The sequence below is a fragment of the Macrosteles quadrilineatus genome, unplaced genomic scaffold (genome assembly GCF_028750875.1).
Source record: "Macrosteles quadrilineatus isolate MER2022 unplaced genomic scaffold, UCM_ALF_1.0 Scaffold_2__2_contigs__length_208266976, whole genome shotgun sequence".
Taxonomy (NCBI): Eukaryota; Metazoa; Arthropoda; class Insecta; order Hemiptera; family Cicadellidae; genus Macrosteles; species Macrosteles quadrilineatus.
Window position 1 is genome coordinate 24,348,315 of NW_026542595.1, and position 71,563 is coordinate 24,419,877.

The 71,563-nt window shown below is 35.8% G+C and overlaps 5 protein-coding genes across 5 annotated transcripts in view; 4 read left to right on the forward strand and 1 right to left on the reverse strand.

Annotated features, from left to right (window-relative positions):
- Window positions 1-4,093, forward strand: part of LOC128986980 (integrator complex subunit 11) — a 55,562-nt gene extending 51,469 nt beyond the window's left edge. The window contains exon 2 of the mRNA XM_054407619.1: window positions 3,781-4,093. Coding sequence (XP_054263594.1) covers window positions 3,781-4,030 — 250 coding nt within the window. The 3' untranslated portion in view covers window positions 4,031-4,093. The remainder of the gene's footprint in view (window positions 1-3,780) is intronic.
- A 7,755-nt stretch (window positions 4,094-11,848) lies between these two features.
- On the reverse strand, window positions 11,849-56,221 carry LOC128987002 (WD repeat-containing protein 20). The gene is made up of 4 exons (XM_054407644.1): window positions 55,872-56,221; window positions 50,485-50,667; window positions 48,949-50,214; window positions 11,849-12,551 (listed from the first exon to the last, which is right to left on the reverse strand). Exons 1-3 carry the CDS (start codon window positions 56,121-56,123, stop codon window positions 48,976-48,978), a joined length of 1,674 nt encoding a protein of 557 aa, XP_054263619.1. The 5' UTR covers window positions 56,124-56,221; the 3' UTR covers window positions 11,849-12,551; window positions 48,949-48,975.
- LOC128984003 (uncharacterized protein K02A2.6-like) lies at window positions 23,170-23,634 on the forward strand. Its single transcript, XM_054403285.1, has one exon. The coding sequence runs from the start codon at window positions 23,170-23,172 to the stop codon at window positions 23,632-23,634; it is 465 nt and encodes a 154-aa protein (XP_054259260.1).
- LOC128984004 (uncharacterized protein K02A2.6-like) lies at window positions 23,826-24,368 on the forward strand. Its single transcript, XM_054403286.1, has one exon. It carries the CDS (start codon window positions 23,826-23,828, stop codon window positions 24,366-24,368), a length of 543 nt encoding a protein of 180 aa, XP_054259261.1.
- Window positions 24,582-25,376, forward strand: LOC128984005 (uncharacterized protein K02A2.6-like). The gene has a single exon (XM_054403287.1). It carries the CDS (start codon window positions 24,582-24,584, stop codon window positions 25,374-25,376), a length of 795 nt encoding a protein of 264 aa, XP_054259262.1.
- Window positions 56,222-71,563: the final 15,342 nt, after the last annotated feature.

The window sequence follows — 71,563 nt, forward strand, 5'->3', positions numbered from 1 at the left end:
GGTCCCGCGTCCAGGTCTTATCATGAGTACTACGGTAATAGCTTATTCCCTATATGGGAAATTTGCTAATATTCCCTATATGGGAAATTCGCTAAAATTACAACATGGAGGAACAATTTAAAAACCTTAAAATATTAACAGTCTATGGCCAATATATTTATGAAACAGTAAAACCTTACAGTAAATAATAGTCAAACAAGCCTTAATTTAAATGAAAGGCCCCACATTTACAATACAAGACATAAAAAATATAGATTTAAAACATGACACTTAGCTAAGATTTTATGAAAAATACCCCCACCGCAGCAAACCTGCAGACTAAGGGAATTTCCATTTGCCTGATTGAATTCTATAAGTATAAAAGAGGATGTTTGTATATATATTTGGCAGTGATAAACTCAGACACCGCTGAACCGATTGCCACGAAACTTGGTACATAAGTGTAGAATTTCATGGAATAGGTTTATACACCATCAATTTCGTGATCCGTCCAATCGGCTCCGCCCCAGTGGCTCCGGAGTTTCCCATGTTAACCTTATGAGAAATGGAATTAATGAATCTTAACAGCTGTTTCAATTAAACAAGTTGGTTCTGTTCTATGATGTTCAATAGCATTAAAGTTACAAGGATTACCAACAGGGTGCAGCACTATTATTTCTTTTACATTTATGACAACAGCTAATTTGCAACCAAAAGGTGAGTGAGCATAGCGAACAAACTTCAACCTGGAGGCGAGTAAGCGTAGTGAACGAGCTAACCTGAAGGCAAGTGAGCGTAGCGAACGAGCTAACCTGAAGGCAAGTGAGCGTAGCGAACGAGCTCCAACCCAAAGGTGAGTGAGCGTAGCGAACGAGCTCCAACCTAAAGGTGAGTGAGCGTAGCGAACGAACTTCAACCAGGATGTGATTGAGCCATGCGAACGAGATCATCTTGAAAATTAAGAAGTTAAACGGGGCAAAGCCCGCGGGTTACAGCTAGTTTACTCTAAAATATCTCCTTAACAAATATCACATCTATTCCCCATTTAAATAGCATTGGTTTAACGAGTACTTAGGTTTAAGGTTTGCTGTGACATAGGGAGGGTAATTTTTTTAAATGTTACTAGCTTAAGAAATGAATACATTTTCTTAATTTGATAAAAATATAGTCATAAACAAGCAAAATACAACAGTTTACTTATTCTCCTTTAGAATAACATGGGAATTTTCAATTAAGGCTCCGCTCTACCTGCACGGCAAACTCGCATTACAGTTCGACCAACTGCCGCATGGCGCGCTCCTCGGCCAGGCGCGTGAGGGGAAGGGACACGGCCTCCGTGGAGGGGATTAGTTGGAGGCAGCCACGGTACACAACAACAAATGCTCGCTTATCACTGCGCTCAACTCTGCCACTACAACCGTTGGCTACTCACACTGACCACTGACTATTAATTGTGCTTACAGCACCTATGAAATCTCAAATATTATAGCTTAATATCTTCCATTTAAGTATTAAGCTTGCTGATTTTACCACAAATTTTATTCACCCTCTCTTGAAAGTTAATCTATATATATAAAATCCAATGTATGTTTGTTTGTATGTATGTATGTTTGCTTGTCCTTTATGGACTCCGAAACCGCTCGACAGATTGTAATGAAACTTTCAGGCATTATTAAGCATTATTCAAGGATGGTTTGTGTGAAGTTTGGTGCAGATCCGTCAAAAGGGCTCCGCCCCAGTGGATCTGGAGTTTCCCATGTTAACCTTATGAGTACTCAAATGTGTTTATGTAAATTTAGATTAAGAAGTTTCTAATCATCATCATCCAATAATATCAATCATTTAATGTGACCCATAACTAGCTTTAAATATGATTCATACTAAATGATTCATGAATTCCATTTCATATTCGTTCGAAATTTGTCTTTCATTCCATATCATACAAATTTCTGAGGAGATAAATTGTAATATTTCATGTCATTTCATTCATTATTTAGTATTAAGTTTCTTAAAATGTTAACTTTTGTTCATACACCTTTGTTAATAATCACTCCTCAGAAAGGCTGGCCTAATATTCATTTTCCTAATTTATATAATTTCATTAATATGTTCAATTAATCATTAATAATATTCATTCCATAGCCTATATATATATATATATATTTTTTTTTTTTTTTACAAAGCCCACAACTTAATTATTTATTAAATATGTAAGAGAATAAATACATCAAAATTTCTTATAATATCATTTCAAAATTAGTCCTTAAGGAATCAAAATTTAAGAAGCAGTGAAAGTGATCCCATGTGTTCAACAATGAATGATGTGAACATTGAGATTGGAGAGAAGGAAGCCATTGGAGAAGTTGAAACTGTTAGTTAGAAGAAGGAGTCCAAATTTATCTAAATCAAATTCATTAATATAATCAAGAAGACCAGTTTATATCAAGTTATATCACAGTAGCCTAAACCTCAAGAGGACTCAACTCCATCATTGTTATCTTCAAAATTAAGTATAAACTTTTTTTTTTAATCTTTTAAATTCAGTACTAATTGGACTTACCTTTTGGACAACATCTAAATTAGATTTTTCATTGTTGGAATTTGTAAGTTTAACATCTTAATTAGGCCTATTTGGACACTATTAAATTTATTAATTCTTAGCATTCAAGCCAGCACGACACCCTACCCTGAGATATATCACATCTAAAGTATTTGAACCTTTATTATTCAAACTTATCTTATTTTATTTCATTTTAATCTCAACCCCACACACCATTGTCAGTCCTTTCATTGTAACGTCAAGCCTTTTCTCATTGCATGTTTGTTCATTTTTTTTAAATAAAATACCTTTTGTAATTCATATATCTTTGTTAATTTATTAACTTTAAACATTTATGGAATAGGCCTAGCCTAAAATGAATATTGTAAGGTGAGTTTACAACATTCATCAAATTTGTTGTATAGTAAATATCCATACCTATAATATGCGCTATCACAAATATTTGGGGGAGCGAGCTGGTCTAGTGGTTAGAGCGCGGGACTCCGGTTCCTGGGGTCCCAGGTTCAAATCCCGCCAAATCACCGATGGATTTTATCGAAGTGATAAGCCTGAAGTAATGTGAAAAATAATTCCAGGCTCGTGCCTAGTGACAAAATTAAATCATAAATATTTAAATGTAATGGTAATTTATATGTTAGAAACATTGTAATCATCCTGAGACTTAGTCACTAAGCATTGACACTATTTAATTGTAGGTATACAATGTATATTAAGTGAATAAAGAATATTTGAATTCACGCCAAGCATGAATGGATATTAGTGTAGGATGCGTGGCGCGATCTTGTAGTCTTGTTATTGACTAAGGCCGACATGTTCTTTAGACACAGCTGTTAATTAAAAGCCCATACAGCCAATGGCAACTAAGGGACCTACAGTTAATAGTAGAATCCAAACCACATTTTTGCCTTGTAATTAACGAATTGGTCTATTTATCAGGATAGTACAGCGGATAGTTGTACTCACTAGTGTGGACGTTAATTTACACCAGGGAAAATCGCATCCTCAGTGCATACCTATAAATATCCATAATTGATTATGTCTTAGTAGCTGGATTACAGGACGACGCTACCGTCCCAGTTGATTCAAACACTTCACACCCTTTAAATTAATAATATAGAGGCCCTACTGTGGTAAAAATAACAATGTCTATTGACAATGCTTTTTAGACTGTTACACACAAAATATAAGAGTAGATTAATTATTGTCATTAAGACTGTATAAACTAAACTTATATTTTTCAGATTCACATCAACCGTACAACTTGAGGATCCAGGGCCAGCTTCTAAAACTACAGAAAAGCTTTTAACTCTTTTCAAAGAAAAGTTGAAGGGATGGGAAATGCAGAGTACTGACGACTCAATACAAGTTGACTCAGTGTTCGTAAAAATTGAAGGTGCAGAAGATGAACAAAAGACTGTTTTTGTTTCATGGACTAATCAAGAAGAAGATTTAGGTTCTTTCATTGTTGATGTTTTACGCAACATGGGTTGATTAAAAATATGTTTAACCAGTTTTCTTTTTATGTATGTAAAATAAATTACCAAATATATAGTTTACCACCCTTATGAGACCATCCCGAGCTTTTGCTATCTCATTGGACGAATGAGCATTTTCAGGCTGTCTCACTGGGCGACAGCCGTTAAAGGCCTCTTTTATGCATGTCCTTTTCCGTCGGGTGGAATCTTAGGCCCCTTTTATGCAGGTTTTCCGCCGAACAGAATCCGCTGGTTTTTTATGATTCCTGAGGGGGGGGGGTGCCAGTGCTGCCAACTTTGTTCATTTGGCCATCATCAGTCACCCAAGTTGGTTATAGTTGGTGGATAATTGGTTTTGATTTGCGTGTGAAAAAAAAATTATGACAAGGAAGGAGGTGGGCTCAAGCCCGTTAACCAAACCCCGGTGAATCAAGAGACTTTCACACACTTTTATGGTATGCTGCAAAATGATCAAGAAAAGTCACTAGTGTGTGAGAATGTGGTTTCCCAGAAGTTGATGTTTGATGGAAGGGTGGCTGGCAGCAATGATAGTATTGGTAGCTGTTTTACATTGTTTCACTGTTAGCCAATGGGATGGGGATTTACCTTTGATACTAAAATTTTCATTTCAGTCCCAGGAATAGAAAAGTCCTCTTTTTCCCACAAAACAGTACAGCTGTATTACTCCGAGATTTCTAACAAAAATGTAAGGTTAATTATTCTTGCCCTGCAAGCTTTTTTTCAATTACATCACTTCTTTATTTGTAACCTTCAATCTAATAAAATTATCATAATATACAAGAGTTTACAATGATTAGGCTATTTCGATACTGTGGATAACAGAGCGCAGGGTAGGTGGTAGCGCTGCATTCACAGACATCAAGTTAAAATAGTATTTTTGATTAATTCGACTATGCTAACACGTCGTGAATTAAAAAATTATCGTAGTTTTTCTTAGAAAAATAAAAAAACACGGAAAAACTATGTATATCAAAAGACAAATTTTTAAAGGTAGGCGCTACCTATTTAAATGGTGCCAGAATGTTAAGCTGAATGTATGTACTTACTAGGTAAGACCCATCAAAATCAACAGTTACTCTTGAAGCTTCACACAAATTCTGATTTCAAGAAGCTTAAACTTTTTTATCAAATCAGCAACCGTTAAAAAAGTCGTGCCATGAACGAAAAGCCATCAATTACTGTTGTACAAAATATTGTAATGAGGGGGCCTATATTACCCATCGTCGGGGAAATTTATGGAACATTAGTCCCCATGTAGTACAAACTGTTCCCTGTGAGATTGAGAGTCCAAGTGCTGAGGAAGATAACGAGAACGCCCCCTTGTAGCCCAGGGAGACGAGATCTACTACCCCTGTATGTGATGAGGAAAAGTGTAGGACCACTTTGTCTTGTCAAATTAGGAAAGATTGGGCCTTTGCAGAGGAAATTGGAAATTAAATGTAAGGTAAGAATCCAAAGTCTTGTTTTTATTCTGAGCTACCCCCCCCCCCCTGTTTTGTTCTGTTCACCTGAGGGGTCGTGACAATATCCTCTAAAAAAACTTAGTATTGTATTGAATCATCATATATTTCAAAATTGAAAAGTAAATATTTACAAAACAACATAAACAAATAACATGTGAACATGTAATTAACACTCAGACAAAATGAATTGCATATGTACTCTTCCTTGAAACTCGTCCTCTTCCTTTTAGCGAATTTCCCTTATAGGGAATAAGCTATTACAGTAGATCTCATGGTAAGCCCGAGACCGATTTACTTTTTTGTTTTGAGGTCCCCAGAGGCCAAAAACACCATCCGTTCAAATTCATACATATGTAGCCTATATATTATTTTCTTGCATGTTTAGGGGGCTACTATAATATAAACTAAAACTAAATGAATATAAACCAACCTATCTACGACAAAATAGAAAAACTCAGGGAAAACATTAAATATAGTATAATGAAGAAACAAATACCAAAGATATAATTAAGATTTATATAACATAAGATATTTTCTATAAAACTGTTTTGGAAACTAAGTCCATTATCAAGTCATATTTACCATAACCTCATTCTTAAAACTAACAAAATTAATAATATAATCATACATAAAAATAATGTATTTACCATAACCTCATTCTTTTTTTTACAACTTTTATTTTTGGTTCAATATTACATTATTCACAGAAGTTTTAACAAAATAGAAAAAAAATAACATAGCGGGTTCGCTCAAACTAGAGGCACCCTGTAATATAGAAAATCTTTAGGCTTCGTCCAAACCAAGTCTTGGGGAAGCCTTCAGCGCAATCTTCTATTTTCTGTGGTTTCGCCAAGATTGAAACCTCATTCTTAAAACTAACAAAATAATAATATAATCATAAGTAAAAATAATTTAAATAGAAAATATCTTATGTTATATAAATCTTAATTATATCTTTGATATTTGTTTCTTCATTATACTATATTTAATGTTTTCCCCGAGTTTTTCTATTTTGTCGTAGATAGGTTGGTTTATATTCATTTAGTTTTAGTTTATATTATAGTAGCCCCCTAAACATGCAAGAAAATAATATTAAAGGCTACATATGTATGAATTTGAACGGATGGTGTTTTTGGCCTCTGGGGACCTCAAAACAAAAAAGTAAATCGGTCTCGGGCTTACCATGAGATCTACTGTAATAGCTTATTCCCTATATGGGAAATTCGCTAAAAGGAAGAGGACGAGTTTCAAGGAAGAGTACATATGCAATTCATTTTTGTTTATGTTGTTTTGTAAATATTTACTTTTCAATTTTGAAATATATGATGATTCAATACAATACTAAGATTTTTTAGAGGATATTGTCACGACCCCTCAGGTGAACAGAACAAAACAGGGGGGGGGGTAGCTCAGAATAAAAACAAGACTTTGGATTCTTACCTTACATTTAATTTCTAATTTCCTCTGCAAAGGCCCAATCTTTCCTAATTTGACAAGACAAAGTGGTCCTACACTTTTCCTCATCACATACAGGGGTAGTAGATCTCGTCTCCCTGGGCTACAAGGGGGCGTTCTCGTTATCTTCCTCAGCACTTGGACTCTCAATCTCACAGGGAACAGTTTGTACTACATGGGGACTAATGTTCCATAAATTTCCCCGACGATGGGTAATATAGGCCCCCTCATTACAATATTTTGTACAACAGTAATTGATGGCTTTTCGTTCATGGCACGACTTTTTTAACGGTTGCTGATTTGATAAAAAGTTTAAGCTTCTTGAAATCAGATCTCATCATACTTTATACGGGCTTTTGATGAACCCCTTTGACTATTGATCTCAGTATCCAATAGTCAATGATGAACCGCAACAACACATCTAAACCTCACTACATACATAACTTTCGGAAATACAACAGTGCCATTACATCTCATCTCATTTGTATAATTTGTTGCCAACAAAGCCGGACTAGTCAATGAATGTGGTCACTAAATGTTCAAGACTAGTGGCCAAATTCACTACAATTTTTGTCCACTCCATCCACAAAATACATGCACAACTTTATGGGATCGATACGGCCAAGGCAATGGACCCTCACATGTTAATAAAGTTCAAGTTTTACAGTAACCTCGTTGCACGATTTAACAAAATTATGCCAGAAGTTAATCAATTAGCAAAGAAGTACAGGACGATGGACAACAAAGCAAAAGCAAGAGAAGGAATCAAAATTGCACAGCCTAAAAGTAGACCCCCGTCGAAGTAAGTGTTACTGCTTTCTGGAGAAACAGATATTTTTATGAAATACAAAAAATATTTAATCTGCCAATCCCAGACAGCACACTTTCTCCTCAGGACATCCCACGGATATTGCGACAGGATATGCAAGATATCCCATAGTGGTCCTATGGGCAACTTGGGATATCACAGGATATCCACAGGAATGCCTCATGTCCCCGCCCGGGGATGTCCTACGGATAAGCTCACACGCATATCCGTGGGACATCCGAGGTCATCCCAGGGTAGTCCTCAGGACATTCTCAGGACATATGGGACTACTATGGGATGTCCCTGGGATAAAGTGTGGTCTGGGCCTGAACATAAAAAACACAAAATAATATAGATTTAGTATGAAAAGCTTAATTATAAGTTTAGTAAATTGATTAAATAGTTAATAAACACAAATTTTGAAGAAAAAAACGAGAAAAAGGTTTTTGGCCCAGACGGGTTTCGAACCTGGTACCTTCGCCTTGTGAGCCTCTTACCTTACCTCCTGAGCTATCTGCGCTTGTTGATTATGGGTGTTTTCAAGTGGTTAAATAGTAGCCGACAGTTGCAATGGTCGCAATACTTAAAATATTTTTGATACTACAGTACAGGCTATATATGATTCTGTTAATCTGTTTAGGCCTCAAGTAGTTGAATTGTTTTTCTGGTAGTTGGAGAGGATACTGGTATTTGAATATAGATTATTTAATCACCATTAGATTAGCACTGTAATAATTGATTGTTATATGATTAAAATTAGTTTTTTGTTGTTTTATTAATTTAAAGTTAGAATTAAATTCACATTCCACACAACTATGATAGAACTCTAGTTTTCCTGAACTCAGTGGTAGTAATATGTCAGTAAAGTAAAGTCAACCCTTGCTAGCCATAGTATTAACAAGACATATTTTCAATCTGGGAAACCTTAAACTTTTAAAATAAATTATAAAACCTCAACATCTTAATGCGTGGGAATCTTATTTTTAGAAAAAAAAAACAGACCAAAACTATTTGTTAAATAATGAAGACGGCCCAATTATAAATTCGGAATTACTGAAAATAATTACATCAAGAACAACACTGTAACATTTCCAAAATTCAAAAGATTAATTTTTCTAATATTATTTTTTGTTTTTCCAATATCCTTTAAATCATCTGTTTTAACTTTGTTTAAAATTAATTTATTAAGTAAATATTTACTTTTTGTACTACTGTAAACACAACCTGAAGATGGAAACCAAGTTTCTGAAAGCACTAGTGAAAAAAACAAATTATTATATATTGGCCTTGTTGAACATTTAAATTTAGATATACTGTACATTTCATCAGTGGTAGTATTTTTTTTTCTTCAGTTTGTTACCGGGACATTACGGGACATTACAGGATATCCAGTGGATTTTGTACATGTCCCGGGATGTCATGGGACATTCTGGGATATCCTATGGCATTCGTACATATCCCGGGACTTTACAGGATATCCTGAGGTTAACTTACAAATCCCGGGACATTACGGTATATTGTAGGATATCCTGTGGATTTCGTACTCGTCCCGGGATTTTGCGGGATATCCTGAGGATAGCCCACATATCCCGAGACATTCTCAGGACATATGGGACTACTATGGGATGTCCCTGGGATAAAGTGTGCTGTCTGGGTGATAAAAATTATGTATTGTTTATGACCAAAGATGGCAATTCACTGATACAATCTGAAACATTCTCTTAAAGCAGATGGAACCAGTTGTCAGTAACATTAGACTCCCTCCGCCAGATGACAGACCAATTATATTAACTTCCTTTAATTTAACGAAGATTTAATAGTTTCACTCTATCCATCACAGTAAGCTAAATTTGTGTGAAGCTTCAAGAGTAGGCCTAACTGTTGATTTTGATGGGTCTTACCTAGTAAGTACATACATTCAGCTTAACATTCAATTACCTTCACCTATTGAACTAATGTATTATTATCAATTAATTGCATGCACCCGTTTTTCGTTTTAAATCTTACAAGTATGTATACTCTCAACATATTATAAATTATTTTCTACTTTTTAGTGCGTTTAAAAACGTTTTGTTTTAAAATAAATTTTTATTTTTAAATTATTAGTCTATGTTAAATATATTTTATATTGCCTGTTAATATATAATCAAAACCTTATTATCTCTAATCAGATGTTTTTAATCAAAACCTTATTATCTCTAATCAGATGTTTTATCTTAATATTTTTTAAATATATCTGGAGCAGAACCTGTACCTCTAAACCTCTGCTCTTCGAACTGTCAAATTTAGGTATTTACAGCTGACTTAAATTAATTGGTATGTTTACATTCTTTCAAAATGTAAACATGGAAAAATGTGGAAGCCCATGGGGCGTATCCCAAGGGAAATATGAAAATTAAATGATATAATATTGCATTGTCATCCATTTGTGAGCTATGTTTCAAATTTCAAGTCTCTAGCTCATCGGGAACTTCGTTTAAGATTGATGTCAAAATTTGTAGGAAAGCGACTAGCGAGCTAATAAAAACAAGCCCATGGGGCGTAGCCCAAGGAAAATATGAAAATTAAATGATATAATATTGCATTGTCATCCATTTGTGAGCTATGTTTCAAGTCTCTAGCTCTTCGGGAACTTAGTATAAAATCGATTGCAAAATTTACACCGGACAAGAAAGCGAGCTAATAAAAACGTTTTAAAAATAATATTAACTATTTTTAATATTCAGTTTTATGTCCGTGATGATCGTGACAACATTTCGTGTTTTTCCATCAAAGATGCTTTATTAATAAAAAATTACCATAGATATTGCATTACCATGGACATTTTATGAAACTTCAAATGTTAATGAAACAAAATAAATAATAAAAGTTTAAAAAAACGGAACAAAAAATTTTTAAAGTGCTTTTCCTGAAAACGTACGTTTCTAAATTTTCACTCTTGCATTTATAAAAACCTACTGACCTGAAAGTATTCAGTAACTGGCTTGAAAATAAGTGTTCTATTATGAGTATTTATTTTTGTCCGGAAGAGACAACTTGGAAGAGAAGTGACCCTAAACACGTTTTAACTGATTCGCCCACTGAAAACGTGCATGTTTTGCTCGGAAAGTAATGAAACCGATAAATGTAAGCTTTCCAGAAAAGCTGAAGTCGCACAACGGTGGAAGATGATAATTGAGAAAAATACTATGCAAAAAGTTGTGAAATTTTTTAAGTTAAAGAAACCTTGTGGAACGGAAAAATTAGGTGTCAGCGGTAGCGTTGAACCCCTTACCACTTGTTGGTCTAATGTAACTAAACATTTTGACCCAACGTCCAGACAAGTTGAACTTAAAATAAAAGGGCTCTACGAAGAAGAAGTTTTCACATTAAATAAGGTAAGAATTCAATCAACTGTAGTTTCCACTGATGCAAAACTTATCTCTCTACATAAATTACTATGTCATCCTGGTGTTTTAAGACTTAGCCACTGGATACACAAACACCAAGAATCTGCACAAACTGTTGCACTGTCTTACAAATAAAAAAGATGAAAATACAAAAAATCCTGAACCAACTAAAGTACAAACAAAGCATGTAGTATACCCAGGAACAATGGCAAGAGTTCTCTTAAGAGTTCTCTCTGTAACTTTGGTTGGCAAAAATTGAGTGAACATTTTCACATGTGAACATACACACTTATTGATGACGGCTCAACCATTTCCATGATTGAAGAAGATTTGGCAGAAGAAAACCTGTATTGTTCTCATGGACAGATGTGTCTGTTTATACCCAAGAGCATCTCAGACCATATTGGTAGTTCTTGGAGAAACAGGAGAAGAGTTATTACTGAACAATGTGAGGACATTGAGAGAGTTGCAGCTACCAACAGCATTAATCAAAGACAACTAACTTGCCCCCATTTACTTGCTGGTTTCTTTCCTTTGTTGGCAACACTTGATTATCTACAAGCCCTCCTGTCTTTGGCAAGAGTAGACAACTTCACAAGAAATTTCACTTTATTCAACTGAAAACATAAACATTTACAATGCTATATAGTTAAGTTAAAATTCTATGCCGAAAGGGATGAATAAATAATTCAAAAGAATTTGTTGGTTCTGTATTTGATTAATGCTTTGGTTTTATTAACTGTCAATGTGTACAAAATCCTATATTCATATATTCATACGACATTAGATTATACATACTGTTTCCAATGCATAATAAGAGTGATCCCTTTTAAGTTTTCTTACTACACAAAAAGTAAAAATGTGGGAATAATAACTGCATAGGAAAACTATGATTAAAGATTAATTTTTAGGAACACAAGTTAAATAATTTATAATAATTAACACAATAATTTGTAACAATCAATATAATAATAATGGATACAAAACTAACCAACAATACAAATTTGACTTAGTCCACAGCGCTCAATGATTTAAACAATAATAAATTATGTCACTTAAAATAAATCATACACGGGTTTAAAGATAAAAATATATTAAATACATATATCTCTATACAATATTACTATTAATAATAACTGATTTATAAATATTAACCAATTATTCAACAAGTCAAGTTTCTGTGAGTGACATGGCATAGAGCCTTGAAATATTTTTATTTTGAAGAAAAAACATATCACTCGGCACAATGAATGTTCAACCAAATCTATACAATGACATCTTTAACAATAAACAAGATTGGTGAGTGTCCAGGAAGGCAACTGTTGGTATTCCTGGAGCCATTGGAATGCATTGAGCAAGGTTCTAGACTATGGTGTCTCCAATGATGGTGATGATCCCACCCTGGGGGCAATGGCATTAAATCAGAATTAACTACTGAACAGCTAACACACTGGAGTAATAGATGAATAGCTTAAGCATAAGAAATAACTTAATTAGCAATTATTTTTAAATTAAAAAAGAAACACAGTTTTTAACATTGTTTTCAGTAATGATGGGAGAGAAAAAAATCAGTGCAATAATATTTCAAATTACATTGATTTTGATTACTTAACAGTTAACACATTCACTATTTGGTCTCACAACGTCCCTCATACAGAGCAGTGTGACGGCTGGTAGGCAACGTGTTAAATTTACTTATATCTTAAAAATTATTAAAGTATGAAATTTTGTATAGGCCCACAATTCATTTGCTATTTGACCAAAAATCATTAAAAATATATATTGGTTTCAAAATTGGGGCCATTTTAGCAAATATCCCATGGGGAATAAGCTATTACTGTGGATCTCATGGTGAAACCTGGGTCTGGGACCAATTATTTTTAATTTTGATGTTCGCAGAGGCCAAAAACACCATCTGTTCAAATTCATACACATATGTGTGTGTCTGTTAGCACAATAACTCAAGCAAAAATCATCTGATTTTAATAAAATGTTCGTACAAATGTGTAAACTTGCATTTATTTAAACAAGTTTAAAAACCAGCATGATGGGACCACGAGAATTTTGTGGGAGTTTTATAAGGTAAAAGTGGGTTTTTCTGATTGTTGTAATATTACATGTCATTCATTCATCATTAACATTAATTTCTCTATTATTTTGTATATTTTCTGCTGTAATGTTTGTTAATGTCCCTATTAATGTGTTATCAGTTATTTAATATGTTTCTCCTTGTTAATATGTATTATTTCATCCAATTTTGTTCAATGTTATATAATATTCCATCACCCCACAGAAATATCATCCTATTTTATGTTACAATATAATATTTATGTCAATTCTCACCATATCCTGTACTTATCAAAAGCCAACAATAATAAAATTTACTTAGTATCTATTATATTATTAAAGTGATACAATCAATTTTATGTAAACGATTAAGGCCATTTACCAGATAAAAATATAGGCATATGACATATCAAAATGAAGCTTAGAGTGTGTAGATTTGCCGAAAAATATTGATATGGTTAAACTCCCTAATGGCTCTGCCCTACAGGCTGATTTCCAAAGGGCTACGCCTTGCATGTTTTGGGATTTATCGTTATTAGATTAATTTAGTGAACAACAGCTGGCCAATGCAATTGACAATATAGTTTTCCTAAAGTTACCTAACAATGTACATGTTCTCTTGCTGATTTGAGAAAGCAAAGTGGCCAATTCGCTCATCAGTGAGACAATGTTAACATTGTCTCACTCTAATTACTTTGTCTCACTCCAGATTTTCAACGTGAATGCACAAAATAGTGAGCACGTAACATGCAGGCATCGTCGTATGCGCGCGAAATACGTTGGCAGCACTGGCTGTAAATCAGCTGTTGTACTGTTGTATTTGTCACTTAACATGTTAAAAGTTCACTTCTGTGTAAAAATAGGTTATGTTTCGTCAACAATTTATTTGTTTATGGTAACTGTAGGAAAAGTATAATGTGCAACTCGAGTTCAAAGTACAATTGCCTCACTCGAGAAACCATTCCTCACTCGCCTACGGCTCGTGAGTAAGGATTTCTCTCGAGTGAGTCAATTGCTCACTTTTCTCACTAGTTGCACAAATAACTATTGTTGTTTACATTTTTGTTTACTTATTTTATTATTTACTTTTATGATCTTAAAAGAGGTGCGGTGAATGGAACAGTGAAGCTACAAGTGAATGATTAAAGGTGTTCGAAACACGATGAATATGAGATTAAAAAACCATGTATGCTGTTCGTTCCAAGAGGTTGTCACCGATCCTTAACAGGTCGCCATTTCATTGAAAAGTATTAAAGTAAAGTAAAGTATTAAAGACGTCGTGAAAGAGAGCGGTGAGTTTAGGTAGGTACAACCGTACCCACCTCGGCCACCTTAGGACGTAAGGTAAGAAGGTTCCACTGCTTTTAACATCCTTTCAGATGACAATTTCTCAAACTTGGGCCTTTTAAATGAAATATAATGTCAAAGATGATTAAATTAATTTAATGGTGGCTTCTGTACATCCGTGAATTCGCGGGTAGAACCTCTTGTAATATATAAAATTGTTAGAAAATTGCAATATAATAATAACATCTTAAATATAGTATTACTTTTCAAAATTATCCAATGAAAATCAAAATTACTGTGGCAAGTGTCATTTATGTGAATTAACCAGCTGTACATTATTTCAACAATAGACATGGACTTCCTGAGCTTCAACCATTGTCTCTCCCTAGATCCTGCCAACTCTTGACATTCCATTTTTTTGTTTTGTCATGAGAGCATGAATCTCCCTGACTGCAAGCCCGGTACCTATAATTAAACATACCCGGGCCCCATGATGTAGGCCGAAGCTAATGCACCAACCTTTGGCACATCATGGGAGGATGACTTAACCCTCCGAGTGTCATGCGTCGCTGCAGCGACGCGTAACGCACTTTGTATAGTGTCGTGCGTCGCTGCAGCGACTCGCGAACACTGTTTACGGCGAAGGCTCTATGACTAACTGAATCGGACTGTACTGGATTGAGTTAGGTATCGTTCTGTCCGTAATATTCTAAGCTTTCTGCAGAGGTCTGTCTCTAAGCACTATTCATTTTAGTTCCGAAAATATTGTAGCAGACAGCTGACTGAGCTGACGTGCGTGTATTTGTAAACAGCTAGGTTACCCTCGGACCGATGACTGATGTGTTTTATTACGTTTATCATTGTTTTAGTGTTAAAAATCAAAAGTAGTGATATACGTGGTGCATTATAAGAAGATTTAAGTGGTTTTGAAGTGCTGGTTGATGATCCTGAAGAAGTAGGTAGTAATATTGATGTAAATTATCAGCCAGATTCCTAGCTATGGTTGGGCTATGCATTCTTAGCTAAACGCTATGTACTGAAATCTGTTTTTTGCCCATAACTTTTTTATTTGCAAATCTACTTCCTTATATTATTATAGATTTGTAATCCTCATAAAATTTAGAACAAAGTGGCTATTTTCAAATATTTATAGGCCTATAATTTATACAATTTCATTGAGCGCAAACTTATTTTTTTTTGAAAATTTTCGAAATTATACATTTTTTTACCTAAAAAATTTTTTTTTTTTAAATCTTCCTTATGTTTTATATATAATATTGAAGCCCAAGATTTTCCAAACAAAATGGTATATAGAACAGTATAATTAACATTGTTTTTAGGCTTCTCAGATCAGTTTTAATAAAACCTTGCAAATGAGCAAAAAATAGGCTGACATTAAGGCCAAAACACGTGACACTCGGAGGGTTAAGGTCATCAGGCTCACCGGCTGCCGAAGCAAACCCTTCGGAGAGAGGGTTTCCCCTCAATCCTAACCAGGGATACCGGCTATTTTTTTAAGCGTCACTCCACCTGGGTTCCCCCAGGTACAAAACCCAGAAGGACCATAATGGAATGCCCTGACGCATTTAGTGCAAGCAACTAGCCCAGTCAATGAATGCAATAAAACACCCTTTTTCGCAACTAAATGGTGGAAAGCTGGATTTTGTATATGTGATAGAACCACATGAGAGGTGTATTTTCCCAAACGTCCCCACTTCTACCCCTTGAGCTTTCCCCCCAAACCTAGAAATTGCAGTGTTTTACTTAATTGATCATAATTCGAATGCTATGTAAGCTATCGAGCTGCAAATTGTTTTGTTTGATTTTTGATTAGTTTTCCTACAACTTTTGTTTTTATAACATTTTTCTAAAACCAATACTTAGGGAGATATAGAATTTAAACTTCGTTAAAAGTGTCTTTTAGAGTGCAAAATTTTGTTTTTCTCTTTGTATACTTTTAAATAGAAATAATACGCAAATATGGTTCAAGCAAAAGTTTTAGTACGTTTTTCAAAGTTTACAAATATATTATTGGTTAGTCATCTAGGTGACCGGGTGAAGAGCTGGGCGTCGGCAAAGAGAGCTAGTGCGGGGTAGTTGAACACCTCTGCGCTGCGTCATCGCATCTAGCCCAGCCAATAAACGCACAAACTGCCTTTTTCCTTAGCTAAATAGTGGAAAGCTTAGTTTGTTATATGTGATGGAACCACTTAAGACGTGTATTTTAAAAAAGTTCCCGATTCTCCCCCTTGAGCTTCCCCCCCCCTCAACCCCCTCGAAACCTGGAAATTACAGTCGTTCACTTTACTGGATATAAATCAAATTCTACGCATGCCATCGTAGTGAAATTTGATTTGTATTATTTAATTTAGTTTATCTACGACTTTTGTACTAAAGGTTTTCTTATAAAACTATATCCAATGAGATATAGCATTTTAAATTTGTTTGATAATGTTTAAGTTTTAGAGTACACAATTTTGTTTTACCCGCAATATTTTTTTTTTTCAAATAAAATACGCAAAATGTTTCTAACAAAAATTTTAGTACGTTTCTTAAGGTTTATAAATATATATATTTGGTTAGTCGACTAAACGAACTGATGTAGTGTGGGGCGTCGGCAAAGACAGCGCGTGCAGGCTTCTTCAAAGCATCCGCGCAGCGCAGCTCCGCCCGTCGATGCGTCACGTCGTAGGTACCGACATCGCTAAGTTCTCTAACTGCGCCTCGCGGTCAGTAAAGATCCAAACAGTAAACTGCAAAAAATTTTAATTAGATGAAACCTAATCATTTGTACATTTCTTTAATGTATTGTTAGTTTTAACTCGTTTCTCATTTAAAATAATAATTTATTTAATTATTTCTGTCAACGGCTACACCTATTGACAATAATATACATGGATACATATATTACATTACATAAAGCTGGGTAAGAAACATACTGAACCCAATGATGAGATGACCCAATTCGCCTATGGGTCTATGGATGATTGGAGTGTCGAATTGAAATCTACCACCACTTACCATCTTTTATGTACATTTACAGTATTGTGAGTAACATTATAAGTGTAAATTTATGTTTTAAGTGTTAGGCTATAACACGTATTTTCTTTTATTTACTTTCCAATTAATTAATGTAATAAGGCATATATCCAAAAGTTATAAATAAGTAAGTAAACAACTACATTTTTGTCCCCATACATGCAGGCAAGACTATTTACGGGATACATACAGGCAGATTATTTAAATTTTCTTTCTTAACATATTGTGTAGATGTGTCAATCAAATTCGTTTTTTGTCTTAAAAATTGGCAGCAATGTATTACGAATCTGCTTAACAGCACTAATACGTGGTCGTGATCAATCGTTTTTAGAGACTCTATACTGTGATCTTGGAGACGATCTGTTCTCTAATATTTGATTGTTTTCATGTTATCTTAAAAATGAGTCAGCATAATAGTTCTTTATTGGTTTGTGGTAGACATTATGCAAACGTTTAACATTGCCAATAAAGATGAAGGCGCTTATTAAGTGTTTTAAAATCTCCTCTATATAGACTTAATAAAAAGTTAGTTTTAACATTGACTGGTTTTAATTTGTATTCCTTGCCATGATTAAAAATGACTTATAAATATTACCGACAGTTTTCTACGTTGCTACTGATATTATTTTAACACAGGCTTACAAAACTCATGGCAGAGCAGAAAGCTAACCCTTGCTAGTGGGAAGCGTGAAGAGAGGGGCATATCAATGATAGGAGGCAGTTTGTATCAAGGATTTGTGGGTCGACGAAAACTTTTTCACTGACCGCGAGGTGCTGCTTGGAAACAGATTGTTTTGGTAGTAAAGTAGGGTACAAATTAGGAAGTCTTAGAATTTGTATGAAACAGTTGAGAACTTAGCGGTGCCAGTCCTTATTATGCATCGACGGGCAGGGCTGTGCTGCTGTTTTAAGAAGCCTGCACGCGCTGTCTTTGCCGACGCCCATACTACATAAGCTTTTTTCAGTTGACTAACCATATATATTCATAAACCTTAAGAAACATACTAAAATTTTGTTTCTGACACATTTTGCGTATTTGTTTTTGAAAAAAAAATATATTGCGGGTAAAACAAAATTGTGTACTCTAAAACTTAAACATTATCAAACAAAGTTAAAATGCTATATCTCATTGGATATAGTTTTATAAGAAAACCTTTAGTACAAAAGATGTAGATAAACTAAATTAAATAATACAAATCAAATTTCACTATGATGGCATGCGTAGAATTTGATTTATATCCAGTAAAGTGAACGACTGTAATTTCCAGGTTTCGAGGGGGTTGAGGGGGGGGGAAGCTCAAGGGGGAGAATCGGGAACTTTTTTAAAATACACGTCTTAAGTGGTTCCATCACATATAACAAACTAAGCTTTCCACTATTTAGCTACGAAAAAAGGCAGTTTGTGCGTTTATTGGCTGGGCTAGATGCGATGACGCAGCGCAGAGGTGTTCAACTACCCCGCACGCGCTCTCTTTGCCGACGCCCAGCTCTTCACCCTGTCACCTAGATGACTAACCAATAATATATTTGTAAACCTTGAAAAACGTACTAAAACTTTTGCTTGGACCATATTTGCGTATTATTTCTATTTAAAAGTATACATAGAGAAAAAAAATTTTGCACTCTAAAAAAACACTTTTAACGAAGTTTAAATTCTATATCTCCCTGAGTATTGGTTTTAGACAAATGTTATAAAAACAAAAGTTGTAGGAACACTAATCAGAAATAAAACAAAACAAATTGCAGCTCAATAGCTTACATATCATTCGAATTATGATCAATTAAGTAAAACACTGCAATTTCTAGGTTTGGAGGGGGGTGGGGGGGAAAGCTCAAGGGCTAGAAGTGGGGACTTTTGGGAAAATACACCTCTCATGTGGTTCTATCACATATAAAAAATCCAGCTTTCCACCATTTAGTTGCGATAAAAAACATTTATTGACTGGGCTAAACACTCGGGACCTATCCAATCCCTGACAGGCAGAGCCCGCCATCAAAGCCAGGAAGAAGGGGACCACCAGCAAGCTGATGAAGGAACCCCAACCACCTATTTACACCACTACCCGATCGAGGCCTTACCCAGTTGCTGGGAAACCAGAGGTGACCAAGGCGATAGATCCCTGAACACCCCTAGCGGGCTTGAACCCAGCACCCGATCTACTTCGTTTGCCCGTCCAGCCCAACATCACTGCCAGGCCATCAGGGTTTCCCAAAAGGAGGCAGGAATAGAAGTGGGTCCCACCCGGATGAACCTATCCACCAAAGGTGGCGACACCCTTTGCTCAATTGAAGTTCCAGGGAGAACTCCCCACACTCTAGATAACCATACCTTCCGGTCTCAGAGACAGGGATTGGCTAATGGAGTGCGCCCAGCCGTTACCCTCACACTTAATAATTGTCCAAATTGTCCAATGAAAATTTGTCCTTAGTAATTTTACAAGATGGATGATGGTTACAAAATTTAGAGTCTTTGTCTTCACACTGTCAAGAGTTGGCCAGCCCCTTAGGGGGAGCCTCCAGTGACACTCCTTCCATTCAGGGTGGTGGGGTGTTTAGCTCTCAGTGATGCCGCTTCGGCCGCCTCTCCTCACCTACCTGTAACTGTGGTTGTGACTTGAGTTCTTCGGGCTCGTCCTACCTGTTGTGTTCGACTGACATTTTGCGAGGCATATCCTCGGCTCTGGAAGTAGCCTCGTCCTGGGAGGTGAAAAACCTAGCCACCAAAGGGGAGGTAACTGCTCGGTGTTGGTATCGGCTTTTCAAGTAGGCCATAGTCATGGACGTCTGGTAAGCGCCAGCCCCTTAGGGGGAGCCTCCAGTGACATTCTACCATCCAGGTTTGTCGGGTGTTTAGCTCTCGGAGAGGTGGAAGTGCGCCATCAATCTCCCATCTACCTGTGACTATGGTTCTTTGGGCTTCGGCCTGCTTGCTCTGTGCGACCAGCATTCTGTGTGGCATATCCTCGACTTTGGAAGTAGCCTTTCCTGGGGGTGAAATCGGGCAAGTACCCGTAAGCTCACGGGGACACTCAAGGGGAGCGTAACTTTCCGCAGTGTGAGGGTAACGGCTGGGCGCACTCCATCGGCCAATCCCTGTCTCTGAGACCGGAAGGTATGGTTATCTAGAGTGTGGGGAGTTCTCCCTGGAACTTCAATTGAGCAAAGGGTGTCGCCACCTTTGGTGGATAGGTTCATCCGGGTGGGACCCACTTCTATTCCTGCCTCCTTTTGGGAAACCCTGATGGCCTGGCAGTGATGTTGGGCTGGACGGGCAAACGAAGTAGATCGGGTGCTGGGTTCAAGCCCACTAGGGGTGTTCAGGGATCTATCGCATTGGTCACCTCTGGTTTCCCAGCAACTGGGTAAGGCCTCAATCGGGTAGTGGTGTAAATAGGTGGTTGGGGTTCCTTCATCAGCTTGCTGGTGGTCCCCTTCTTCCTGGCTTTGATGGCGGGCTCTGCCTGTCAGGGATTGGATAGGTCCCGAGTGTTGCTTGCACTAAATGCGTCAGGGCATTCCATTATGGTCCTTCTGGGTTTTGTACCTGAGGGAACCCAGGTGGAGTGACGCTTAAACAAGTAGCCGGTATCCCTGGTTAGGATTGAGGGGAAACCCTCTCTCCGAAGGGGTTGCTTCGGCAGCCGGTGAGCCTGATGACCTTAAGTCATCCTCCCATGATGTGCCAAAGGTTGGTGCATTAGCTTCGGCCTACATCATGGGGCCCGGGTATGTTTCTGAGCGCCAACGCATAAATTTCATCAAAGTCTTATTCCTCCAACAACAATTTTTTTTTTTTATTTAAAAAAAAGAGGTTGGCGGCCTCTTTTAACCTTGCACTTGCCTGTCCACATAGACTACAGATCTGTGCGTGGAACGTATTCAGCAAAGCAAGGGGTGAGCCGGTACAGTACAAAGGTGAACTGTACTGATAAAAGTTTGTGGCAGTGACCAGGATCCGAACCCACGACACTTCTGCCTTGGGCTCAAAGTCCGTGACGCTACCAACTGAGCCACCGACTCACCAACCGACGTTTTGCCGGATATTTTCATTAGAAATGCCGGAAATCACTTTGTCCCTCAAAGCGTCTTTCAAAAAGGTACTAAATTTACACGAACTAGCCAAATGTTTTATTCAACCACAAACTCCGCTATGCTTTCGCCCGGATTTTGCACACGAGAGTAGAATACATATCGCTCCGCCACAACCAACTTCTTGGGCGCATAATGTAATTTCAACAACCCTGCAAGTTCATCATAGGTCTTAGAATCTACCTCTACCGGTGATAATAAATCGGAAAGGACCGATAAAATCCTGGGACCAATAACTGTAATTAAAACCGACACCTCGTTCTCTTTCTTAACATTGTTCGCTTTGAAGAAATGTTTCAGGCGCAACAAATAGGGCACAATGTCCTCCTCACTTGGATTAAATTCCGAAATCCTGCCAACACTAATACTCGCCATTTTTAATCATCTCAACTCTAATAACGCACTAAAACAACAACTGTTATCGCGTACTACCCTAAATATGATAAAAAGGTTTATTACCGACTGCACCAAAATGTCGTAACCTAACCGTTACGTTAGAAAAGTGGACAGTAATTATGAAAGAACCACTTACGATCGCTGGTGAACATAGAAAAAGGAGCCGTGACGAATCATCCCACTTCAGGGCTCAGTGCACAGTGCAGCCACCCCGCAAAACATAATAACTCTTCTGTTACTAATAAATTATGACTGTTCATATGAAACTATAATGACTTCTACTACAAAAAGCAAACAAAGACGAACAACAAACTGTTTTTTACGCAAAAGATATGGTTGTACAGAGATACCTATCCTGTCACATGGATAACGTTATTCTGAATTTGTTTAAAAACCGGAATTGCTGGAACAGGCCGAATCGCAGTCAAGCCTATTTGGGCAACCTCGTGGGGACATTGCGAAAATCAATGTGAAAAGTCAAAATAGGCCTAAAACTTTCGTGCATAGGAGAAGTGAAAACCAAAATCCTAGAAACTCTTGTTGGAGGTGTGGTTCTGCGGGTCATTGGCCTAGTGCGTGTGCGTTCGCCAGTTACAAGTGTCACGGTTGTCAGAGAGTAGGTCATCTCTAGAAGGTGTGTAAAGCCAAGAAATCTTCTAGCTTCCATGGTAAAAAGTCGACACCTAGGATGGGGGTCCATCAAGTGGAGGAAGAGGTAGGCCTAGGCCTAGAAGTTCCAATGGCAGAGATAGGTTTGTACAACCTTAAATCAGGGCCAGACAATGGCTATAAGGTAGGCCTAGTGGCTAATAATGTATATTTAGAAATGATTCTAGATACAGGCAGTGCCTTGACTATATGTCCTTCTGAGATATTTTATGAAAAATCTCCTCCTCTTCTGCCTGAAAAATTTTCTTACCTCAAACTTAGGCCAGCAAATGTGAAACTTACTACTTATTCAGGACATGATGTACCTGTTCTGGGTCAAGTGAATGTCGATGTTAAATATAATAATCAGCAGGCGAGTTTGCCTTTGACAGTAGTTAGTTTATAAAGTAAGAGTCAACCGATTCTGTTGGGCCGAAACTGGTTAGGTCAGTTGAGGTTAGATTGGCAAAACGTGTTTTCATGTAAAGCCACTATGGATCATAGTTCTGATGTGGATATTGCTAAATTGAAGAGTAAATTTAGGTCAGTTTTTCAGCCTGGAACGGGCGAAATTAAGGGTGTTAAGGCTCATATTGTTTTGAAGGAAGGGACAGTCCCTAAGTTCTGTAAGGCGACACCAGTGCCTATTGCGTTAAGGGAGAAAGTTGAGATTGAGTTGGACCGAATGGTTCAAGAGGATGTTGCGTACAGAGTTACTAATTCACAGTGGAGCACTCCACTTGTGGTTGTCCCTAAGCCTAATGGTGTTAGGCTTTGTGCCGATTATAAAATTACCCTTAATCAGTGTATTGAAATGGAACATTATCCGCTTCCACAGGCTCAAGATATTTTTGCAACTCTAGGCGGTTGCTCAGTTTTTAGCTGCCTTGATCTTTCAAATGCGTATCAGCAATTGGCGGTAGCGGATGAATCGCAACATCTGTTAACCTTAGCCTAAGGCCAATTGCCTTTGCATCGAAAACGCTAAGCTCCAGTTAACGGAATTATTCCCAGTTACATCGGGAGGCTCTGGCTTTCATCTTTGGAGTCAAAAAGTTTCATAAGTATATATATGGACGACATTGTATTTTACAGACTGATCATCAGCCGTTGACGGCTATTTTTGGCTCTAAAAGGGGCGTTCCTAGTATGGCGGCAGCTAGGCTGCAGAGATGGGCCTTGATTCTATCGGCATATGATTTGGAGGTTAGGTACCGGAAGGGAGTGGATGTCCCTCATGCTGATGCGTTGTCTAGGCTACCCTTCGCAGAAGCGGAACCTATAGAGCTGGATGCTAATTTTGTTCCACATGTAGATATTTGTACAGAAGTGATGAACAATTTCTGTGTTGTCAAGGACATTGCACCTATTACTGCCTTGCATATAGGTAAAATGACGGATAAGGATCCGATTCTTTCGAAGGTCCGAGATTTTGTGATGTACGGCTGGACGAGCTTGGTTGAGCCGGAACTAGCCATTTTTCTAAGGAAGAAGGACGAGTTGTCCGTGGAACAAGGTTGTTTGCTTAGGGGTTCTCGTGTAGTGATTCCAAAGAAACTGTATTCATCTGTGCTTCAAATGTTGCATGATCAACACCCGGGAGTTACACGCATGAAGATGCTGGCTAGAAGTTATGTCTGGTGGCCAGGCATGGAGAAGTCGATTGAAGACGTGGTGGCCCACGTCAGTTAACTAGGAATTTGATACCTAAAGTACCGTTGCAGCAATGGCCTACAACATCAACCCGATGGCAGAGGATACACATTGACTTTGCAGAGGATCCAGAGTCGAGACAGCAACTTTTAGTTTTGATTGACACATACTCTAAATGGTTAGAGGTATTTATCATGAGTTCCATGAATTCTTCCAAGGTTATCGAGAAACTCCGTACCATGTTTTCATCGTATGGATTGCCTGTCAAACTGGTGTCAGACAACGGAAGATCTTTTACTAGTCAAGAGTTCAAAACCTTTTTGCATAACAACAATTGCAGAGAGAAGTGTTCAGAAGGTCAAGAAAAACCTTTTGCGTCAAGTGATCGAGGAACATCAGCGTTCTCAGCGTACCACTCTTCAAATGAAATTAGATAATTTCTTGTTTGCGTACCGCAACACTCCAAATACAGTTACTGGCTTAACCCCTGCAGAAATGTTCCTGTCTTGGAAGCCTCGTACACAGTTGGTTATGTTAAAACCCAATCTCCAGTCATCCATTGATCAAAAACACAGGGAACAAAAAAACGCAGCTGATAGGCTTAGGGGAAGAAGCAGATTTTTCTCAGAAGGTCAGGCAGTCTATGTCAAAACTGTCCGAAATGAAAAGATATCTTGGGTTCCTGGCAAAATAATTCTAAAGAGAAGTCCGGTCACCTATCTGGTGAGTGTTATTGGTGGGAAACCCCGATTTTGTCATGCGGATCACTTGAGAGCTCGGTATGCAGAAGAGGAGGAGATTTTTGTATCACCCAAGGATCCCGTTGTATCACCCCAAGTACCCAAGAATTCACCCCCGCCGGAGGATCGACCAACTAGTCCCCTGATGATGTCACCTGTACCTAGGCCTACTACCAGTCCCAGGGAGAGCCTAGGGCAAGCCCAGCCTCAGCCAACTCCTGCGTCGCCGCTAGCACAGTGCAGCCCACCACCCTCGCTGAGGAAGTCTGGACGGACTGTGCGAAAGCCTCACAGGCTGGACTTGTAAAATTAAAATTATTAATGAATAATGGGAAGAAGAAATTTTGGTTGCATTTTATTGAAAGTGAATTTATTTTATTTTGGAAGTTGAGTTAATTTTGAATTTATGATATTGATTTTTTTTTATGGGGAAGACGAGTGTAGTAGAAGTCATTATAGTTTCATATGAACAGTCATAATTTATTAGTAACAGAAGAGTTATTATGTTTTGCGGGGTGGCTGCACTGTGCACTGAGCCCTGAAGTGGGATGATTCGTCACGGCTCCTTCTTCTATGTTCACTAACGATCGTAAGTGGTTCTTTCATAATTACTGTCCACTTTTCTAACGTAACGGTTAGGTTACGACACTTTTGTTGATGTTATTTTCAATAAATAATTTGAATCACTCCAGAGGTTTAACATGAAAAGGCAGCAAACATATCATTGTTTGTGAATAAATACTGGTTTACTAAGGTAGCTTTGGTCTTGTGGTTAATGAGGATAAATAAAAGCTTCCATGATTGGAATTTTAGAAATTGTCTCTGTCAAATAAATATGAAAAGGCAAATATAGGTGTATTGTGAGATAAGCTTATTTCTTGGCCAAAACCGCTAAATTATCCCAGTTATTGTTTAACAAAATGAGTGTAAAGTAAAGGCATCCCATTGAAAAAACTTAACCCTAGATTAGTTTCTGATCAACATAAAAAAAATACTGTAAGTTTATGTGGTGGTATTCCTCCTAAAGGTGCGATTGATTTTATATATTCTATCAAAATAGGCCTAATCATCGGCTGATTCCTAATTCTTTTAGCGAATTTCCCTATAGGGAAGTAGCTATTACCGTAGGTGGCACGATAAGACCTAGACCCGGGACCGATTTACTTTTTCATTTTGATGTCCCCAGAGGCCAAAAACACCATTCGTTCAAATTTTTATATATGTATATATATATAGACTTATATATATATATATATATACGTCCGTGAACGCGATAACTTGAGTAATTTTTGTCCGATTTTGATGAAATTTGGTTTAAAGGTGTAAAGCGGGATAAACTTGAATGAGTTCGCAAACCAGCACGATCGGACCATGGGAACGGGGCTTTACGGGGGGTTTTATGGGGTAAAAATAGGTTTTTCTCACTTTTGACCCTCAAAACACAAAATTTCCCGATTTCTCTTAAGACCTTTTTAAAGAGCTTAAAAAAACAAATAATTTAGTAGCTGCGGCGGGGGTATTTTGCAACTGGTTAGGGCTCCATTACCCAGTTAACGAAACCAATCATGAAATTAATTTTCATCAGCATCTTCGACATCCATATTTTTGGATAACGGAACTACCTCTAGGTTTTACTATTATACAGGGTGGTAAAAAAGTCCCAGGACAGTTAAATATTTCAAAAAATAATGTAGATAGAGCTACAATACTTGGTACAAAGTTACAGGGCATAAAACTCCATTTTAACACATATTCAGTGATCCAATAACTCTTCAGGGGGACGGCCCACAAGGAGTCGGAAGAAAATCTTAAACGGAAGCATAGGTCGATATGCACATCAAATTAAAGGTCTTTTTAGTAGAATACAATGCCGCAAACTGCACTTCAAAAGGTTGATCCTGCGCAAAATGGCAGATGTTCAAAGATTTCTTAAATCCGCCATTTTGAATCTTTGAACGACTGCCAGTTTTTACTCAGGCATTCTTTTGAGCTTGAATTTACGGCATCGTAATCTACTAGTGAAGACCTTTAATTTTAAGTGCATATCGATCTATGCTTACGTTAACAATTTTCTTCCGATTCCTAGGGCTGTGCCCCCTGAGGAGTAAGCGTATAATAGCAATGTAAATTAAATGAATCTTTGAACAACTGTCATTTTGCGTGCGATTTGCGGCATTGTATTCTATTAAAAAAGACCTTTAATTTGATGTGCATATTGACCTATGCTTCCATTTAAGATTTTCTTTCGATTCCTTGTAGGCCGTCCCCCTGAAGAGTTATTGGAACACCGAATATGTGTTAAAATAGAGTTTTATGCCCTTTAACTTTGTACCAAGTATTGTAGCTCTATCTACATTATTTTTTTATATGTTTAACTGTCCTGGGACTTTTTTACAACCCTGTATATGGATGCTCCCTTTACCACCGTGCATGCTATATTATTTGGACTTAATCGCCAAACAATTTTATTTTTCCAATTGAAACTTGCCATAATGAACAAATACCTGTACGAACCTATTTCATCTTTATTCCCAGGTTGTTTTCTAAGAGTAGCCTTTGAGGTAATTCCACTTCATACAAAATATAAACACTACAATAAATCTCAAATATAAATGTTAGTAAATTTAAAAAAAAGTGTAGAATAAATCTTTAACATATGTTTTGAAATCAAAACAAAGCAGAATTTTCCCTTTTAAGTTTGAATAATTTATTATTTAGTCAATGTTGTTATTTCATGTTAAACATTACTTCAACACAACAATAACCTTCAAATTAGAAGAAAAAACTTTGTTATTTTTTCAGTCATTAGAAGCTCAATTCCTTCTCCTATGATTCTACTACTTATCATACACATTACTAATTTACTTAAAAATACACAAGTTTGCAAATTGCACAGTAAAATAATTGATTTCAACATTCTAAGACGTAACTAAAAAGTCTTAATTATTCTAGGTAACGTTTTATATACATACAGTACATTGCAGTTGCAGAATTGATTGGCAAATGAGTAATCCAAATGTAATATTGCTTATTTGCTTAATGATAAATCACGATCAGCTGTATTGAAGTAAACAAAAATCAGCAGTAAATGGCTTCTAATGCTATTCTTATGGAGAACATTTTACGTTGTATCCAATTTTGTGATAACATTTTGAGGATTTCACTATTTTTCCCGCCGTCACGGGATAAAGACCTTTAATTTGAGCCCTCTCCTGTTGTTCTACGACATCCCAGTCGCCCACACTTTTGACACAAAGAATCGCCTTACGTAATTAATATGTAGATAGATATATATATGTTACACTCAATCCCCAAATTCGGACAATGTCCGAAATTTCTACCCACTCCGCGATGTGGATAGTGTAAAATACCCACGTCGCGGAGTGAGCATTTTATTTCGGACATTGGCCGAAACGAAATGCGCAGACCGCGTTGTGGGTAAACTGATTTACTCAAACGCCGAAGTCGAAACCTTTTTCGGCGATTGAGCAAATTCCAAATACCCACACACGATGTGAGCGAAAGTGATTGCCCACGTCGGGTAGTGGGCATTTCTAGTTTGCGCAAACGCCAACTAGTAGTTTATAAACACCCGTATACCCATAAATCTACATGAAATCCACAATCACTAGGTAAAATAAATGCAAATTTTGTTTGTGATTCTAATTATTTATTGTATAAATAGCATTTTAGAAAATACAAGAAAACTGAAAATTACCAAATAGGAACAAATATAAAAAGGTCCATTACACATATTGAAATAATGTTTTTCCGCTTTACAAAAATAGGAGTAGCCTTAAAACGCTGATTATCACACAGTTATTGTTACATCTTTCTTTTACTTATTGGCACAAGAGGTGCTACCATGGCATTTAAAATTGCGTTTTACATTTGACTTAATACATTTACATGATTTACTCAAACAGTTCTTCTTGCAACCATATCTTATAAGACCTTGTTTTTTTAAGAGGTTGACGACCTCTTTTAACCTCTGATTTGCCCGTCCACATTGGCCTCTGACGTCTTGATTGGCTCGTTTGACAGACCAAAACAATATCTCACAAGAGGTAATCACTGAACATATATTAACTTGATCACGTGCGTATCACTACAGGACAGCAACAGTAAAGAAAATACAATGCAGGTGCAGGTCCGTCCATCCTAATCGCAGATAGTGCAAATGGTGAGGGGTGACATGTCTAAACGTAAATTCGGCATTTGCACAAACTAGAAATACCCACAACCCGACGTGGGCAATCCCTCTTGCTCACATCGTGTTGTGGGTATTTTAAAATTGCTCAATCGCCGAAGAACGTTATGACTTCGGCATTTGAGTAAATCAATTTACCCACAACGCGGTCTGGGAATTTCACTTCGGCCAATGTCCGAATAAAATGCTCACTCCGCGACGTGGGTATTCCACACTATCCACCTCGCGGAGTGGGTCGGACATTGTCCGAATTCGGAGATTGAGTGTAACATATATATATTGTTTGGATCAAACTTGGCAAATTTATTTTAAGCTAAGCTATTGACATTTACTACACCCTTTATTACCCTCCCAGAAGCAGCAAACCTAAGTGGGTACTCTTTAAACCTAATGTTATAAATAACTTCTTGATCAGCATTGTACGTGTTAATAAATTTACGGCAAGTAAATCAAAGAAACGTCTTATAACACTTAAAACATATATTTACGCTTATACTGTTACTCGCAAGACGGTGAATATACAGAAAAGATGGTAAGTGGTGATGGATTTCGCCTATTGGGTCTGATGATGATTGGAGTGTCCAGTCGAAATCGATCACCACTTACCATACTTACCGTACGAAGTACGGGTTCTCTGCTAATATATATATATACCCCCCCCCCCCGCTGCAGCAAACCTGCCGACTAAGCAAATTTCCATTTGCCTGGATTGATTTTCAATTAATCTATTAAATTAACATTTACGTTTAACGCGTACCTAGGTTAAGTGCTACAGAAAAACTAATAAAGTGTGTTTTTTATTAAAATATCAATAGCTTAATATGAAATAAATAAATCCGCCAAGTTTGATAAAAACATATCCATAAACAATCCAACAACAAAATTGTACAATATTCTCCATAAGAATAACATGGGAATTTTAAATTAACAATTTTTTGCATTTTCAAACACTTTGATATACTAAATTATTTTTTTTTTTAGCTCTTTAAAAAGGTCTGGAGTAAAATTTATAAATTTTGTGTTATAAGGACAAAAAATTAGAAAAACCCATTTTTACCCTATAAAACCCCATTCCCAAGGTCCAATCATGCTGGTTCGCGAACTCATTCAAGTTTATCCCGCCTTACACCTTCAAACCAAATTTTATCAAAATCGGAAACAAATTACTCAGGTTATTGTCCGGACGGACACACACATCTATTATCTATTATATTATTATAGTGATACAATCAAATTTTATGTAAACGGTTAAGGCCATTTACCAAATAAAAATATAGGCATATGGCATATCAAAATAAAGCTCAGAGTGTGTAGATTTGCCGAAAAGTATTGATATGGACAAACTCCCTAAGGGCTCTGCCCCACAGGCTGATTTCCAAAGGGCTACGCCTTGCATGTTTTGGAAATTAACGTTATTCGATTAATTTAGTGAACAACAGCTGGCCAATGCAATTGACAATAGTTTGTTTGATTACATTTTTGTTTACTTATTTTATTATTTACTTTTATGTTCTTAAAAGAGGTGCGGTGAGTCATAGACAAAAAGAATTAATTCTTTTTGTCTATGGGTGAATGGACAGTGAAGCTGTTTTGTAGCTGTTTGATACAAGTGAAAGGTGATCGAAACACGATGAATATGAGATTAACAAACCATGTATGTTGTTTGTTCCAAGAGATTGTCGCCGATCTTTAACAGGTCCCCATTTCATTGAAAAGTATTAAAGTAAAGTATTAAAGTATTAAAGACGTCGTGGAAGAGAGCTGCGAGTTCAGGTACATTTGTACCCACCTCGGCCACCTCAGGACGTAAGGTATGAAGGTTCCACTGCTTTTAACATCCTTTACGATGACAATTTCTCGAACATGGGCCCTTTAAATGAAATATAAAGTCAAAGTTGATTAAATTAATTTAATGGTGGCTTCTGTACACCCGTGGATTCGCGGGTAGAACCTCTTGTATATATATTATATGTCTACATATCTATATCTCTAAGGTATATTATTTGTAGACCAATTTTAATGTTTAAGGTGTCAAAAGATTCGTCTTAATATGTAGTTTTGCAATAAGGTTTTAGAATTTTAAAACTCTTCTCTTATGGGCGTGAGACCCTCTCAAAAGTCGGGTTTTCCCCATAAGAAATACATAGAACAAATTTACTTCAATTGAGAAAAAACGCAAATGGATTGTTTACTTCTAGGTTATGTTGCCAGTTCCTCGGACAAACTTTTAAAATTTTTTGACTGAATTCACCTACACAATCCAGACATTTCAAGTCAAAAATAAAGTTTCAAAAACTAATTTACTATTGAAAGTTTTAGTGGCAATATTAGACCAAACATAAGTGAAGGAATTAGTGTTTATGTATTCAACGATCACGGTCATGTATTCAACGGTGTTATGGTCAAGTTTATTTTTATGATTTAGGAGAGGCAAATAATATATGTTGTTCAAAAAGAGAAAATGAAAATTGCTATCCAAATCTTATAGCTACAAGAGTTAACCTATTTTGACGAATGAATGGGCCTATTTCGACACTTTCAAAACTTTGGGACTGGTATTAAGAGAAACTCCACTAAACAACGTAAGAATGTTCTGATGCGGGACATATACTGTGACTGACAGACAACACGTTAAAATACGTTAACCAACTTTCAATGGTGTTGCTGCTTTAGCCTATTCAAAGCAGATTATGGCTGTCCAGTTGGTAAGCCAGAGTTTGTGGGTAAAAAATGGAGCACAGGAAATGGTTGATATCACCCCACTTTTCAGGATTCTCTACGGAGAAAATTTGTTTGATTAGGGGGATGTCTCAAATCAAAGAAATAAAATGACCCAACTTAAATTACTTAACACAGGTTATCAGTAAGGTAACAGTTTTCTTCAATTCTCAATGCTGGAAAAACTTTGTTGCAACATGCTAACTCGAATTGAAGCAGATCGTTTAGCATTCATTAGAAGTTATCAGTTAAAACTGAGAGCAGAAATAATGTAGGTGAACCTTGACGACGCAAATCGAGATATTTAAAATTAGTTTCTAACAAGTGTTTAAACAACTCTTAAGATGTAACTAGAATTACTTGAATTTAAGCATGATGTTTTCCTCGGCGTTATGTTTCATACTATGCGGCCCATTGAGCCGCACGGGCTTCTAGTATCTATATATTAATTACATAAGCTGATTCTTTGCGTCAAAATTGTGGGGACTGGTAAGTCGTAGAATGACAGGAGAGGGCTCAAATTAAAGGTCTCGATCCCATGACGGCGGGAAAAATAGTGAAATTCCCAAAATTTTAACACAAAATTAGATATAAGGTAAAATTTTCTCCATAAGAATAGCATTCTGCTGATTTTTGTTTACTTCAATACAGCTGATCACGATTTATCACTAAGCCGGTACCATTGACTATTGGATACAGAATATGACATCCCAATATATGGATCAGCTGTTTCCAATTTTTTACTAAAAAGGAACGTAGTTGTGTGAGCCAGTCACAGATTGCGCTAGTGTCTAAAACTCTATTTTGTACCTTATTAGCGAATTTCCCATATAGGGAATAAGCTATTACCGTAGGTCTCATGGTAAGACCTAGACCCGGGACCGATTTACATTTCGTTTTGAGGTCCCCAGAGGCCAAAAACACCATCCGTTCAAATTCATATATATATATATTTATATATGTGTCCGTTAGCGCGATAACTCGAGCAAAATTGATCCGATTTTGATGAAATTTGGTACAAACGTGTAAACCTACATTTATTCGAACGAGTTTGCGAACCAGCATAATCGGACCATGGGATCAGGGGTTTATGGGGGGTTTTATGGGGTAAAAATGGGTTTTTCTCATTTTTGACCCTAAAAACTTTAAATTTCTAAATTTCTCTCTAGACCATTTTGAAGAGCTTAAAAATACAAATAATTTAGTATATTGAAGTTTTTTTGAATGTTCATTGACTACGGAGAAAATTAAAGAAATTGTAAATTTAAAATTCCCATGTTATTCTTATGGAGAATAAATAAACTGTTCTAGTTTGCTTGTTTATGGATATATTTCAATCAAATTTGGCAATTTGGCTTATTTCATACTAAGCTATCAATATTTCAAATGAAAAAACACGCCTCAACATCTTTCCCGTAGCAGCAACCTAACTGCTCACTAAAATTAATGTTATTTAAATAGGAAATAAATCTGAAAATTTATAGGGAATATTTTAGTAGAAATCAAGCCGGGTGAATGGAAATTCGCTTAGTATGCAGGTTTGCTGCGACGGGGGTATTTGTTACTGACATAGTTGCTGGGTCACAACAGTTGCTATAGCTCATAATCAGTCATTCCATCAGTTTGACTTGGTAAACCCATCGTGTAATCGGCAGAAATCAGTAATTTAGATCAGCGCAATCTGCAGGTGGCTCACATCAACTAAGACAAATTTGATTAAAAACCTGGCTACAACTTTAACATGGGGATGGAATGTCCAGTTGTTTTATTAATAGTCAAAGCCGGTACGCAATATTAACATTTGGATGACTTAATTGCCAGTCAAATCTGCAATGTACTATACAAAACAACGTTACCTATAATAATTAAGACTTTTTAGTTATGTACGTTGTAGAATGTTGAATTAAATTATTTGACTGTGAAACTTAGCAAATTTGTGTATTAGCGAATTTCCCATATATATAATAAGCTAATAAGCTATTACCGTAGTACTCATGGTAAGACCTGGACCCGTGACCGATTTACTTTTTCGTTTTGAGGTCCCTAGAGACCAAAAACACCATCCGTTTAAATTCATATATATATATATTTATATATGTGTCCGTTAGCGTGATAACTCGAGCAAAAATCATCCGATTCTGATGAAATTTGGTACAATCGTGTACACCTATGTGTATTCGAACGAGTTCGCGAACCAGCATGATCGGACTATGGGAACAGAGGTTTATGGGGGGTTTTATAGGGTAAAAATTGGTTTTTCCCATTTTTGACCCTAAAGACATAAAATTTAGCAATTTCTTTCTAAACAATTTTGTAGAGCTTAAGAAAACAAATAATTTAGTATATTGAAACATTATTATTCGCCTACTGGTTGTGGAGAAAATTCCAAAAATCTGTAAATTTAAAATTCCCATGTTATTCTTATGGAGAATAAGTAAACTGTTGTAGTTTGCTTGTTTATGAACATATTTTGAGCAAATTTGGAAAATACATTCATTTCATACTAAACTATTACATTTTACAAAAAAACACTTTTTTACCCTCCCTGTTGCAGCAAACTCATTAAACAGCAAGTACTCGTTAAACGAATGTTATTTAAATAGGCAGTAAATGTGATTTTTTAAGGAGACATTTTGGTGTATATCCAATCAGGCAAATGGAAATTCGCTTTCGCTGCAGGTTTGCTGCGGCGGGGGTATTTTTAACGTTTAACATGAAATAACCACATTGACTAAATAATTAACGATTCATGATTAAATGGAAAACTTCTGCTTTGTTTTTATTTCAAAACTAGATTTATTCAACACTTTCTTTGTAAATTTACTAACATTTTAAATTTGGGATTTATTGTAGTCTTTAGTCAATATTTTGTATGAAGTGGAATAGCCTCAACGGCTACTCTTAGAAAATAACCTGGGGATAAAGATTTACTGTAAAGGTTCATACAGGAAATATTGCAACCTCCTAGACGTATTATAAGCACTGAAGAGACAATTGAGGGAATATTATTTTGAGGGGAAGTGGTGTGTAGGCCATTTTTGCTCTCAGTGCTCTTTAGTTTAAATCCCACTTATGTGGTTGGTCGGTTTGATCGATTATGATGGTACAGACCTGTCGTTGTTCTGGGGTCATATAATTGGGTTCAGTTCGGTTTCAGTTCCTATTGGGATAATTATTTGAATTTTGTGGAAATCTGCCTTGTGGGTATGGGAACCAGTTTTGTTGGTTTGGCCGGTTATTGTATTGTTGGTTGTGGTTGTATGGTCGATTGTTTTGTTGATACTTCATGTCATATCTTGGTCGGTATGCATTTTGGTTGATGTTATTAGTGCGGTCAGGATATATGTTTTGTGGTTGTGTGTTATAGTGAGGCCTTGGTTCATTTCGGTTTGTCGCTGGTGTATTGTGTGATGGGGAATGGTTTTGTTTATTCCGGCGATTTCCGTCTTTTATATCTTCACGCTGGAGGATCGATTCAAATGCAAATATTGTGTTGATATTCTGTACTATCCGGGCATCTTGTATTACTTCACTGAAGTGATCGCTTAGCAATGTAATAATTTCTTCATCAGTCAAAGGTGGGGACATTGATTTCAACGTTATGACTCTCTCTATAAAGTATTCTGAGCGGGTCAGTTTTCCTACGGTACCTCTCGTTTTCCAATCTATGTCGAATTCCACGCTGTACTGATTGGCTCCAAAATTTCATGAGAAACATGCTCTCAAACTCATCCCATGTATTAATATTACTTTTGATAAGAGAAAACCATTGTGAAGCGCTCCCTTCTAAACTCATCTCTATCGTATCAATTAAGAATTCTTTAGGGTCGGTTGTGGGACTCTGGCGAACCAAATTGCGACAATAATATTTTTGTAGTTTGTTTAAGAACTCTTTGGGGTTGTGTGCTCGTCCAGTGAATTTAGGTACGTTTGAGTCAACATTAGTTCCGCTACCGCAAGATACATAAATGTTAGGGGTAAATGTACTCTGATGTTTAACAGTGGCTTCGTGTTGTAGAGATTCAATCTTGTTATGATGTTCACTTAGTGTCGGTTTCATATTTTCTATTAATTCAATGTTTTGTTCAACTTTGTCTTGATTTGCTTTAATCTGTGGTTCTAGTTGTTCTTGAATCCGTTGAGTATTTTCACTTACTGTGTGTCTGAGTTGTTTATGTTGTGTTTCATATGTTTCCTGAATTTGACTTTTAATATTATTTAAATTAGTATTCATAGTCTGGCTCATCTCTTCCCTAATAATTTGATTTTGGGTATGGACTATGTCATTTACTACAGTTTTATGGGCATGTAGATCTGCTTTCAGGTAGATTTTTAGATTATATGAGCTTTTGGCAACTTGGGTAGTTAATTTAGATTCAATTGATTTCATTTCCTCTGATTGTTTTTGTTGATTTTCCGTCACATAGTTTAATTCCAATTGTAGTTTATTTTGTGATTCAGTGATAGATTCAATTTTAGTATCGAGGATTCTATAGTGGGACTTTATTTCATTTTTAATAATGGTTTTCAACGATATCATTTTGTTATCCAAAGATTGGAATAGCGTTTGAATTTGGGCCATAAAGTCGGGTAGTTGAGTGACGGTACTTGTTGTAGCGTGATGAGAAGCTCGCTGTGATTGATCGTCATGAAACTGTGTTGTGATTGGCTGTTGTGTTTCGGTTGCCGTCATAAGGAATGTAGGCCTATCAGCTGTCATATTCATTCCCATCATTCCTTGTTCATCGTTCACCGGGATGTTGATTTGGTTAGTAAAATTTGTTTGCTTTGCGGCTAGGGCTACAATTTCTGATGACTCAGAACCGTGGAATGATCCCTCGTCGAAGGATTTGTTTTCTGAGTGTGATTTTTCAGGGCTTCTCGCTGTTAGTGTGCATGATTCATCTTCACTAATAATATCGCTGGTGATAGTGTTTGTGTGAATTTCAATGTTGTTGTCCTCTTGATTATTATTGTCACTATCCCCGCTATTTTCCTAGAGGGTTTAGGGTTTGGGCGTAAATTGTATTGACTCGTCATCTTGGATATCTTTAACTAACAGGTGACTGATAATTATGAAACAGGGGGGGAATCTTAACTTATAGATATCTTTATAATAATACAACATTCTTATAGGCTATTCTTAGTTTAACCTAAAAATCGCTATTTCAAACACATAAGCTAGGCCTACTTGTATTATTAGCAAGGTTTGGTCAATAAGAGAGTCCCACTCGTTGCGGCGCCAATTGCAACCTCAGGGTTTAGGGTTAGTGCTAGGAACTCTCTTTATTTTCCAATTTCCTTGCTAATCTTTTAATTTATGAGACCTTTTTTATGATAATAAAGTGATAGCCTTTTGATTATTTTCTTTACCAAATGTTATATTAAATTTAGATAGGATTGTTCCAAAAACAAATTGATAAATTTAGTCTCTCAAGCACATGGCTTATAGCCTAATTTTAATGTCTGTTTGTTTGTAATTTCACTAAAAGTTTTTACTTGAATCAAAGATTTTATATAGGTTTTAACAACTATGACGTTACTTGATCCACCTCAGAAGTAATGTTCACAAATTTCTAACACCTAAATTATAGTCTATAATAATTAGATGGGGATTACCAAGTTCAATTTTCCAGATCTTCTTACTATTTGAAATAATAAACGATTATGGTTTAGCTTTCACTTTTTATTAGAACATATTAATATTAAAACCACACAAATTGTTTCAAACTATCACCCAGGCTATCTCATGACAGAAGAAGGAGGAAGTCCAGTTGCAAACACATGTTTTACAGCAACAATACACTCAGGTCTTCTAGATCTTGAAGTTCACTGTTCACTTTTAGTCATTTAGGCCAATTAATATTATATGAAATTTAATTTGGGTAAATTACTTTTTGAGATTTTGTTTAAATTATCTATATATTTATTTTATTTTAGCTTGTGTTTGAAATAGATTGTAAACATAATATATTTTAAATAGGCTGTTAGGCTTAATTGACTGGTACTTTATACTTTATACTTTATACTTTCTTATGAAATGGCGACCATACAATGTAGGTATTTTATAGGCTATTTATATATTATTTAAATATACAAACATTTATGAACTGTTGCAATATATTATTTGTTAATTAAGTAAGTACTATGGCAAATTCCAATGGGCGGAAAACAATAATGTTGGCGATTTTAAAAAGGTACTGTCTGTTGCTCTAAGCAAAAAAGTTGAAAATAATAGGCCTATAGCCTAGCATGTATGATATATAATCGTAAAGGGAGCATCCAGATATAATAGTAAAACCTAGAGGTAGTTTCCGTTTCTTAACGTTTCTTTAACACAACAAAAATATGCATGTCAATGCTGATGAAAAGTAATTTAGTAATTGGTTTTGATAACTGGGTAATTTAACCCTAACCAGTCACAAAAGAGTTAGGAATCAGCCGATGATTAGGCCATTTTGATGTAAAGTCAATCGCACCTTTAAGGCTAGGCGCACACGAGCGATTATTTTGAGGCGACTATTTCATTGGCCGATCTGTGCATCATGTATTTGAATGGAAGCGCACACACAGGCGATCGAGAATTGCGCCGATTTTAAAATCTGGGTTTTGCCACAGATTTGTAGGCGACAGATTGTCGCCCGAAAATCTGTACCGTACAGATTGTTATCAGTCCGCGCACACGGTCGACTAAATAATCGGCCAGTCGCTTGTTGTTCTCCACAGGAGTCAGTGAACTTCAGTGTGTGTTGTTGTTTTCTTTGCTAAAAAAGGCCACAGCTGTCATATTAAAACTGAAACTTTCAACAGACATTCTTTAGTAACTATACTTTAATACTTTACTAATTAAAGAACTAGGTGAAACCCGTCGAAATCGACGGTTACTTTCAAGGCTTACGTTAATGCGATAAATTGGGTGAAATATACATATATTGAGCATTTAGCATTGTTTAAAGAGTAATAAGTGTAAAAACAATGATATTAATTGCGTTAGTTGCTAAATTTGGTTGATCATTCAATGAATAAAATATTTCGCATACCGTACGTCATCGGAGTTATTATAAGTATGTTATCTGGCATCTCTTCCTTTGGAAGAACCTTTAAAAAGTATTAAAATCGTATTGGTGGATCTTTTGTAGTTAAACACTTCCGTGATTTCATCAGTGTAATATGATTTTATTTCAAAAGAAAATATTTTTGGGAAGACATATTCTAATTTCAAAGGGAGGTATATCCGTTACAGTGTAAGTTTGATTTTTCCTTTGTCACGTCACGTCAGTTCAGATTGTACTTCTGTGCCAATGAATGAACCCTCTAGCATAGTTTTGAGAAATTGATTGTGGGGTTACTGTTAAAGCTGGAATTCCTTGACATGGGGGTTGTCAGTTAGTTGTCTCAGCCTTATCAATAACATAAAGTTGTCAATATAATCTCTTCGCGGAATGTTAGGTGTAGTGGAATACTTGAAGTGAAGTTGGATTTTATTCTTGAACTATTAGGGGCCTCCTAGTTCCTAGTACGGCCTTGCGCCTTCATTGGCAACAAATAATGCAAATGACATAGCAATGGGACTTTTCAATAAGCAAAAATACTGTAAATTGGCTGTTACGTATATATTGACGTTTACATATTGTTAATAAACGTATCTTATAAAGGATTATGTGATCTAGTTTAAAAGGAATATGACCTTTCTGTCATAGTATTTTATAGTATTTTCTCTTTGTACCATATTTTACAGCCAAAATGTCGTGTTATTTTCAATAATGTTACCATCAAAGGGCGCCAAAGTCCGTAATATAGGCAGGTGCAAATAATTTGTCAAGATGGGTATCATTTTAGGCAAGGTTTCTATGTTTGTATTTTATTAGACACGATAAGAGCAGATATTCCTGCATAAATGTTTGATATGTGTAGTATAATATGATAAAATGTAGGAAAAAGAGGTGAAAAAGGCAGACACCAACCCGTACAATATATATAAGATAGTTCAATCAGAAATAATTTAAGAATTGCTGTGATGAAAGGATTTACCACTGATTTCGTAATGGAGCGTTATATTGCAAAACATGACATGATAAAGAAGAAAATCAATTTTAAAATCAGAAAATAACATCCTACTTATTTGGTAGAATCATAGATAAAACATACTCCCTTAGTAGATTTCTCATCCTAATGGAACAGCTGAAGACAATTTTATTGTTAGTTCTGTACGGTTTATGTAGAGGTCGTAATTTTCGTCGTGGGATGTTGCGGGTGGTACCACTAAATAACCATTGATTTTATCTTCATTGTGGTAGTAATATTTAGAACGAAATATTGATTGCACAACCGGTACGATTTTATGAAAACAGCTGTTTTCGAAATTTTTAACAAATGGCCAATAGTCGTCAGGTGACGATGTGGAAAATACGAATTACATACAGTGTAATTTATTATTACTAGTCATATAGTATATCATTTTGAAGAGGATAGATTCAGAGAGTGGCAGCCCTGCACTCAGGGTTATTTCTGTATGCTCGCATGTAGACGACGTGAGTCATTACTGCTACAGTCTGTCAGCTGTCTTGTATTCGCCATTGTTTGTTTGTGTTGTTGCCGGTAATAGTGTTCGTTCTCGTGTTATCCGCGATTTATTACTAAATACGTTATTAGTTCGTAGTGTTAGTGTTAGTGAAGTTTGTGTGTGTGTATAACAGTAATCTTCATGCATAAATATTACTGAATTGTGTGAAATAATGTTCATAAAAGGTTGTATTTTGTTAGCATCATGTCCTAAAATGACGATTCTGACATTCAGATTGTTGTACGAGACGGACCTTAGTTCGCCATGCTTTTTATGCTATATAATGATATACCCAAGGTGTTATACATTTTTATAAAGGTAAATGAATACACAACAACATGTTTATAATGGTTTGGGAGTAAAAAACTTTGTAAAAAGGTTATAGCCTATACTAAATAGGCCTACTGTATTTTGTTAGCATCATGTCCAAAAATGACGATTCTGACATTCAGAGGTGCTATATATGCTATATAATGATTTACCCAAGGTGTTATACATTTTTATAAAGGTAAATAAATACACTACAACATGTTTATATTGGTTTGGGTGTAAAAAATTTGGTAAAAAAATTATATAGGCTACTAAATACTGTACACTCCATTTTCTCGAAATGCGCAAAAAATTCAAAACGTTCTCAAATTGATACATAATCATAGGTGAAAATAACTTTTTACCATAAACTTTATGACTTTTTTTGATTCCTTACTTCATTAGCTTTACAAACATGTATATATCATTATTAGTATACACATATATTATAGAACTTTTTACAACATAAACTAACACTGTACGGTTTTCAATTTTTTCGGTTCTCCGTTTGTTCGCCCCAAAAACTTATAAAAAAAAATATTTTCCTAACATGTTATATATTTCTATGTAGGGAATGAGATTGTCTACAAAATGTATATAATGAATTTCCCATAAAAAATCCGTAGAAAAAAAAATATCGAGGCCGCTTTTGAAATTAAAAAAAAAAAATTCAATTTTTTTATTTTTTCCACTTTACCGATAAAATACACTGTCTAAATCATTATGATATTACTATTTCTAGATTCTCCTGTTCTTTCCGAACAAAATGAATACGAGGTTGGCTAGGTTTACTTGTACGGTTGAATTTTTACGAATTTTCAAAAAAAGGTCTGCAAAATCGCCAAAATGGGTTGGCCATTCCTCACTTTTAACATTGGCCACTGCTAGGGTTAATACAGTCATTTAAAACCTCGTTTAACCAAATAATACGATCTAATCATAAACAATAAATTGTCCCCTAGTTATTTAACCAAACAGTAAAGCACAAATCAAGAAATTAACCCTAAAATAATAGAAACAAAATTTCGTCGACACTAGCGCCCAGTGTGGCGTACATGAACTAGACATGAAAAACGAGCTTCAAAATTTACAATAGGATGAGAAGTCTACTTGTGTTGGTTAGTCTATGGTAGAATTCAGTAACTTAACTCCCAATAAATGTGTGTTGTTTGAAATACAATAAATACCCCCGCCGCAGCAAACCTGCAGACTAAGCGAATTTCCATTTGACTGATTTGATTTACACTGAAATGTCTACTTAAAAATATAACATTTATTCCCAATTTAAATAGAATTAGTTTAACAAGTACTTAGGTTTGCTGCATCAGGGAGGGTAAAACTGCTTTTTTTGTAAAATGTTAATAGTTAGTAAGAAATTAAAACGTTTTCCAAATTTGATCAAAATATGTTCATAAACAATCAAACTACAACCTAGTTTACTTATTCTCCATAAGAATAACATGGGAATTTTAAATTAAATATTTTTTTTGAATTTTCTCCGTAACCATTAGGCGCATAATAACGCTTCAATATACTAAATTATTTGTTTTTTTAAGCTCTACAAAATGGTTTTGAAAGAAATTGCTAAATTTTATGTTTTTTGGGTCAAAAATGGGAAAAACCTATTTTTACCCCATAAAACCCCCCGTAAACCCCCGTTCCCATGGTCCGATCATGCTGGATCGCGAACTCGTTCGAATAAACGTAGGTTTACACGTTTGTACCAAATTTAATCAAAATCGGATCATTTTTGCTCGAGTTATCGTGCTAACGGACACATATATATATATATATATATGTATATAAATATATATATATATATATGTATATAAATATATATATATATATGAATTTGAACGGATGGTGTTTTTGGCCTCTAGGGACCTCAAAACAAACAAAAAAATCGGTCCCGCGTCCAGGTCTTACCATGAGTACTACGGTAATAGCTTATTCCCTATATGGGAAATTCGCTAAAATGAACAGCTGTTTTATTAAAAAGTATTCACATGGCCAAAATGTAAACAACTCTGTGCAGGGATCTTTAAAGGCTTCTGGGGCAGAGTCCTGAGGGATTTTGCTTAGTTTTTCTTTTGATAATTAATCTATAGACCAAGACCTTTCTTTGGACACCTCTACCAAATTTCTACGACCAGCCGTTCTTTCAAATTAGTGGGGACAAAGTTTCCAATTAAATATTTAGACTAGTGGAACCCCGTCGAAATCGACGGTTAATCTTGAGGTTTTATGTAAATTCAGCTAACTGCGTTGGATAGGGTAAAGTCATTAAAATCTTAGTTATATGAAGGGAGGATAAGCAATAATAAGTATGACGATTGTGTTCCCTAAAAAACGTGATTGATGAATTCGTTTAACACAATATTTCCTACCTTTCTTTTTATCGGCTTTAGGTTGCCCAAAAGGTTTTTTAGGAGTCTTATAATTGTTTGTTCATGAGTTTGTTTCATACCAAAGCCACTTTCACTATATGGGAGAATGAGTTCATATAATTAGTCTATCATGTTACGGAAAGTCAATATTTATTACTAACCACTAATTCCATCTGCTTTAGGGAAATCATTCAGATTGTATCCGGATTTATCTTAAAAGATGTAAATCTTCATCTTTTTTTGATAAAAATATCTGATTCTCCAGAAAGCAGTAACATCTTACTTCGATCTCAGCAATTTTGAATCCTTCTCTTGCCACATCGACCCATGTATGTAATCATCCTGTTCTTACTTGATAATTAATTAACTTATGGGGTAGTTTTGCCTTGGCCATATAGATCACATAAAGCTGTGCATGTATTTCGTGGATTGGAATGAACCATAATTGTAGGAAATTTTATCACAAATCTTGAACATTTGCGGAACCAAATCCATAACCTAGTCCAGCATTAGTAACAAATTATGCAAATGCGATGAGATGTGATGACACTGTTGTGTTTCCGAATGTTTTGTATGTAGTGAGGTTTAGATGCGTTGTTCAACCTAGCTACATGTGTACATCAAAGTAAAAACTGTGTACACATTTTTTTTAATACCTGAATTGACATTAGTTCACCTACTTTACCAAAACCATAGACTCCGTAGTTAGTCTATTCCAAAACTTGAACACAGCTCTCATCCTCAACGTACTCATCTATGACACAATTTTCAACCCGATTATCAAAAACTGTTATACCAATAAATGAATCTCAGGTGTTCTTTCTTGAATTTAAAAATAAATGGTGATTGAAAGTAGGAAAAAAGGCAAGTGCCAACCTTACAATATGTATAAGCTAACCCGATAAGGAATAGTTATATGTTCCTTTGAAATTGATAAGTCACACTTATTTCATAATTTAAAATTTTCTAAGAGCAATAAAGCATAGATTTTTGAACAAAACATTTCAAACGTATCATAAATTCATCATTTTGTTGAAACTATAAAAAACTTGCCATGCAGTAGAGAATCCATTTAAAATCATAAATAACAATGTAAACATTTAATTTTGACAGTTTCAGTAGACCTTTGAATACAATTTTAATATTAACAGCTGGTTCATTATCCATATGGTCGAAATCTAAACAAAATTGCAGAGTGAACTTTAAAGGCCTCTGGGGCAGAGCCCCAAGGAAATTTACATCGTTTCTCTTTTGAGGGCTCACCTACAGACCAATACCTTTCTTTAGACACCCCTACCAAGTTTCTACGCCCAGCCGTTCTCTCAAATTAGCTGTGACAAAAACCTCGTTTTCCTCCATAAGAATAACATGGGATGGGAATTTAAAGGCCACTGGGTCAGAGCCCCGAGGGAATTCTCAATGTTTCTCTTTTGATGGCTCATCTACAGACCAGGACCTTTATTTAGACACCTCTACCGAGTTTCTACGCCCAGCCGTTCTCTCAAAATAGCTGTCACAAAGAAAAACAGTTTCAAATTAATATATAGACTAGTGTACCTGTTGCTCAAATTTGAGCAATTGCGAAGCATTAAAGGCGTTATTTTAAAATAATTTCCGATGACTTTATAAGAGTCAACTCAAAGATTATAGAAATACTCAAGATGTACACAACAGTTAGATATAATTAAAATTGTTTGTAAATATCTTATCTTTTTTCAAAAGCTTACTTTGTTTTTTAGTGTTTTCTAGAAATGCAATAACCATCTACAATCAGCAAAACCCATTGCAAATACTTCATTTTGACAAATTTAGTAAATCACAATTTAAATATTAACAGCTGTTTCATTAAAAAGTAGTGTAAATGTATGCATATGGTCGTGATGTAAACAAATCTAAAGAGGGGACTTTAAAGGCCTCTGTGGCAGAGCCCCAAGGGAATTTACCTTGTTTCTCTTTTGAGGGCTCACCTACAGACCAAGACCTTTCTTTAGAGACCCCTACCAAGTTTCTACGCCCAGCCGTTCTCTGAAATTAGCAGTGACAAAAACCCGTTTTCCTCCATAAGAATAACATGGGATGGGAATTTAAAGGCCACTGGGGCAAAGCCCCAAGGGAATTTACCACGTTTCTCTTTTGATGGCTCATCTACAGACCAAGACCTTTTTTTAGAGACCCCTACCGAGTTTCTACGCCCAGCCGTTCTCTCAAATTAGCTGTCACAAAGAAAAACAGTTTCAAATTAATATATAGATTCCCCCATGATAAGCTTATGGGAGAAAATCCAACTTTGATGTCCTGTGGGGCAAAGCCCGAGGATTTTTATTACAGGAATTGGTGAAAGGAGGCGTCTACACAAAAAATACTTTATTTTGTAAAAATCCTTCCATTATTAACGGAGGAGTAGTGTTTCGTAGAAATCCCATTCACATATTACATATAAGAATTAAAGAACTTTTTACTGTCAAAAGTAAAGTGTATAGTTTATAAAACTGTTGATTTAAATCTCTCTTACTATCGGATGAACCCAATATTTAACTTGTCTTCTTTTTTTCTTTGATCTAATTAGAAGAACACAAACACAGGTTAATTCAACAAAGTCCATTTTAGGATAGCTTAAACGCACTCAAAAAAATCCATTTCTCGACTAGAAAATTCCCATGTGTGCGCCTAGACAAAAATCAAGGGCGATTTATTTTTGGCTGATTTTTTAATCGGCCGATCGAAAAATCAACCGTGCGCGCCACTGCGCCAGGCCTAAGAGGAATAACAACCGCTTAAAATACACTAACTGTATTTTTTTATGTTGATCAGAAAAAAAAAATCTAGGGTTAAGTTTAGTTAATGGAATACCTTTACTTTACGCTAATTAATTGTGTTAAGCCTTTAAAAAATGGAGTATAAGCTTAAAAATATAAACTGGGTAGGGATGCTAATTTAGCGGTTTTGACTAAGAACTCTCAACACACCTTTATTTGCCTTTTCATATTTGACGAAGACAATTTCCAAAATTTCAATCAGGAAAGCCTTTTTTATCACCATTAACCACAAGACCAAAGTTACCTAATAAACCAGTATTTATTCACAAACAATTATATGTTTGCTGTCTTAAGCAGAATAATTAAACCTATGGAGTTATTCACATTATTTATTGAAAATAATTATTTATTGAAAAGCACACAAAGACAATCAACAAGCGGGTTTTTTACACAAAAGATATGGTGTACAGGGATATCATTCTATTCTGACACATAAATAATATATTTCTGAGTGTGTTTAAATATTAGAATAGCTAATTTGTTTTACATTATTGAGCTTTTTAGGGACTTATGTCCCTACAGGCCACTAGTATATATATATATATATATATATATATATATACTAGCAGGGTACCCGTCCTTCATACGGGTTTGGCATATAAGTATAAAATACTTATTATTGCAGTTACTGTATACTCAAGATTTGCGTTTGCAATGGGAGAGCAGGGCACATTTTGATAAAATGTTCTTCTTTAAATTTACTGTATAGCCTACTATAATATTACACATATACCATAGCTATAATGTTCTACAGTACCATTTCACCTAAACAATAGAGAAAAAAACTATAAAAAAGTTAACAAAATATTACAAATAATTCATGAAATTTAACACATTTTTATAAACAATCCTACTTTGGCAGTTCTCATTGCATATCATAGTTTTTTGTTGCTGTTTAGTTCAAATTATCTGTTTTCATAAATGAAAAAAATATAGTGCTGCACCCTGTTAGTAAATCTTATAACTTTTAACGTTTTTGCATTTCATAGAACCAACTTTTTTGTCGAAACAGCTGATTAAATCGTTAAATTCCCTTTAAATATGAATACTCATAAGGTTAACATGGGGAACTAAAGAGCCACTGGGGTGGAGCCCGAAAGGATTTTTGAGATAAGAATATGCCTATATGTTAATCGGGAATATGAGTTATCAGCATACAAAATTTCAGCCCAATCCGTACAGTAGTTTATGCGTGATTGAACTCCAAACAAACACACAAACTTTCACATTTAGGCCTATAATATTATTAAGATATACAGGGTGCGGCAAAAGTCAGTATACCGAAAAAGCAGTTAAACTGTAGGTAGCATTAAACATAACTATAAAAGTATAATTTTAATATACCTGTTAGAGAAGCTGCTCAAAGTGACCACCATCATTGTCTATACACTTGTAGCACCTTTTCAACACTGACTTACAGATTTTGTTGCATAGTTGTGGTGTGAATAAAACATCAAAATGTTTTGTTATTAATTCTTTTAAATGTTCTAAACATTGAGGTTTCTCCGAAAACACATGTTCTTTTAACAAACCCCACATACTGAAATCGCACGGAGTTAGATCTGGGGACCTAGCAGGCCACTCAATAGTTCCTCTACGTCCTATTCATTCATCGAAAGTTATCATTTAAAAATGCTCGAACATTTATTCCATAGTGTGGAGGTGCTCCGTCTTGCTGGCAAATAATCGAACGACGACGCAACTGTTCAAAAGTGGGACTGTTTTCCAACTCTAAGAACACATCTAACATCCTTATAATCACGATCGAATTTCCACCAATTTTTAAAAGAAAAACTCGTTGCTCTAAAGTTAGTTTACGATTCATGATTAAAAACACCAATAATAGAAGTTAATATTACAAGCACTACACTCACCAACTTAACTTCACTGTCACTAGTGGCATACTAACAAAACAAACATTCGTCGATAAAGAATAAACAAAGACAAAATCAACCACGACTAGACGTCAGATTAGATAAGGAATAACACTGAGATAATAATAGCGCGAGAGATAAACAATGACGCTCACCGGCCTGCAGCGGTATACTGACTTTTGCCGCACCCGGTATTATAAATTTGAACGAATGGTGTTTTTGGCCTCTGGGGACATCAAAATGAAAAAGTAAATCGGTCCCGGGCCTAGGTCTTATCATGAGACCTACGATAATAGCTACTTCCCTATAGGGAAATTCGCTAATACACGGTAAGTGATAGTATGCAATGGAAGTTGGTGTAGCTACTGTAGTGCTGTGTGCAGTGTGTGTGAGTTGACCGCCGATCTCACTTCAAGGCTTTCCAAATCAACACAATCGCTGTTGTATTGTAAAATTATCGGGTTTAAAATGCATATTGTATAGGCCTATAATCGGATGAAAGAAATAGGTTGTCACGTGATATTAGTTTACAAGATGATTTCCTCTATAAAAACTACCATAATGTTTCTTTATGCGTGTAAACTAGCTGTTCTGAATTATATTCAGTTTTAATCAACTACTTGATTACCGTACGTAGGACGGGCCAACAGCTAGTAATAATGATAATAACAATAGTAATAATTTATTAAGAAGGTTACCAATGAACAGAGCAATGAAAAAAAAAACTATTTCAATTAATGTAAACAAAACTGTCTGAGCTACCAGATGCAGGGATATCAAAATGAAATGTTTGATTTGTCTCATCGCTTTTTTAGTCAGATAAAACCTCACAATTATTTTTATGAAAACTCTGTAATTTTTTTAACTTTGCCACACAGTTTTTCTGCTTTTCCGGCTGAATCTGAACATAGTCTGGTACAAATTCATTCAGATTAGCAGGACTCTGGTGTACACAGCAATTAAATTCATGAAAATAACTTGAAAAAGGAAACAAATAATTACCTGGTATTAGTTGGACATACAACAATGTCACAAGTCTTTGCTGTCGATACAGTTTGACATCAAGTTATTGCTAACCAGTTTTCCAGGTCTCGCCCAAGTATACACATATCCATCTTGACAGGCAGCCACAAAACAATCTTCTCTGAACACAAGTGCTGTTAGACGTTCATGTGCTATCTTTTTACAAACTAAAGGTTCAAGTAAAGGACACTCATCAAATCGAGGACAAGCACTTGTTCCAATAAGTCTCATAGGGTCATCAGCAGAAGTATGAGGTGTAGGAGTCAATCCAGAATTCCTGGAAGAATTGCGTTTTTGATTACTACTACTATCTTTTCGGTCACCGAACCCACCCAAACCTCCAACTAGTCTTTGTGTGAAAGAGGGAGGTGGACTGTGAGAATTACTTTCTTGGAGGTTTTCTTTATCTTTGTTGTGAATGGAATTAGTCTGTAAGTTATTGCATTTGCCTCCTAAACTACTTCCACCTGCTGAGCCATTTCCTGTGACAGAAAAGCCGGTGTTATGATGTCTGGTTCTCGGACATATTGGTTGTCGCAAAACATCTTCTGTAATATCCCACAAACAAAGTTGTGTGTCTTGGCCTACTGATCCCAACCGGTAACAGATGGGGGATTCTAACCTGTTACATTCAGAGGATGTAGAAATTCTTTTATTACACTCGTGACTAAATTCGTCATCTGATCCACAAATGGCATCACTTGCATCATGTCCTAGGGAAGTAGTAAATGGGTCAAAAGCAACAACACTGACCCAACTGTGATGACCTTGACCTCTTGCAACAACTCTTTTTTCAAAAAAACTCCAAACAGTAACTAAATCATCTTCACCCCCGACAACAACATACTTGCCATCTGGGGACCAACACACACATAAAAATCCTCCAAAATAACTTCTCGCAGCACCGACCAGTTCCATTGTATCGTAGTGAAATACTCTGAGAAAACCATCCTGTGAAACTACAGCTAGATATTGCCCGCACGGTGAGAACGCAAACTCGTTAATACTACAACCTTCTGCCCCGATAACCCACCTATAAAGGGGGTTGCGAGACACCTTGGTTTTGCAAGTATGGATTGAATAGCCATCTCCTTGTTTAAATGTCTGGTAGTGTGGTTGTGACGTTCCACATACCATCTCTTCATTGTACAAGTAAAGTTGTCCACTTGCATGAGATACTAGGAACAGATTTGGGGATCCTGGCACCCACTTGATACAAGTCACTTTTGTCTTGTCTATAAGTCTCTGTAACAAGAAAAAAGTCAAATTCAACAATGAAAATTTATTACTTTGATCACATCAAGAACTAGCAAGAAATATGTTTGTGGTAAAATTCATTAACATATATACGGTAAATGATTTGAAATTACGTGTTATTTTTTGCACATTATATTTTTATGCTCGGAAGCTTTGTATAATTAAATTGTATTTTTAGCTTGAGTATTGTTTCTATGGACTATGATTTAAAATTTATTTACATTGGAGAATAAACCTAGTTTAGATTTTAGAACATACTTCTTCATTGAACAGCTTGTTGATCTCTTTCTTGATGGGATCTATGACTTGAACCTGTCCGGTTGAAAATCCCACCAGAAGGGACACTGTTTCTGGTGTCATTGTTACTGTATTGAAGTCATGGCATGTTGGACTTGTGCCTTTGTACATCTTTTTGTCAACAGGTTTGGTCAAATCAGCAGCCTGAAAAGTTAAGATTTACAATAAGTCCTTCATTTTCCATAAATCATTTAATTCTTACTTTCTAATGATAGCAGAGGGTATAATTTAGGACACATCTCTGAATAAATAGGAAAGCCTATAAAATAGCTAATAAAAAATAGAAAATAGCTAAGCCTATATAATAAAATTCATCTTTCAACACTATTTGATACATTTAAAAGTACAGTAGGACTATACCGTACATATAGCTTTTGGTAAACAGATAATAAATAACTGTATATACCCTTAGAACATAAAAATGCCGAATTTTCATTACCTAATAAAATTAATAAAGCCATAAGAAAAACGTTCATCCGCTCAAATGTAATAATCAGTTATAGAACTAAAAATAGTGCTTTTCAAATCATCAATAACAAAATTTCAAAAGAAAATAAAGCTACCCAAAATAAAGACAATGTAAGAAAATCAGGTAGCTTATTTATGAAATCAAATGTTCTGATTGTGATAAATCCTACATTGGGCAAACAAGTCGAAGTTTTGAAAAAAGATTCAAAGAACATATTCAAGCTTTAAGATCAGGAAATCACACAATGATGAAATCTAATTTTGCAGAACATTTTATACAAACAGATCATGAATACATAAGCATACACGGAAATTTTAAAATCCTTGAATATGAAAAAGACAAATCAAAATCACATGTTAAAGAAGATTTTTACGTAAGACTAAATTACTTACGTATTCCCGTCACAGCTCAATAAAATATGTCAATTCAGGACATGTTTCGGTGTTAAAACACCATCGTCAGCTTCAGGTAAATATGTAGAGTTGAACAGTAGGTAGTTAACATCGTCAGAAGATAAACACAGTACGAACACGAATAAATACACAAAACAATTAAACATTTAAGAAACAGGCCTGTTCTAACAAAAGATGACCGACCACAGAGGTAGCAAGGGACAGAGTCGGCCACAGTCTATCCCTTGCTACTTGTGCGTTTAACACCAAAACATGTCCTGAATTGACATATTTTATTGAGCTGTGACGGGAATACGTAAGTAATTTAGTCTTACATTATGTCCAACAGCTCAGGGGCTACACACATGGATTTTAAGACACAATGAACATCAACAAATCCAATCCAATATTTGAAAAAACTTGCAGTTAAAATAAGAGAGAAAGTTTATTTATTATCTTATCTATATATATAAAAGGCAAAGCCCTCACTGACACACTCACTCACTCACTCATCACTAATTCCCCCACTTCCCATTTACCTAGGAGGCTGAAATTTGGTACACCGATTCTTTAGGCATTAAATAGGAAAACTAAGTTGTTTTTATTCTGATCGGACTCTCGGGCTCCGCCCCAGTGGCTCTGGAGTTTCCCATGTTAACCTTATGATTTTTCATATTTAAAAGGAATTAATGAATCTTATCAGCTGTTTCAATTAAACAAGTTGGTTCTGTTCTATGATGTTCAATAGCTTTAAAGTTACAAGGATTGCCAACAGGGTGCAGCACTATTATTATTTTTTTAATTTATGACAACAGCTAATTTGCAACCAAAAGGTGAGTGAGCGTAGCAAACGAACTTCAACCTGGAGGCGAGTTAGCATAGCGAACGAGCTAACCTGAAGGCAAGTGAGCGCAGCGAACGAGCTCCAACCTAAAGGTGAGTGAGCATAGCGAACGCACTTCAACCAGGACGTGATTGAGCCATGCGAACGAGCTCATCTTGAAAATTAAGAAGTTAAACGGGGCAAAGCCCGCGGGTACAGCTAGTATAGGCCTATAGTATAGAAACCAATTAAAACAGAAGAAATCTAAAGTCATCAAAAATCATATGATTTTATTTATTTATTTAGATAAAATGTTTATTGTATTTGTTAGATATATTCCTAAAAACAACATGACTATGGCATAATTGTCGATACTAGTGGTTGTTTAATAAAATGATTTTCAAATACCGTAAGTTAGGCATAGTACTTAGTTTTTAATAGTGCATTTTTGTAGCCTATACATACCGGTATATACTTGCAACAATTTGAAAATAATGTGATATTTTTGAAAGTAGTGTGTTTTTAGGGTTCAGTAGCCTATTTCTGGGAAGGTTATTATTGTAAAATGTCACTTTTCAAAAAGGGTGCATGACCTACAATCGTGCCAAATTTCAGATCTTCAGCTAATCTAGAAGTGGGTAACCGTGATTTAGACCGATGCACCTGTAATAATAACATTGATTTCTGATGATGTTGTTATTGTAAAATGTCATATTTCAAAAAGGGCGCAAGACCTTCAATCGTGCCAAATTTCAGATCTCCAGTTAATCTAGAAATGAATAGGCCTAAACATGAAAAAACGTGATTTATAATGATGCACCTGTAAGAATTACATTGGGTGGGGGGGGGGAATCTATATTTTGGGGGGGGGGATTATTGTAAAGTGGCGGTTTTCGAAAAGGGCGCAAGACTTACAATCGTTAGATCCCCAGCTAATCTAGAAGTGGGTAAACGTGACTAAAGCTGATGCACCTGTGGTGGCCATAGGGTAGATATATGGGGGGAAATCAATTTTGAAGGGGGGATTTTTATATGGTACCTTTTATATTCATACCATTATGGTTAGCCCTAATACAATAAACTGTGTATAGTTTCAAGGTACTTTTCTGTTAAAGGGAACATTCATTACTATCGATGATTTCTTTTCGATATAACAGTAGAGAGTCAAAACTGAACCAATTGGGACCGTAGGTAGTTCAGATTAGGTAGCCTACCGATTTGTTTGGATTTTCAAACATAGCCTAGAAATGCCTAATATAGACACATAATTAGGCCTACAGTATTAAAAATGCAGTTCTAGGATACCTACAGTGAATGAAATGAAAACAATGATTTTTGTAGGCTACTAAAGTATTTTCGTTAGGCTACATTACTGTAATTTGTTTCTTGAAAAATATGTAGGTACATAGGAAAACGAACAATGTAAATATTGAATATGTACGTACATGTATATAGTGAACAATCCCGTTCACTCATTTCCCTGCCGAGCGTCCACTGTTTGGCCCACGAAATTGTAAAACACCTGTTGTCTCTGGGCTAATTCAATACTTTAAAACTCTCAGGGGAGGTTCGGATTTTTAACGTTCAAATTTTCGACTCTCTACTGCATCGATATTTTTGTTTTCCATTGTGATCCATATTCATTCTGTTTCAATATATTCAAACGCATTTAAATTACGAATTGAGAACTTCCTATATGGATTAAGAAATGAAACTATTTTAAACTAACCTAACATAACTAACCAAACTTGCTGTAGGCCAAGTTACCATTTCAAAATTATGTTTAATAACGTAGAAGGCGTGTGGGGACTATCAAACGGAATTTTGAAATTTTACATCACGTTTGGTTAAGTTAGTTAGGTTAGTATGGAACAGTTTGATTTCAATAAAATATTTTTTATGTTTGTTGATGCTGAACAATATTTATTTATCGTAACTTAGTTGTCAAATGATATGTTTCTATTCGTCAATAATTTATCGATTTATCAGATCAGAAAATAAAATATTAATATTTTAATATTCCAATACTATTGTGCCCATAGAATAGGGTAAAGAATCTGTTATAGGCTAATGATAGCCTAATAATAAAAATGTGTTTTGTTGTTTTTCGATGTCCGCCATTTTAAATTTTTTGGGAGGTTAAAATTTGAAAATGTTACTTTTGAAATTTTTCTGGATAATTTAGAGTGACGTTCCACACCCTCTTCAAATTTCAAGTCCCTAGCACGTTTCTAAACAATTCATACGAGCATACCAAAGTCTTTCAATTTCAATGTTATTCTCAATAAGAATAACATAACTTTAAGGCTCGTAAAAGTGGTAAAAACCTTTACATTTTGAGATTAAACAGTATTTTGTAGAAAACTTACATAATTCCTGACCATGAAAATTGTTACAAATCTTTTCTAGCTCTATCTAACTGTTTTCAAGCTATAAACTTAGCCTAGCTGTTTTTTAAAGAAACCGTGTTTTCTGGTTTTTAGATGTCCGCCATTTTGTAGTTTTGGGGGGTTAAAATTTGAAAATAAGGATTTTGCATATTCCACCGTAAATTTAAGATACCATAAGTTACTATATAATAGGTACTACAAGTCTCTAGCACATCTCTAAATGGATAAAATCCCCATCCCAAAATCAGAATTTTTTGATGTTATTTCACATACGAATAACATTGGTGGGGGGGAATTCTATAATAAGGGGGAGTTAAAATTTGAAAATGCGACATTTGGGAATTTTACCGGTGGTTAGGGCCCAAAACCTACAAGCATGCCAAATTTCAACTCCCTAGCACCTCTGGAAGTGCTCAAACATTTGTATCGCCCGTGAGTCAGTTACATATGCAAGCGTAGCCTATAGCATTTAGATATATATATAAATCCCACGATTACTAGAAAAATACCGGTATGGATCATAAACATAAAACAAAGTGACGTTGGCCCGAGTCCTATAGGCCTACTAATAGCATTGAACATATGTTTTGGAAGTTCCATTTAAGCAATGTTAAATAATGTTTATTTTGGGCCAAAAACTTCATTTGTTTATTTTTATGATCCATACCGGTATTTTTCTAGTAATCGTGATAAATCCCTATATAGGCTAGGCCCTGCATATTTATACAAAAATTTGAACGAATGGTGTTTTTGACCTCTGGGGACATGAGAATGAAAAAGTAAATCGGTCCCAGGCCTAAGTCTTACCGTGCCACCTACTATGTCTACCTAGCCTACTTCCCTATAGGGAAATTCAGGCTGCACTTTACTTTAGGTCCTACACTCATTCGAATAAAAATATCGATCGATATATCGATTGTTTCATTCGATATATCGATTGGTTAGTTAGGTAAGGTTAACCTAACCTAACTAACCAAATGATATATCGAATGAAACAATCGAACAATCAATATTTTCATTCGAATGAGTGTAGGACCTAAAGTAAAGTGCAGCCGAAATTCACTAAAAATAAACATAACAAAATACCTAGCTTACAAAATCTAGTCATAGGAGGATCGGTAGGCCTACTAACTTCTAAAAAAAAAATCTAGGCCTAGTCTTAAGCCATAGGATTGGGCTTAGCCTAAATTTAGTGGCCATAGGTAGTTTCAAACAAAAACATAACTCTGTCAGCTCAGCTCCACTATATAGCTACGATATTGTATGAAGATTACCTTTTTGACACCTTTGTAAATAAAGACGTACAGCTCTCTACCAATATTAAAACATATTCTGTCACCATTGCCACTAGGGTCCGGCAAGTTGACGAATGACACTCGCACAGATGTGCTTCCTTGCATGTTAGTGTATCCAACACGATTAGGTCTTGAATATTCTGATAACGTTATTAATCGATAAATGCCTTCTCTAGTAACAAATTGAGTCTTTAACTCTTCTTTCCCACCAGTATCAACATTCACCGCCATTTTAAACGATACTTTAAACTAATAAAAATACAGTACTATCACACTATTATAATACCCCTAGCAGAAAAAGTTCTCACGAAACAGCACTAACACTAACAGCAGCAGACTGTTACTGTTGTTGAGTGTTGTTTAGTATTTCATTGGCAGTAGTGGCTATTCGCACGTCAGACGTGCGCCGCTACCACGCACGTCTGCTCCAAATGACGTCACATTACGTTCCTAATCTAGTAACCGTTATAGCTGTTTGGGAACAGGTTGCACACAAAGTCACAAAGATATCCTAGTATTAGGAACGTTAACGGTAGTCGGTAGTAGTACCTCCATCGCTCCATCCATAGCCGATCCGGGATGGGGTGATGGGGATGGGATCAACTTCGTAAAAAGAAAGGTAAAAGAGTTGAACAGAGCCAAAGAGGTTATAAGCCACCAAAAATATAGGTGCTGGCCAATAATAAGATGTGTATTAGAAATACAAATTAGAAGATTCAATATAGGAATCGTAAAAAACTTAAGCCTATGCCTGATTAGCCTATTTTTCCTTTACCAATCAAAGACTACTGCGTATAACGAAACGGCACACGGAAGATTTCTCAGGTGCCGTTTGACGTCACTAACTGCTGACGTCACTTTGAGGGAACACCAATACCGCAACGATACGGTTTTGAGCCATCGGCCTCGGTGGTGCAGTGGATAGCGTTGCGGGCTGATAATCCGAATGTTCCGGGTTCGAATCCCGCCGGCGGCACTAACTTTTTGTCGACAATTTTTTCATATCAGCAAGTTTGGTTAGGTTATGACAGTTTAATTTTATAATAAAAAAATTATAAAATTGAATTTTATGCAATTAGAATTTTATTTTATGAACAAAACTATTTTTTAGATTAGTAAACCTTTACTAGATTTCTCCATTATCAGCACGTTTGGTTAGGTTATGTTAGTTTAATTTAATAATAGAAAATTATAAAATTGTCTGTTTCTTCAGACGCAGCAGTTAGTGACGTCAGCAGTTAGTGACGTCAAACGGCACCTGAGAAATCTTCCGTGTGCCCCACCGCTGTCTATAAAAGGTAGGGCCTAATATTGGTAGGCCTATGTTGGCCTAGATAGCCCAGAAGTAGGCTAGGCATTAGGATAAAATATTAATGAATCACCAGGCTGTCATCGGCTTAAAGCTTAACATTTTACAGTGTAGGCTTACACGTAAAATCTTAATTGGCCTACTTAAAATCTTATTTTTGATTTGGCCGCTTTCCCGACGTTGTACTTTTCCTTGTACCACTGTGTATGCATCTGTAAGTCAATTGATAATGTTTCAAATTATAATTTTTTTACTTTTAACCCCTCTTTCTGGCTCCATCGATTGTTCTTGAACGTTTCATGGTTTCTTAAAAGTAACTGAAACTGAACATTCTGAAAGTTCCCGTTCCCGTTGCATTATTTTGTAATACCGTCTCTGAGCACGGACGGTATGGTTATCTTGAGTGTGGGGGGTTCTTCCCGGCACCTCAATTGAGTCAAGGGTGTCGCCACCTCTGGTGGATAGGTTCATCCGTGTGGGTCCCACTTCTATACCTGCCTCCTTTTGGGAAACCCTGATGGCCTGGCAGTTATGTTGGGTCTGACGGGCAAACGAAGTAGATCGGGTGCTGGGTCCGAGCCCGCCAGTGGTATCTGGGGATCTATCGCTCTGGTTATCTCTGGTTTCCTAGCAATGGGTAAGGCCTCGATCGGGTAGTGGTGTAAATGGGAGGTTGGGGTTCCCCCCGTCAGCGTGCTGACGGTCCCCTTCCTTCTGGCTATGATGGCGGGTTCTGCCTGTCAGGGATTAGATAGGTCCCGAGTGTTGCTTGCACTAAATGCGTCGGGGCGCTCCATTATGGTCCTCTAGGGCTTGTACCTGGTGGAACCCAGGTGGAGTGACGCTTAAACAAGCAGCCGGAATCCCTGGTTAGGATTGAGGGGCAACCCTCTTTCCGAAGGGTCTGCTTCGGCAGCCGGCGAGCCTGATGACCTTAAGTCATCCGCCCATGATGTGCTAAAGGTTGATGCGTAAGCTTCGGCCTACATCATGGGGCCCGGGTATGTCCTCAAGGATAGGTACCGGGTACGCAGTCAGGGGGCTTCGGCGCTCATGACAAAGTAATAATAAATAAAAAAAAAGTAAATAAATAATAAAAAATACTGGAACTGTAACAGAAAACTGGAACGGGAACGGGCTGTGGAGCATTTTGACGTGCGAATAGTCACTTCGTATTTCATTAGGCGACCCTGATTGGTGATAACGCCTATTGAATCTCGTCGTCGCCTTGCATACACTTAAATTTGTCCTTACTGTATTAAGAACAACTAGGGTATTTACATCTGGTTCTAAAACAAATACTCCCGCCGCCACAGCAAACCTGCAGATTAAGCGAATTTCCATTTGCCTGATTGGATTTACACTAAAATATACCATCACATTTATTCCCTATTTAAATAGAATTAGTTTACCAAGTACTTAGGTTTGCTGCAACAGGGAGGGTAAAAAAGTGTTTTTGTTGTAAAATTTTAATAGTTTAGAAAATAAAAAAATAATGTATTTTCCAAATTCCATCAAAATATATTCATTAAAAAGCAAACTACAACAGTTGATTTATTCCCCATAAGAATAACATGGGAATTTTAAATTTACAATTTTTTAGAATTTTCTCTGTAACCATTAGGCGAACAATAACGCTTCAATACACAAAATTATTTGTTTTTTAAGCTCTACAAGATGGTTTGGAAAGAAATTGTGAAAATTTGTGTTTTTATGGTCGAAAATGGGAAAAACTTTTTTTACCCCATAAAACCCTCCATAAACCCCCGTTCCCCCATAGTCCGATCATGCTGGTTCGCGAACTCGTTCGAATAAATGTAGGTTTTCACCTTTATACCAAATTTCATCAAGATCGGGTCATTTTTGCTCGAGTTATCGTGCTAACGGACATATATATATATATATATATATGTGTGTGAATTTGAACGGATGGTGTTTTTGGCCTCTAGGGACCTCAACACGAAAAAGTAAATTGGTCCCGGGTCCAGGTCTTACCATGAGTACTACGGTAATTAATAGCTTATTCCCTATATGGGAAATTCGCTAAAAACAAGAGAGTTCTACAACATTTAATATTTGTAGTATTTGGACAAAAATAAAAAGGAATCCGTTTATTTTTATTTTTTAAATTGAAAATTTAATCTTTTTATAGGAAAAAATTGTGAATTAAGAAAATTTTACAATTAGTTAGATTTTAATGATCAAATTCACCAGCACTTGCAAGTAGTAATTCCTTTTTAGCGAATGCCCCATTATAGGGAATAAGCTTATCTTTTACCGTAGGTCACATGGTAAGACCTGGACCCGGGACCGATTTACTATTTCGTTTTGATGTCTCCAGAGGCAAAAAACACAATCTGTTCAAATTAATATATATAAATAATCGAAAACATTATAAAAACATTAGTATACCCTTTTACATTTATTTTAATTAACAAACGACATGTTTCGACATTCATAGTCATTTTTACATTTAAATAAAATATAAACATGACTATGACCTTAAGTGTTTAAACATATTGCTTGTTAATTAAAATGAATTTAAAATTAACATTTTAATTTAATTAACAAACGACATGTTTCAACACTAAGTCATAGTCATGATTACATTTTAATAAAATTTATACATGACTATGACCTTAGTGTTTAAACATGTCGTTTGTTAATTAAAATGAATTTAAAAGTGTACTAATGTTTTTATAATGTTTTCGATTATTTATATAGTAGTAGCCCTAATCACAATCATACTTATAATATATATGTATATGTCCGTTAGCACGATAACTCGAGCAAAATTCGATTTTGATGAAATTTGGTATAAACGTGTAGATCTACATTTATTCGAACGAGTTCGCGAACCAGCATGATCGGACTATCACTATGGGAACAGGGGTTTATGGGGGTTTTATCATCGATCTCTGCGCACTGTGTGCTGGGTTTTTGATCTGGCCGCTCTGTGTTCCCTCCACCACCTAACGTCTGAGCCGTCTTTTTCTCATTTCTCTTTTACTCATTACGTCTTATTATGGCATTTCCGTGTTTGCGCTCGCAAAATACGCTAAACAGGGTGTTCAACCACGGCCACCTCTAACTACAGGCCGCGGCCTGGTAGATTGGCAATGTCGCAAGTGGTGTTGTCTAGCGCCAGACGTCCCATAAGATAACATGGCAGACAGGTGACACCAGCTCATTATTTCGCGTATTATTCATTTAAATGAAAATTTATGAACATAAATTTATTGAAATATTGAAAATAAAACATATAGAATTTAAGACAAAAACAATATTTAAATAGAAAATAAATTTTTGTGATTTTAAACTGGAGTCAATATTGTCATAGTCCAGTAACCAAGCTTTCGTATAAATACCATTAGCTGCTGCCAAACTAAACAGCTGTTACAACACCACTTGCGACGTTGCCAATTCGAAGGCCGTGGCCTGTAGTTAAAGGCAGCCGTGGTACTCAAGGAGGCCACCATAGCGTTGGGATTTCGGAAACGGTAAGAATTAAAGAAAACTTTAAATGGGGGACATTATTCCTTCATTTTTTTCTGGCAGTTAAAAATAGGATTTCATTTTTTCTAAATTCAGCCGCCATTTATTAAAATGGTGGCCAACTTTGAAATTTCTTATAAAACACCATATATTTTATCATGTTTTCGGATAGAACATGCAATTTAAAAACATTTTTAATCGTGGCATTTTTTCGATAAACCCACTCGTTTAGGAGTTACAGCCTATCGAAAAATGACTTCCGGTGTACATTTTACATCATGTAGCTTCTAAACAAGTAGGTTTATAGCGAAAATGCGAAGAGTAAATAAGTCAAATAAGTCTTAATATTACCTCCACATTCCAAAAAGACCATAAAATTCGTTTAAAATATTAATTCTATTATTTCAAAAATGGCCGCCATTTTACAAAATGGCGGCAAACTTGAAAAGAAGAAAACTGAGTATTTTATGTTCTTTATGGTACTACGATTCCGGGAAATCCACACCCCAACCTGTACATCCACCAGACACAGTCAAGTCTAACAATGGTCCCGGTTACACATGTAAGCCTACGGGTCGCTGTTTTTTTACATCAAACCACCACCTCGGTGTTTTGGTCAGAGGCGTCAACCCGCCGCCACAAAAAAACCGAGGTGGCGGGTTGACGTGTACGTACAGGTCAACCCGCCAACTCAACAACAGACCACCACGACAACCCACCACCACACAATTTTCCGAGGTGGCGGGTTGTCGTACACATTCAAGTCAATGAGCCACCACGACAACCCGCCAACACCAGTTTTTATCAGAGGTGGCGGGTTGTCGTGAAGCTCCATGCTCGATGTCGGCAACCCGCTACCTCGCACGTAGGCGACATCGCGCCACCCCGTCAACCCGCCACCACTCTTTTACGAGGTGGTGGGTTGACGTGTACGCTCAGTGTTCGGTGCCGTCAACGCGCCACCTCGCTCAAAGGCGACAACGTGCCACCTTGACAACCCGCCACCATGCACTCTTGTCGTAAATCGGTGGGATTTATATTCTGTAGCATTACATATATTGTACGTTGATTCAGTTAATTTAGAAAAAATTAATGTAAACTCTTGAATAGCATTTCTGGAAATTTTAGTTTATTTTCGGAAGAAAAATTTATAGGTAATACAATTAGTAACATGGTGAAACCCCGACATTTGAAAGGGTCTCACATCCTTAAGGGTAGGAAGTATTAAATTGCAAAACCTTAATGCAAAACTACGAATTGGGCCGAATCTTTTAACACCTTAAACGTTGAAATTTCTCCACAAATAAGGGAGGGGTAGTGTTCACAAAAACAGCCCTCACGTATTAATATTAGAGATGATAATGTATACCAAAAACAAAAATAGAATATTTATTTTACTTAATTGCCAGTGAATAAAAAAATGTTTTCATTAGGAGTATAAATATATATATAAGTTTACCACCACGTGCGCACGCAAAATACGTGTGAAAAGCATGCATTTTATAAATTTAAACCGGAAATAGTCAGGGATAGTCTTGTGCCATGTAATGGTGATTGCGATTGCGAAAGCAAGACGGAAAGAAAATTGTATTCACTTGAATTCAAAAGGTAACTCGAGGTGTTAGCCCGTACTACGTACGGGAGTAGTCTGTTAAAACGGTGTAGGCCTATAATTCAGAACAGCTAGTTTACACGTTTAAAGACAAATTTTATTGCAGCCTACAGTAGAAAGAGTAATTATCAATTGAGATGTGTATAGGCCTAGTCAATGATATCACCTTCCATCGCATACCTACCTCTTCCTTAATCAATATCACCACAATACAATTACTCATACTATACACAATTTCCTTCCAGAAGGTCTGAATTGAAACTCCCTAAAATAAAACGAAAACATCAAATAAAATTCACAGTACACATAATTATAACGTTGGTGTCCTGACATCATTAAACGAATAGTCCACACACATCCTTTATGTCAATTTCACAGCATTAATTGCTAAATAAATAAGTGTAAACAAAGAAAATTAAACACAACAACATTAGTTTGTTTTGTAAACAGCTGAGTCAAAAATAATATTCATTTGAACAAAAGAACTGGTCACATGTTGAAGGAGTAAAGTAAAAACGCTAGTAAAGCTAGTGACGCGTAATTAATTGTCTATGTTTATTATCCATTCCGTTATCAGTTCCAATATCCTTGATAATTAAACCACCCTCATTGAATCAATGTACATCGTAATTCCCCATATTCATTTATTTAAACTATAAAATATTCAGCGCCTCCAAACGTAACCACAACTAAACACACGCAAAGGATGGTTAGTCTAATTGCAGTATCCTAGGTCAATGATGACGTTGTGTTCAATCTATGTCATTCATCTGTATATCTTTGGATAACACCCGTCTGAGGTTGTGGTGGTAATTTAAAAGGGTCGCCGGAATTGTACCCCCCTGGAATTGTACCCCCCGGCGATCGTTGACGTCATTTTGACGTCACGCCTAGAGGGGGTACAATTCCACCCCGTACACTTTGATTTTAACGAAATCTAATCTATTTAATGTGGGCAAGTGATCAGTGAACCGGATAATTATATTAGATATTAAAAAGAGCAGGAGATGTACGGCCCGGAATTGTACCCCCCTGGAATTGTACCCCCCGGAATTGTACCCCCTGCCAACATAAAAATATTTACGTACGGGGTGGAATTGTACCCCCCTGGAATTGTACCCCCCATCAGAAAGCCAAATGTGTACGGGGTGGAATTGTACCCCCCGGAATTGTACCCCCCTCTTGGACAGCTAGCTTGGCTTGTGTACGGGCTGGAATTGTACCCCCCACCCACTCGATAAACCTACTGTAATTGGTATGATGAAAAAAAAGTAGTAGAGAATGCCTTCTACAGTGACATATGTTGGATTTTCAAACCTGTACAGAATATAGTGATTGTACCAAGGAACTATAATTGTGAAGAGATTATCCAAAAATCTGGTTTCGCCACTTTACTTCGCCTCGTGCTATATGCATATTTTATTAATTTTCTTTAAACAATGAAAAACTTGAATGCATTATTGCTTAGTTTGTTTTTACTGTAATACTTTTTATACACTATTATCTAATAACATAAAACCTGATCATAAAATTTAACTTTTAATCTCCTTCAAACTTTGAAAATAAGACGAAGCCACAATCACAGTACACATCATAGGTCAACGCTTTTTTTAAGAGGCTATTAAGCAAACAGCAATGCAGGCCCGAAGATATAGGGATTATTGTAAGAGCCATGACCTTCGGTAATGATTCTTCGTAAAGCAACAAATCGCTCACAAGTAAGTGAGTGACAAGGTTTCCGGTCATCTCAGAACCGATTTGGTCAAAAATGCACTGAATTTCCGCACTGCGTACTCATTGCACAGGCATTCAGCCATTGGTGACATGGTTGTGACACAAGCACAGGAAAAATGCGCTCAACTATATACAATGAAAATTAATGTCTACATACATACATACATACATACATACATACATACATACATACATTAAATGTGAGTAAAATGTAAGTGTGTGTCATTGTGTTAAATGTGCATGCTATTTTTTAATTATGCTTAAGTGTACGTATTATGGTACGTATTAATTTGAGGTTAGCTTGTATCACAATAATTATGTTACACATATTATCCAACCCCATACTTTGTAGGCTACTCTGTTTATTTATTATATAAACAATTGCTGTTATGTGTTTAAGAGTGATAGTGGAACATTACATTTTGTACCTATATTGTTAACGTTATAAGTAGTTTACATTGTTATTATTTTGTATTAAATTGGTTTAATAAATTTATTTCATTGCGATAGATAGATAGATCGATTGAGGTATAGATAGAAGGATGAATAGATAGTTAGATGGGTGGATAGATAAATGGATAGATTATATCTGAATAATACAGTTAACGTAGCCGTTATTGTACAGAACGTCTTCTTCAAGTTTGTTTAGAAGTTTTTGATTTATTATCCTGGCTTTCGTCCAAGTACACATCATACAGATATAAGTAACATTGAATATTTATTGTAAACATAATTGTAAATTAATTTGTTTGGACCGTTGGAAGCAAAATAAATAAATACAGTTAATACTAGGTAGTAAACGCATCGTTGATTTAAGTATGCGTCCTTACTTCAGGAATAGACGTGGGTTTACATTTTGGATAATTAACTTATTCAAAATATAATGTTAATCTACGTTTTTACATGTTTACAGAGCTTCTTTGAAGACTGTGTTATAAACAATATGGTCATATACGTTGTTTTAATGGCGTTGCTATTATACAGATATAGTTTTCACTGAAGAATTGCACCCAACAAAGCCACAAACAACTTGTGTAAAAAGAAATAATTTTTTTTAAGAAAAGAAACAATCGTATTCTTTTAAAATGACTTGACCTTTATGCACACCTATTAATGTCCTTGCCGTACCAGATTAATTCATCCTTAGAGGGTTTTCCTTTGCCAATCATCGTAAAGTTAAGTCTATGTTTCCTACAAAATAGTAGTACTTTGGATAACATACTTGTTCATTGTTTGTGGGAATCTTCATATAATAGGTGTCCTTCATTATATAGGTTGATAACGATAGTAATTTAAAAAAAGAAATCTCTATTTCTTCCACTTGGTGTCGTTCTATGACTTTCCTATGTTTCCATTTTTAACACCCGGTTCTTTTAATGATTGTTCAAGAAATACAGAAGTAGGCCTACTATATCAATTCATTTTTCTTATTTGGTAAAAAACATCAAATTGTCCAGGCTTTCTAGATTGTTTTACATTGTAATATTAACATATAAATTAAAATAGTAAATATTTAATTTCAACAAAATCGGTAAATGCGTTTCGTTGAATTGAAAAATAAATAACAGCAATTAAATTATACAGCTGATCAAAATGTAAACAATTATGTTCTTCATAAGGATAACATGGGACCTTTCAAAGCCGCTGGGGCAGAGCCTAAGGGACTTTTTTCAAAAATGTAAGGTCAGTTTGCAAATCTACGCGACACTCTCTTTCCAATGAGACGTCAATGGATAAAATCGGTTAAGAAATAGCAGAGGAGTTCAACCGACAAACTTCGTGTTCGCGAATTAATAAGGGTGTTCTTTTGAATACTTTCCATCTGTTCTGTGCATAGGTAAGGATTTTTACACTTGTTTGTTCTCATTTCCCCTAATTTGGACCATCGATCTCTAAATAGAAATCGATGATTTGGACATGCCGAATCCAATAAAATTACTTTCAATTTTGAAAAATGTCCCAAAAGGGCCCAATTTGGGGGGTAGGGGTGCTTTATAAGAAATTTTCAAATGTAAACATGGGTTGTGTGATACATCAATTTAAAGGTCTAATGACCCCGATCATTTTGGTGCAAAAAATTTCATTATCTTTAACCGTATTTACAGGGTGGGTCAAAACGTTTTAAAAAAGGACTTTGAAGTTAAGTCCCGTTCGTATTACCCTAACTACTAAACGGAACAGCACCAAATTTCTTTTCAAGCTTATTCTTGAGCTACTCTTTAAGATAACTTGTAGTAAGGACATTATTCATGTTATTTTCTAATTAAACAAAAAATCTCAAATTTGAAGAATAAAAGAAAGCTGATATATCAAAATTCTTAAATAGCAAGGTATAACAAATTTCATACCACGTGAAAGGTCCTTTTTAAACAAACATTTTACGTATTTCAGTTTTCTTTCTATCCCTTACCGTTTAAAAACTGCTGTAGAAAAACAGAATTTTCTATGGTAAAATTGTAATTAGTTTTTTAATATAGTTTGTTGTTGAAAACAGTTTTCACCTGTTTGTACGTGGTGAACTTATCTGGGGGCATTAATGAATTTTCAGCAATACAATTAATTAGCTTTTAATTATAATTTAAATGGGTCAAAACGTTAGTCTATAAAGGTTTATCTCGTCATCTCGAGAGTATTTAATTCTGGTCCCTACCTTGAAACCCAAAAGGCTGGTCTATATTTATATGTTAAGTGATTTCAAATCAAAAAGTAAATCATCATTACCGTATATCCCAAAACATTTTTTTATGTGTATCCCCGTGTATCCCAGCAACAGTAACCATATTATTTTTTTAATATAATGATCGACATTAATTTTCCAAGAAGATTCAATAACTTATTATTTTTTTATATAATTAATTATTTTCAAAGCAACCATCACTTATACTTCGGACACACTAATTAAATAACAACTTATTCATTAGTTGATTTAAAATTAGGAATCACGTCTCAGACTATTTCACAGGAAATATTTTCTAAATTACCAAGTAATTTTATAAAAGTAGGCTATAGTAATTTTAAAGTATTAACTAACTATTGTCAATTCCAAGAATACATGCCAGTTTGTTTGTTTTGATTTAACCTTAAAATTTGACACGTATGAACACATGATCGCACTAAAGCCAAAGATATTCCACCAGTCACCACATCGGGTTTAAAACCGCTTCTAGCTAAAAAAAAAACCCAATTGTTGTAGTAGTTATCTTGTACAAAGTATTTCACAGTGTTTTCCAAGGTTTTAACCTTTGGTAAATGTAAGCTAATCCATGAATTAGTACTTGGAAAGGTGAAGAAAAGATTAATGAATAGCGTACAAAGAAGTCCGTTAACCCTGTCGCACGTTCACGGAATGGGCTTAATTTGCAGTTTCTTAGAATATCATATCACAACAAGCAATTTCATTAGGTGTCGGGTAACATGGGTCAGTTCACTTTCGTGTGATTTCACCTCTAATTTCCAACATAGCAAATTGAGTCAAATGGGGGGGGGGTACAATTCCAGGGGGTACAATTCCGGGCCGTACATCTTCTTCTGCGGTGACCAGGGGGTACAATTCCAGGGGGGTACAATTCCGGTCCTATAAGAAGGGCTAGACTGACGGGGGGTACAATTCCAGGGGGGTACAATTCCACCCCGTACACTGGTCAAATAAAAGTGAGTTCTAACTGAGGGGGTACAATTCCAGGGGGGTACAATTCCGGTCCGTATAGTTTTTTAGATGCCAGTGGATTTAATCAAACCACTCGTGCATAACAATATCAAAGTTTTATGAGGGGGGTACAATTCCAGCCCGTACACGCCGTTTTGGTCGAGAAAATGAGACGTCATCGTGACGTCACAAACCAGCAGGGGGTACAATTCCAGGGGGGTACAATTCCGCCACCCCATTTAAAATCGTATTCCTGAGGATTCTTGATCTCCATCTTTATGACATCATAATATTTCCGGGCCTAATCCAAACAAAGTTCAAGCATTCAAAAACATTGATTGTAAACAAAAAGCTGCCAAAATGAATTAAAACATGTAAAAATTGTGATTTTCCTACCCTTTCCAAAAAATTTGAGCGGTTATATAATATGCATATCTTTTTTATTTAACTCGTGTACAGAGCCTCGACTTGTACACATCGATGGTGTTACTTATCTCGGTGGTCTACTAATCTTACTTATTTCCTATAATCAATGACAAAATCAGAGTAAATAACCTCATAGTTCTATAGGGCATTTTTATAACTAACCAGCTGTTAGTTAAAACAAATTATATTGCTCTAAAACAAATCGAAGATTACAAAGATTGCTTTAAAAAAATAATTTGAACATCCTAGTATTTTACTATGTATATTAAATTAATATGTCATCCTCTTACAGAAGAATTGAACGTATCCATGATTAGCATTACACATAGTATATAAATAAGTCAACCCTAAGTATGTCTTTACATTTTTATCCAAATGCTGAATTTGTGACACAAAAGCTGAATGTTTACAGCTGTTATGTTAAGCAAATTATTTTATGCCAAAAGCTAGTTTAGAATCTTAGCGTCGGCTGCTAGACTTTTTCAAAATTAAAACTTAATTTCAAAAAAACTGGGGCCTTAAACTAAAATTATGGCTTCGACATTCCCTAGTTCTCAAAATTATCTTTCTTTCAACACAAAAATCATGAAAATCCGTCGAGTGGTTGATTCAGAATCGTGAAATAAAAAAACACTGTTTCGTTTTAATATTATAGATAGTACAACAGCTGTAATAATTATGGTCCCAAAGTCATTGCAGTTTTTGTGATTTTTAACTATATACCATCACCGCTTTCCCATGATAAAGGATGTTAACAAGCTTATGGAAGAAAGTATGTTTCAGAATGCTGATACCGTTTATTTTTACATTTATTTTGTCATTTCTAATGTGTGGGATTAAGTAATCGTCCGTGATATGAAATAAATTGAATCACGTATATTGACACTTTTAATTGGCTGAAGGCCACTGGGACAGAGCCCTGATGGAATTTCAAATATGTTTTGTTTTATGGTAAATTTACATGTCACGACCTATCCAATGACACCTTAAACTTGATGATCGGATGTGTTGCAGTTTCAAAACAATAATCACAACATTTGGGTTGGCCAATTAAATATTTAAATAATGATGATAATGATTATGTGTAGGTAGGTAAAATGTATCCTCGACCAAACAATTTTCACAATGTGCAGTATATCGTATCTACATAGGTTAAAATAATATTACTGATTAATTTGAACCTTTATTACGCATCAAGCAGTTGATCATTATACAGCGTTAGTAAAAAGTGTGGAGACCCTCTGTTAATTTTTTAACGGCCGATACTAGAAAACTAAACTCGGCACACCTTTATGGCTTGTTATTAAGTACTTTTTGGGCATAACCGCCACTTGGTGTACATTCCCAAAATGGGGGATTTTGGGGGAAACTCAAAATTTTCAAATGGTAAGACCAATCGAGTTACCCCTCATTTCGAAGGTCCTGGTAAAATAAAACCAAAAATGCAAACTATAGGTCTCTATCTTAATCTAGTAAAAAATGGCAGCCCATAGAAATTCTCAGAAGTTAAATTCAACAATCATATCTTTCCAAGTCTGGAGACCCCTATAAATTTTATAACGGTTCACACTAGGTAAACTAAACTGTATACACCTTTATGGCATGTTATGAAGTACTTTTTGAGTCTAATTGCTACTTGGTTCCCAAACCCAAAATGGGGGATTTTGAGGGAAACTCAAAAGTTTTAAACGTTAAGCCCCATCGAGAAAAGAAAAACTAAGCAAAATCCCTTAGGACTCTGCCCCAGAAGCCTTTAAAGATCCCTCCACAGAGTTGTTTACATTTTGGCCATGAGAATAATACTTTTTAATGAAACAGCTGTTCATTTTTAAATTGTATTTCAAACAACTCATATTTATTGGGAGTTACTGAATTCTACATGATTCTACCAAATAAGCATTTGCAATGTTATTTTCTGATTTTAAAATTGATTTTCTTCTTTATCATGCCATGTTTTGCAATATAACGTTGCATTACGAAATCGGTGGAAAATCCTTTTATCACAGCAATTCTTAAACTATTTCTTATTGAACTATCTTATATCTATTGTACGGGTTGGTGTGTGCCTTTTTCGCCACTTTTGCCTACATTTTATCATATTATTCTACACATATAAAATATTTATGTAGAAATATCTGCTCTTATTGTGTCTAATAAAATCCAAACTTAAAAACATTGCTTAAAATGGTACCTATCTAGACAAATTATTTGTACCTGCCTATATTACGGACTTTGGCGCACTGAATTAGTAACATTATTGAAAATAACACGACATTTTGGCTGTAAAATATGGTACAAAGAGAAAATACTATTTAAGCAGCTACTGTCATGACAGAAAGGTCATATTCCTTTTAAACTAGATCACATAATCCTTTGACTGGGACGGGTGGCGTCGTCCTGTAATCCAGCTACTAGGAGGTCACGAATTGTGGATATTTATAGGAATGCACTGTGGATGCGATACTCCCTGGTGTGGATTAACGTCCGCACGAGTGAGTACTACGACTACCCGCAGTGCTATCCTGATAATTATACCAATTTATAAATACCAATGCAAAAAAATTTAGTTCCAATTCAACTATAAACTGTAGGTCCCTTAGTTGCCATTAGCTGTATGGGCGATTAATTAACAGCTGTATCTAAGGAATGTCGGCCTTAGTCACTAACAAGACTACAAGATCGCGCCACTCATCCTACACTCATCGCCACTCATCCTACACTCATCTCCATTCATACTTGGCTTAAAATACCTACTATGAATGGTCGCCATTTCATAAAAAAGTACTAAAGGATTAAAGTATTTATAATATACGTTGATTAACAATATGTAAACGTCAATATATACGTAACAGCCATTTTACAGTATTTTTGCTATTTGGAAATGTTCCATTGCTATGTCATTTGCATTATTTATTGCCAATGAAGCCGCCAAGACCATATGGACTAGGAGGCCCCTAACAGTTCAAGAATAAAAGCTATCTTTACTTCATGTATTCCACTACACCTAACATTCCGTAGAGAGATAATATTGACAACTTTATATTATTGATAAGGCCGAGACAACTAACTGACATCCCCCATGTCAAGGAATTCCAGCTTTATCAGTAACCCCACAATCAATTTCTCAAAACTATGCTAGAACCCTCTAGCATAGTTTTGAGAAATTGATTGTCATTGATCATTCATTGGCACAGAAGTACGATATGAACCGACGCGACGTGACGAAGGAAAAATCAAACTTACACTGTAACGGATATACCTCCCTTTGAAGGTAAAACATGTCTTCTCAAGAAACAGATATTTTTTTCAAACACTGATGAAGTCGCGGAAGTGTTTAACTACAAGATCCACCAATACGATTTAAATACTATTGAATGGCTCTACCAAAGAAATATACCAGAGAGATATAAGAGAGATACCATATAACATACTAATAATAACTCCGATGA

Coding starts and splice junctions, on each gene's coding strand:
- LOC128984003 (XM_054403285.1), top strand. CDS start 23,170: ATGGATCATAGTTCTGATGTGGATATTGCTAAATTGAAGAGTAAATTT.
- LOC128984004 (XM_054403286.1), top strand. CDS start 23,826: ATGGCGGCAGCTAGGCTGCAGAGATGGGCCTTGATTCTATCGGCATAT.
- LOC128984005 (XM_054403287.1), top strand. CDS start 24,582: ATGGATTGCCTGTCAAACTGGTGTCAGACAACGGAAGATCTTTTACTA.
- LOC128987002 (XM_054407644.1), bottom strand. CDS start 56,123: ATGGCGGTGAATGTTGATACTGGTGGGAAAGAAGAGTTAAAGACTCAA. Junction 50,668..55,871: donor TTTACAAAGGTGTCAAAAAG/GTAATCTTCATA, acceptor TTAACTTTTCAG/GCTGCTGATTTGACCAAACC. Junction 50,215..50,484: donor ACAAGCTGTTCAATGAAGAA/GTATGTTCTAAA, acceptor TTCTTGTTACAG/AGACTTATAGACAAGACAAA.